The sequence below is a fragment of the Lygodium microphyllum genome, chromosome 4 (assembly GCF_053477565.2).
Source record: "Lygodium microphyllum isolate KBCC chromosome 4, Lygodium_microphyllum_v1.1.10, whole genome shotgun sequence".
Classification (NCBI taxonomy): Eukaryota; Viridiplantae; Streptophyta; class Polypodiopsida; order Schizaeales; family Lygodiaceae; genus Lygodium; species Lygodium microphyllum.
In genome coordinates, this window is record NC_141138.1 from 117,675,624 (window position 1) to 117,747,712 (window position 72,089).

At 40.0% G+C, this 72,089-nt stretch overlaps 1 pseudogene; it reads right to left on the minus strand.

Annotated features, from left to right (window-relative positions):
* Positions 1 to 7,865: 7,865 nt before the first annotated feature.
* On the minus strand, positions 7,866 to 48,366 carry LOC148037524 (uncharacterized; annotated as a pseudogene).
* Positions 48,367 to 72,089: the final 23,723 nt, after the last annotated feature.

Below are 72,089 nucleotides of genomic sequence, written 5' to 3' on the forward strand. Positions count from 1 at the left end.
TCTGATAGTCCATGGTCTGGGAGACTAAGGAGTAGCTCTACATCTTCAGGTGCATCTAGTAGCACTACAGGTAATGACAAAGGAAAGAATAAAGTGTCAGATGGCATTGATGCAGTTCTTGATGGAGACTCCAGTGGCTCAGAGAGCTTAGATAATGAGCTTAGTATTCCTTCTATCATGACACCAGGTGTATAGAGAGCTCATAATAATGTAAAGGCTCCATTGAGTGATCCGGTGATACGCAGATCTAGTAGGGTCAGATACTCTGTTAAAAGATTTGGTTTTGAAGGTTATGCAGCTCACCATTATGCTTATATGGTGAAAGTGATTGAGGATGTTGAGCCCACATGTTTTGAGGAGGCTGCTAGTCATGCTCATTGGAATGCAGCAATGGATGAGGAGATGGCTGCATTAGAGGCCAATAAGACTTGGGATCTAGTATCATTGCCAAAGGGCAAGAAAGCTATTAGATGTAAGTGGGTTTATAAGATTAAGCACAATGCAGATGGTTCTATTAGTAGGTACAAAGCTAGGCTGGTTGCAAAAGGCTATGCCCAAACATATGGCATAGATTATGAAGAAACCTTCAGTCTAGTTGCTAGGATGGCAACTGTCAGATGTGTGATTGCTTTGGCAGCAGCCAAAGGTTGGAGGTTGCAGCAAATGGATGTGAAGAATACCTTCTTGCATGGTGATTTGCAAGAAGAAGTGTATATGGATCAACCAATAGGTTATGAAGATTTAGAGCATTGCACATGTGTGCAGGTTGAAGAATGCACTCTATGGGCTCAAGCAAGCACCTAGAGCATGGTTTGACAATATCAGAGAGTATCTTGTCAATATTGGCTTTTATGTTTCTGATGCTGATCACTCACTTTATGTGAGAAAGGGAGATGCAGGTTTGGTCATCATAGTCATCTATGTGGATGACTTGATTATTACAGGTGATAGTGATAGTGGGATTGCTGAAGTTAAGGACTTTTTGAAAAAGAAGTTTGAGATGAAGGATTTAGGTGAGCTAAGGTACTTCCTTGGCATTGAGGTGATCAGATATAATGATGGTATATGGTTGTTCCAAAGATAGTATGGCTTGGATATGTTGTCCAAGTATAGTATGACAGCATGAAAACCACTTTCACTCCCGTTGGAGCAGAATGTAAAGTTGAGTGCTGATGTTGGGGATGAGATAGAAGACCCTACTATGTTCAGGAGGATAGTGGGGAGTTTGATCTACATGACCATTACAAGGCTAGACTTAAGCTACGATGTTGGTCTTGTGAGTCAGTTTATGCAAGTACCTAGAAAGCCACATTTGGATGTAGTCAGATGCATATTGAGATATGTGAAGTCCGCATTACATTATGGACTTTTCTATGAGGCAGGTATAGATATACAGGTGTTTGGATACACATATGCAAATTGGGCTGGTAGTATGTCTAATAGAGGATCTACTAGTAGATACATGTTCTCTCTTGGTAGTGCAGTAGTTACTTGGAGCAGCAAAAAGAAATCTACAGTTGCTTTGTCGAGTACAGAGGCTGAGTATAGAGGTGCTGCTATTGCAGCATGTGAGGTAGTATGGCTGCAAAAGTTATTGTCCGATTTAGATGTGCAAGTGGAAGGTCCAGTTGTCATTTATTGTGACAACATGAGCAGTATACAGTTGGCTAGGAACCCTGTGTTCCATGCCAGGAAAAAACATATTAAGGTACACTACCACTTTGTGAGAGAGAAGGTACTAGCAGGTGAGATTGACTTGGTGTATATCAACACACAGGATCAGATAGCTGACATCTTCATGAAGGCATTGGGTACAGAGAAGCTTCAAAAGTTTCAAAGCTTACTTGGGGTTGCAGAGATGCAGTTGAGCTTGAGGGGGAGTGTTGAGATGACAAGCTCAACACATGCGGACATGAATGATGGACAGCCTGGTTAGATGGGTCCACACATCTACACTTAACACGTCGGTGGTCATTATGGCTCTCACATGGCCACTGACTCATTACTTATTATATTCAAGTTGTTACACCTGTTTACAGCTGGCATAGTTATAACACCAGCAGTTGGCTAGTGTAGTCGGTTATGCATTGTTTGACTTAGTAGGCCACTTTCCTTTATGTTGTATCTTATCTATACTTTGTGTACATTGTAAAGTATGTGGAAGAAGAAGAAGAAACCAGCAAGAAAACGTTTTGGCCTCCATCTCTCTTCTTGTCTCTTGAATGAGCTTCTCCTTGTGCATTTTGTGTGTGCTCGGCACAGCATCTTGAGCAAGTCCCCCCACCACGCGATTCTTAACATTGAGCACCTCGGTTCTCTCCATAGCATCCTGGGAAGGGTTGGTGGTGGGCTCGGTCGTTGCTCCTCGTGTCTTAGGATGAGGCTGAAAGGTATCTACCACTACTACTGAGGAAAGCTAGTGGGCCAGGTCAACAAGGGCGGGTGGAGGAAAGACAAGGGTGAAGTGTTGGCAACACATCACCTTGATGGTTTTGACAATGGATTCCCTATGAGATAAGTGCTTCACCTCTATAAAGGGACAATCCAGAAGCACATGCACCCAATAAATAGAAGTATCAAGGGGGAAGAAGAAAAGAGTAACTACTTTTCTCAAGATGTTGAATGCCTTGGCATATGAGTTATGACCTCGAGCAAGAATCTAAGGGCTTCAAGCTTGCTCTTGTGGTTGTCGACCGCTTTAGAACATGGTACTTTTGGGAGTTGGTTTCTTTTCCTAAGCACAGGAAGGAGACGCCCGAGGCCCACATCTTCTAGGCCGACCTGCGGGGGCTGAAGAAAGAGGAGATGAAGGTGCAGGTGGAGGACGGGCGCGTGCTGTGCATCAGCGGCGAGCGCAGCAGGAAGGAGGAGAAGCAGGAGGGCGACAAGTGGCACCGCGTGGAGCGGGCACATGGCAGCTTCCTGAGGCGCTTCCGCCTGCCCGACAACGCCAAGCCCGAGGAGCTGAGCGCCCGCGTGGAGAATGGGGTGCTCACCATCACCGTGCCCAAGCACCAAACTCAGCAGCCCAACCAGCCCGCCATCACCGACGTGCCCATCTCCGGCTGAAGCCTATTCTCTACGACCCATCCCATACTGGTTGCAAATAAAACACCGTTTTCCATTCTATAACGCTAACAACACGTGCAATGCAGTCCGAAAACTTCTTTGTAGTCCCATCCCAACAAAGGGGACAACAGCCCCCAAATTTTGTATCGCTTTTCCACCTTAATAAACCAACACACATTTTCACACACTTCGTTTCCCCCTTCCTCTTTAATTTTGGGCTAGCGCCTTAGTGCTTCTTTCTTTCGGTAAAAGGGTTCCTACAATGCGCATTACAGGGTGAACAAGACTTGCGCAAGCAACATGAGTTGCACCAAGTAAGGCTCGAGAACCCCTCTTCGGACATCATATGCGAGTAGGTGGCAAGCTACACATTTGTGGTTGTCAATCGCCTATATCTCAACCTGTGTGCATGCCCCTCGAATTCAACCATGAATGTTCAGCTAGCTAGCATACACCTCTATTAGTCCAAACGCAATGCATTTTCATTTTCTAAATGTACGTCGCTAGCCCATGTGCTTTGTGCATAAGAGAGAAACAAAAATACAAAGTTGTAGTCTCCTTGTTGTGATTGTTCTCATGTATAATGTTGCCTATGTCTAATGCTCCTATGTAGAGTAAATGTGACAAGATTGGCCTTAATATCTATCCATTACATTTGTTTGAAATAATTGATGCTCATTCACTATAATGTACCTACCTTGATACCTTAGATATTATGTATTGTTTAGTGATAAAAGTAATCAAACATTGACACTAGATCTTGAGTGAAAAACACAAAGATTGAAATTTGGGTGGTTGTACTGTATGCTCAACGTTAGGACCATTGGATACATCCTTATTTGTTCAAGGATTTTGACCTATAGAGCACATGATTGTTTCTCACCTAGCCTACTCACATACTTGATGAATCAAAAAATCTAGATACAAATAGAATGTAAACTTACCAACACTCACCACATTGTAGTCGTTGCATCACCTAGCTTGCTCCACACGTGTACTCCTTTGCTCTCGACCTTGCTTCTATTATTTCCCACAAATGAGAGGAGCTACCAAATACGACCGGTAGGATTATGTGGCTTTCATTTTCACAAATTGAAAGGATTCAATATCTTAGATCATTAGGGCTGGTATGATCATGTGGATCAAGATTTGAATCAAGACCATGAGGATCGCCATGAAGATGACCAAGATTGTGAGGATCATCACAAATATTGTTGTGTTCTCAAGGATCACTGCCAAGACTAATGTGGTTCAAGGTAGAAATCATGATCGGACTGTCCCTCCTATTCACCATCTTTTTATATGTCCCCTTCTCCTCTCCTCTTCTAAGACATCTCATTCCTCATCTCCCTCTTCTTGCACCACAAGTGCAGGTACCTATCCTACCCAATCTCTTCCTTGACCAAGTTAGATGGGATGAATTATGCCATCATTTAGTTATGCAAGATGAAGGCTATCCTCAATACAGTTGACCTACAGGATTTCATTACACTCCCTTATCCCCAACCTACTTTATACGTTCCTATCTAGTACAACCCTATTAGTTTGGTAGCAGGCCAACTCTATAGGCTAGGGCAAGACGGCTTGTTATATAGGTGTGTGTGCGAGCATGAAATGCATGATATACTTACAGAAGCACATAATGGAATTGTTGGAGGACACTTTAGTGAAGACACGATAGCTCACAAGGTGTTGCAGTCTCAAATATGGTGGCATTTAAAAACCCCTTTTGTAAATATAATCTAATACCCTTTCTTTTGAACTCACGTAGTATCTTACATGTTCTATAAGGTGGACTCCCTAGGGGCCTGGCCAACAAAGTGGAAAGACGATCAAAAAGGGATTTATACAACGTGCTGGGAATGGACAAAGTTCTGGTCCAGACTAATGATGGCATTAGCTTAGCTGATATCCCTAACCCAGAAGTCCAACTATAGGCCAAGATGGTGCATGCCTTGTTTTCCAGCCAAAGGTACAACACACTAATGAGTAGGATCAACGTGCTGATGCTCGAAAGCATTACATCCAAATCTTTAGATGAAGTGAACTTGAACGGCTTTGTGCGGAAGACAATCGAGACCTCGCCAAAGGCACTGGCTATAGGTGGAAGACCCGCAGGTGGAGATTCCTAGGCCTCCAAGGCAAGAATGAAGTCATCATCTAAGGCCTCGACCATAGGATTTGGTGGGGTCTTGATTTCCATCATCAGGGAGGCATTGGGGGAAGCACAAGGTGAAGAAGAAGTTGGTGAGACACCAAACATGACACCCCCCCACCATGAGTAGGAACAGTCTAGTGAGAGAACTGTGAGTGATAAAGAAGAAGAGTAGGAAACACATCTAGCCATGGAGGGGCCAAAAAGTCCAAGAAGAGAACTCCCCAAGAGAAGGCAAAAGAAGAGAGAATGAGGAAAGAGAAAGTCGACCTGCAGAAGGCACAAAGAGAATCCAAGAAGGCAAAGGAAGAAAAGAAAAGAAAAGAAAAAGCTAAGTTAGAGAAGATAAAAGAGGAGTCCAAGAAATCCGAGGAGAGGAAGAGGAGAACAAAAAAGGAAACATAACAGCTAGGGAGGAACAAAGAAGAGGACATAGCTTGAGCCACACACATGTCAATAAAGCAAAAGTTCAGGTAGGTGGAACTGGTTGCTATGAACCCATACATAGAAGAAGGCCCATGAACAAGTGTCCAAGTGCCAAAAATCATGCCATCCCCAGTAACAGAAGGCGAGGGCACTTCAACCACAATAGATGCAAGCAATCTTATGGCCTCGGTGTAGTTTTTGGTCAATAAAGAGATTTCTCTCAGGATGCAAGTGGAGGAACCCCAATGAAGGGAACAAAGAGATTGGAAGCTACTGCGGATGCTGAGTCCTCAAGACAAGATCCCAAGAGACAGAGAATAGAAGCATCCACAACAACTTTCCCTACAGCACTGTCGTCATTATCTAATTATGATGATTACATCAAAGAACTCCTTCACAGCTAGAGAGAGCAAAGGAGGAAAATAAGATGGCCGTTGTGAAGTTAGAAGCTGAGAAAGAGACACTACCAGCCTTCTAGCTTGAGAGAACCCACCAAGTGGCCAGTTACCAAAAAGAAATAAGTGTGCGAAAGGCGGAGCTCATGGCTAAGGAGGAATAAGAGAATAGCTAGCAAAAAAGGCTTGAAGACGAGAATCAAGAGCTAGTGGGAATTCAAAGGGAGTATAAGGTCCTGATCTTGCAACAAGAAGAATTGCAAGGATAGATGGAAAAAGCCCAGAATGCCATGGAGGAGTTCATAGCAAGACAAAAAGAGAGGGCCCAAGGATATTAAAAAAACGTGGAAATTTTGGAGAAGAGGGTAGTCCTAGAACTAGAAGACCAGAAGAGGCTAGAAAGAGAAATCAAGGAACAAGAGTAGAGAATAAGAACCTTAGCTCAAAGGCAAAGTGAAATCTTGGAAGAGATGAAAAGGAGAGCAGTCAAATGGGTGGGCAGAAGTGAAGGAAGAGTAAACGAGCTAGCGAGCCGTCTAGCCCTTGCAAGAGGTGACAAGGTGCTAGCAGAAAGTAGGGCAGAGGCCGTGCAAACAAGCTTGGAAACCCAAGAACGTGCCTTCCTCAATACTATCTTGGATGTCACACAATCAAAGGAGGAGGAGGCCATTGAGTTACTAAAGAAAAATTTGGAGATCACCCACATGGCTCTAAAACATGGGCTACACATCCAACCACAAGCAACATGAGGCACCGTGAGCCTACATGACCAAAGAAGCTACTTACTAGAGTAGGCTTGACAATCCAAGAAGTGGAATCTCTAGGAGTCACACAAGGAGAGCCATAAGAACACAAGGGAGAGAAGGTGCAAATGCCAACCGAAGAAGCATGACCCAGTTTTGAAATGGGGCAGCAAGATGAGGAGCTAGTCCCCCATCCTCCCTCTCCATGGCCAGAAGTACAGTTGGAGGTAGATATCACAATTGAAAGAAAAGTGCAAATTAAAAAGAAGAGATTGAATATGTTGGACCAGGCATGGAGGAGACTGAGAGCTCAACCGGTAGTGGCCCCAGAAGTGCCCATCCCTCCAAGAGAAGATTGTTTTCCAGTAGATTGGAATGCAGAGCTCATATTATGGGAGCAGAAAGAGAATAGCTGTAAACCCTTCGACTTTAATTTCCAATTCTCCACCACATTGAGCAGAGTACTATCAACCAAGGTGGTGGAAGAGGTGATTAATGTAGGAAAAAGGCTGGGAGATAAGTGGGTTGCTAAAAGAGAGAAGAACCCTACCTTATGGGGAACATAGGCTCTTGACTACTAGGAGAACAAGGCCATGGAAGCACCCAAAATAATGAAAGGCTATGAGTGCCAGCCAAGGTGGAGAAGAAGAATCTGGGACAACAACGTGGACACGTGGATGCCATTTTGCAATATCCTACCCTTCGAAAGAGATAACCCCACTAACATGCCATATCCTAGAAGGGTAGGAGTGGACTTTAATCCAAACATCCACGATCGATAGGACTTTTCAAGAATCTATAATGTCAATGCCACTAAGCCCAAGGAAGCACTCACCTTTTCTGAGCACGACTTATATGCCTCGATTGACCATTTCCTTAATGAGTTCAGTTCTTGCCCAGACCCCACTTTTCTCACAACTTGTAATTACGTTAGGCTTCTTAGAGTATTATTAAGGCAAGATCCTACTCCACAATAATACCATCTCATGTTGTTATTTTTTTATCTCAATGTTGGCATAGATAGCTGTGCAATGGCTAGGATATGTTTCCCTCTTACCATCTTTTTGTGTAGCCCTCTTAGAGGACATAGGCGACAGCCGCTTCACTAGCTGCAACCACCCGTTTTTGTCCACAACTCCCCTCAACATTTGAATGAGCCTAAAATAATATAAGCAGGGGAAAATATTTCTTAGTAAGTCCCTCAAACCCCCCACTTCTCCCTCTCGTGACCATGATGACAAAGATTAGCTCCTTGTTATGATTTTTTTAAAAATGAAAAAAAGAAAAAAGGCCAAAAAGAAAGAGAAAATAGAAAAAGGAAAGAAAAGAACAAGAGAACAGAGAGGGAAATCACAAGAAAAAGCAAGAAACTCATGAGTGCCACAATCACTACACTTAGGGGCCATCAAGCTAGGTGCGTTCAATGGCTTCGGTTGTTCGGCTCCATCCCTAATCCCCTAGCCCATTTTGATTCTCCACTTCACACTTAGGACACATCAAGGGCAGAACATACCTAGGGAGGTCATCCTCGCCTATGGTTAGTGGTTAGACCTCTCTCCCTAAGCTGCACCAACTGCACCTCCCTTCTGCACAAACTGGGTCCTCAAGTGCGGGACAACACTAGGCTTACCCAGCTCCTAGTTCCACTAGCACGAGCACAATGCACCACACGATAAGGTAGTCACACCCCCTAGATAGTGCAATTTTATTCTCTTTATAGATAAATATGAATGCTACCAACCAGTGATATCGGAGGCCCCACTGCCATCCACTCAGCATACCCTCGACCTCCACGAGTGCATTCATTTGACAAGCTTCTCTCCCATGACCAATCCCCACAAGTCCCCATCATCAACTCACATGACCACCCTTCAAATCATTGATCCCTCATCCAACAAAGACCCATAAGTGCCATGGGACTGGCACTCGACTAGGAAGGGGGTAATGTTAACCGCCATGTAAGATGAGAAAAAAAAGAGTAAAAAATATGGAATAATATAGAAAAAGAAAGCTTAGCAAATGAATAAGAGAGAAAAGGCCAAAAATGACAAAAAGTCAAGTGGAAGGCAAAGTTGAAGGCAAAGGCACATCTTAAAATGCAAAGGCGCCACTAAAATTTTGTAAAAGAGTGCCAAGCTTCCTCCTATGCAAATTGTAAAATCTAGACGGGCATAGGTGAAGGGATAAGGCAACTAGAAGAGAATAGGAAAAGAGGACCTTGGCAAGATGCCCGGTCATGTAAAAAGGGGATGGATGCCCAAGGGATTCAGGGTTTGTATATACACTCAAAAAGTGAATGAGAAGCTCATTCTTTTGATGTGTGGCTAAATTGGCTTCTTCTTCTTCTCTTCTTCTCTCCTTCTTTCTTGTGTATGCTTGTGTTGAGAGAGGGAGTGTGAGAGTGTGAGGGAGTGATTGTGTGAGGGTGAGGAGCTGTGGTGGAGAAGCTCTCCATCTTCTCCTCTCTTCTCTTCTTCTCTTCTCTTCTCTCGCCTCACACATGTAGCTATGGTGGATGGAGCTTGACAGTAGAGGGTTGAGCTTCCTTGAGCTCGCATCCTGGATCATGGAACTACCAAAGTGCTTGAGGGAGGAGGCTACTCATTTGAGCATCAAGGTAAGCTTATTACACTCATAGGATCGGAGACGCATTGACTAGGTGAGAGATAGCCATTAGAGCTTGCTTGAAACACTTGAACAATAAGTGGTCTTTGGGTCTTGGTGGTTGAGCATGAGCTCCAACTACACTCACTAACAATCTCATTGAAGTTGTTAGGCATTTTGACAAAACAAACAACTTGCAAAAATTTGTAATCTGTAACCATGCTAATACTAGGTGCACGACTAAACACATAGCCTTTTTCACTTACTACACAATAATAATCGCAATTTGCAATCTGTATGTAAATGCATTTTGTGTCTCCAACCTAGCAAAATTAGCTAAAGTCTTATAGATTTGAGATCTATAACATGTGTACATGGAAACGGTCGAGAAAGCCAAAACTAGAGTATACCCAAAAATTGCTATCAAGACTGCTTGCAAGTCTAGAAACAGAGGCCAAAATAACCTAGAATGCCAAAAATCATAGTAGGTCTATCCTAAAGGGCTTATCTCTAGTATATAAAGTGTTATTTATGCTCAGTAAGTTTCACTGCAATCGGAGATTGAAGCCCTGCTAGTCTTAAGAACCTCCTACATCTATAATCCAAGGTAAAGTGAGCAAGGTGGAAGAGCTTCTTACACATTGCTTGCTTGCTTACTTTTGTGCTCCAACGTCTTCACCTCAGCATTTAATCAAGCTCCATGTAGCCATAGGAGGGCTTTGATACCATGAAAATAGACAACAAGAGAGAATGGTGAAAAACCCAAGAGCACACACAAAAACAATGGAGACTTGAGAACAAAGAGAGATAGGGTTGAAATCTTCTTCTTCTTCTCCCTTCTTATTCTGCACAAAAGAACTAAGTCTACAACATGATAAAATACTAATATGAAAGTACCACACATATATACATGTACCCACTCAGTATAAATCTACTAAGGAAAGAAGAGGTGGCACAATAAATGTGCTATAACCAAGGGTGGACTATGTGGGTATAGTCCAGCTATTGAATCAACATGTCAATCACCTAACATGCTAGTGAGTAATATCATGACACATCACTAAGGTGAGTAGTGGATGGAAACTCATGTAGAGCTCGACATCTCAACAAGAGTTGTATCCTCCTTGGATTGAAGGTAAGCCTACCATGAAATTTATACCAATTAATTTCCATTTCATCTTAGAAATATCAAGAGGTCAAAGTTTGCCAAGTCATTTTAACATGCTTTGCATTCACCCTTTGGCAACTAAGGCATTCAATGACATACTTAAGTACATATCTTTGAGCTTTTCCCAATGATAGCTTTTCCTTACTGCATTTGAGTGTCTTAGTGTAGCCAAGATGTCCAAAAATATATAATCATACACTTCCCAAAGTATCTTCTTTTTCAACTCATGACTAGAAGGAATGCATAATTTATTGAAGTGCACAAGCTCTTCCTCAATAGGGAAATATCAATGCTTAAGTTGTGACTTATGATCTTGATCTTGTAGTTGCACTTCCTTCCTTACCTACTGATGCTTAGGGTGCTTGAAACTTCTTTCTTTACCATTTGAATGATGGGGTTACTTACCATTGATACTATAACGACAAAGTTCTTCTATAATGAGAATATTAAGGAATGCCTTGTGGCTTAAAGCATTTGCAACTACCTTCTAGTTGCATGATTTGTATTTTATTTCAAAGTCATATTCTTGTAAATCTTCAATTCACCTTCATTGCCCCATGTTTAAATCTGGTTGGGTAAACATTCATTTGAGACTTTTGTGAACTATTACCAAGGTGAATTTCTTACCAATTAGCTAATGTCTCCACAACTTAAGAGTATGGATTACAATCAAATGACTCTAAGTCATGACTTGCGTAGCATAGTTTCTTTCAAGACTCTTCATCTTCCTTGAAGAATAGGTGATGGGATTCCCATCTTGCATTAGTGCATAGCCTAATATGATAGAACTTGCATTTGTCACAACTTCAACTATTGATCTAGATTTGGGAGCTTCAAAATAGAACCAATCACTAAGCTTTTCTTGAGTTGATCAAAGCTAAATTTCTCTATTAGAGTCCATACAATGTAAGTCTACTTCTTTCAAGGCATAGTCTTGGATAAAATGTTGTCAAAGAAGAAGATGTCCAAAAATTGTCCTACATTAATATGTTGAGGTTGTAGGAGTATTAATTAGTCCAAAAGACAATAATTATGAACTCATAGTGGTCATACCTTGTATTAAAGGCAGTTTGGGAATATCCTCCTTTTATCCTTATCTAATAGTATTCAAATCTCAAGTCAAATTTTGAAAAGTATTTTTCTCCTTGAATTTGATCGATTAGCGCATCAATCTTGAAGATTGGGTACTTTTTTAAAACCACTGTAACTTAATCTAGCCTGTGGTATTTGATGCAACGACAAAGAGTTATATCCTTCTTTTTCTCAAAAAGAATTGAGGCTCCCCATGGCAAATTGCTAGGTTGAATGTATCCTTAATCTAGTAATAGCTTGACTTATTCTTTCAACTCAATAGCTTTAAGGATGGGCATTCAAGATGGCCTTTTTGCAATTGGAGTAGCTCTTAGAACTAGGTTAACCTCATGGTCAACTTCCCTTGGAGGTGTAAGTTTAGTTAATTTTTCTAGAAGAACATCTACATACTCCTTCATCCATGAAGGTTTATCTTCCTCTGATTTATTGTTCTCATTTATTTTATTGAGTTTGATTGTGTATACAAGTAATCCCTTTCTTAAACCTTATGCTATTCATTGTGAGGCTTTAGTTAACTAGATTTTTGGCTTCCTAGCTTTTCCTTAAGTTGTTAATTGATTTCCTTCTAAGCTTTAGAATGTGATGTTTCCCTTTCCATAATGGATCTAAGCATCATTGGGAATAAGTTAATCCATTTCTAGCAAGTAATCATAAGCACCCAAGTCTATGACACGAAATCTTATGCTTGTGGGCTCATTGCCCAGATAAAACTCTACATTTCTAGTTTGTTGTGATGACACAACTTTCTTTCCATTAGCTAACTCTACCAAGAGTTTAGATGTTGATACAATCTCTACCAAGAGTCTAGTTTTATGTGATGACACAACTTTCGTTTCATTAGCTAATTAGCCTTTCACTGTTTAGATGTTGATGCAATCTCCATGTCTAATTTTTATCCACATTTTGGAGAAATAAAGGAATGAGTACTTCTGCATTCTATTAAAATCTGGAAGGGTCTATCTTGGTAGTTTACCATTTTCTAAATCAATGGGAACTGAAAATTTGGTCCCTTCTTATCAAGAGTGGTTTGAATCATCCCTTTTTCTGCTTCGTTCTTCATTGAGGGCTCTTTTTTTTCCTCTCTTATGATAGTTAATGTGGCAGCTCTTCCTCTTCCTCTTGTCCCTCTATGTTTTAGCCCTAGGAAATCATCATTGTCAAGGGGTTTGGTTTAGTTTGGGACACTATCTTTTGCAGTGGCTCATTTAGTTGCAATGGAAACACCCTTGAGCACCATTATTGATTTAGTAGAACGAAGGTGCTAGCTATATCAACTTTTGCCTTCTTCCTTGAATCAAAATGTTGTTGCCATTGCACTCTCTTTATAAAGGCACGAGATCCTTTGTTGGGAAACCCTCAATCCCAATATCTTGTGTTCCTTGATTGTGCTTGAAGACTAAGTGGTTTAGCTCTTATCAAAACATCTAGTAGATTTGTGGGCCGCATGGCTTCCAGTTGAGTATCCAAAGGATGATTGAGGCCTTAACAAAACTTGGCCACTTGTTGGGAAATATCTATATCTAGAGTGTACTTTTGAAGAGTTACAAATCGGAAGTAATATGCTTCCAAGCTCAACCCTAGCTAGTGAATCTTGAAGAGCTTGTTTATATTCAAGGCATGGTAGGAAGGTGGATTCCATGCACAACTTCTTTTATGAGTTTCCATGTAGCAGTAGTTTCCAAGACACATAGCACCACTACTTTCACTAGAGACACACTCCCTTGTTTGTTTTAGCTTGGTCAACATGGCATGATTAGGGGTGCTTGTTCTTACAACGCACAAATAGTCTTCCATAGACTCAGTGTAGACTTTAGCACATTTGTTTCCACATCATTACCCTTCCCATAGAATTTGCAAGGTTTGATCTACTTGAGAAGGCATTTCTTCTCTTGTAGTTTGATATGATTAATGATAGGTGGAATATCTTGGGATTATTAATACATAAGAACTAGTTTAATACATGTATATAAACCTTTCTCACATTTCAACTTAACATTTTCTTTTAAAATTATAATTTTTTCATAGGTTGAAGAGAAAGAAACATCCATTATTCAATTTATTTTTCAATAGCTAAAGGCATTACATCATGAATAGGGCTCTACTATAAGATTCACCAATGGAACTTAGATACATCAATAGTACTACAAGAAGATGGGAGTTCGATAAACACATCTAAGATTCTGCATTTGGAGAGAAGGTTGGGATAGCCCTATTTATAGTAATTATTGCAACAAGAGCGGCCTAAAATAGCAACTGTATTGAGATTACATTGGTTACTTTGTTGTAAATGTAACAATTTAGATGGACTTGCCGTCATCTTATAAAAAGAGTAAGAATAACCCTAGACTCTTCACAAATAAATATATTAATGACTTTCAAATTTTCCATCCATTGTAGCCTTTTAAGGTTAGTTCATATATATGAAAGACGATTGAATTCAACAATGGAGCAATATACTCCATTTTGCATCCATCATCTTTCATGATACAATGGGGAAGGATCATAAAGTTAGCCTAGAATGTGTAGGAACTTATCTCTCCATCCAAAGTCAGAGGAGTGTATAATTGGTATGAACATGGATTAAAACACAAGGAAAAGGTTCTAGGCTTTGTCATTTTAGCAAAATTTCATCAAACATTAGTGGTAGAATAACTCATAATAAATTTCTTAATTTTATTCTTATCTAACCTTAGTAATTTTCAAACAATACTTAATCTTTTCTCTAATACCAAGTGTCATGTGCGTACCTAATTGAATATCGATAGTATATATTAGTAGCCCATAAAGAAGTAATCAATATAGCTACCATTTGAAAATCCTTAGAATAATCAAACATATGTAATCTTCAACTACTTGAGTCTACCTCATAGGGGAAGCTTTGCCTTAACCCCGTAAGGATTGACCTGAAAATAGGAAACCTAATATAAAATAGGGGAATTTTTTTTGGCAAGCTTACTTGGGTGATATTCTTTGGAATATCTTTCATTTTTGGAGAGCTTTCACACCAATATTTACATCAAGGATAGCCTAGTTCATTATACATTGCCACATCATTACAACAAGTGGGCGTTCTAAAAGATGCTCGGGGGGGCCGCGGGGGGGGGGTCACCCATGAATATATGTATATATAACGTGAGTTCAAAATAAGGTGTTTTTAAAACACATTTTTTACATACAAAGGGGTGTCATATAAAGGGGTTACTTACAGATTGAATAGAAAAGGGTTGTGTTTTATTCAAGAAAAATTCACAAATTAGGATATTTATAAATAGGTCATGAACGCACATTATATAGAGAATATATATATATAGTGAGCCCCCCAAGAAAATATGTCAAGAAAAAACATAAGCATAAACAAATATGTGTCTTATACAAGAGTAGTAAATGAACTTTAAAGTGGAGTGCCACTATAAAATTCTATCATGAGTGTTGAGATATCGAGCTCCACTCGTGATACGCCGGGGTGACCGTTGTGTATTTATGTCACCGACTTGTCAGTTGCAGACGCGGTTGGTACACCGCCCATGAATAATAGCTACATGATAGCTATCCTTATCTACTCTAGTTCGTGGCTCAGTTAGTATGCCACCTTAATTAGTTGAGTTTGGTTTGAGACCCATATATAGGGTTCTTCTATTTCTTTGTACTTTAGTTCTTTTGGCTTACACAACTAAGAAGAGGAAAACTGTTTTCAGCCTCCACCCTTGTGTGCATTCCCCCATTGTGCAAGCAAGAAAGCTACAAGTGAGACTCCTTCCTTCTCTCCCATAATCTTGACATGGTATCAGAGCCTTGTTCATGGTAAGGAGCTCAAGAAAGCAAGCCAAGCTCGCGGTGTTCTGGTAAGAGGAGCAGTGTTGCTTTCATTTTCTGTTTTGGGAGCAGATCTCTGTAGGTAGCACAGCCGGAAAGTGCAGGAGTGCATTGTCTCAGGTTGAGACGCCCTTCGCGGTGAAGCAAGAGGGCAGTATATGCTGCGGGTAAGGGCTTTAGCCCTTGGCGACCTTGTTTTTTTTATTTGAGGCCATTTCGGGGCCTGTTTTGGAGGCGGAAGTTTTCTGCACGCACTCAGGAAAAGGCCCAGTTTTATGCTGTGCAGCCACTGTTCTACAGGTCGGTGAATAGTTACTGTAAAAATTACATTGTATGCTTGTGCGCAGAGACATTGGGAGTTACAGAATCATCCCTGTTGCCTGTTGATGCAAAATCGTCACTAGGAAGTGACTGTGTGATCAAATACCACTTTCACCAGTTTTGCAGATTTTCCCTTGTGAGGGTGAAGCTGTGTTTTTTGCAGTGACAGAATTTTTTGCAGTGTTCTGTAATGGCATCTGATTCTCTTTCACAGATTGTCACTGAAAAGCTTGACAAGAACAACTTCCAAGCATGGAAGTTTAGAATGACGAATTTCCTTATGAGAAAAGGATATTGGGAATTTGTTGCAGGAAATGAAGAAGAACCAGTTCTTCCTGATGTTCCCAATCAACAGCAAATGCAGGCATTTAAAACATGGCATGAGAGAGCCAGGAAAGTTATGTACTGGCTGTCTATCAGCATTTCAGACTCTATGATTGTGCATATTCAGGATGCAAGTACGCCAAAGGAGGCATGGGATACTTTGTCAAAAATGTATAGCACAAATACGCAAGCCAGGAAAATGCAGCTCAAGCAAGAGTTGCATAATGTGCAAAGAGAAAATATGAGCATCAATGACTACCACATGAAGGTGAAGAAGATTGCAGATGCACTTGCTTCCATCAGGTCGCCAGTGGAAGATGATGATTTAGTTTCTGTGACCTTGAATGGTCTAGGAAAGGATTATGCACAGTTTCGGACATCCATTTCAATTCGTGAAAGATTTCCTGATTTTGAGGAGCTGATTGCTCTTCTAATTTCTGAGGAGCAAAGAAATGGTGGTGCATCTTCTTCAGGAGGAACTTCAAAAGAAGCTGTCTTCTACTCAAATGCTGGAAGAGGTAGAGGCAGAGGTAGAGGAGGCCATGGTAGAAATCAGAATATGCAGCAAACTCAAGAAAACCAGTCCTATGGAGGAGGACGTGATAACTCTAGAGGCAGGGGGAGCCAAAGAGGTCGTGGTGGATGGCAAAGAGGTCAAAATGCAAATAGTAATGTTGAATGCTACTACTGTGGTAAAATGGGTCATATGGCTAAAGACTGCTATAAAAATCAGAATGACATCATGAATGGAAAACTGCAACAAGAGAATTATGCATCTTCTAGCAGACAGGGTGATGACAGAAATGAGCATTTGTTCATGGTGCAGCACATGAACAATTCTGTGACAAGTGCAGAAGAAAGCAATGATGTATGATATGTTGACTCAGGTGCATCAAACCACATGATAGGTCATGCAGAATGGATGGAGGATGCAAGGAAAATGGAAAAACCAGGATTTGTGGAGACTGGTGATGATACTACACATCCTATTGTGCAGATTGGAAAAATTCCCTTGTCTATGCAGGATGGGAAAAAGAAATACCTGTCCGATGTATTTCATGTCCCGAATATCACCAAGAATCTGGTTTCTGTCGGTCAAATGGTTGAGCAGGGCTTGCAGGTCAGATTTAATCCTCATGGATGCTTTGTTGAGGATACAAAAAATAAAGGTCGCTTGATAGAAAAAGGAAAGAAGAAGGGCAGAATGTTTACGTTGGATGCAGACATGTCTGAATTGAGTGCAGCAATGTTTGCACATGGGACCGGCGTAGTTGCAGATATTGATATCTGGCATAAACGCATTGGTCATGTTAATGTACAGCGACTTAAATCAATGCAGGCCCAAAATATTGTTGCAAGATTGCCAAAATTCAAGGTTGCAGAAATGCATAAGGTATGTGAAGCCTGTCAGTTTGGAAAACAGGCAAGGAAACCATTTCCTAGATATGTTCAAGAGAGTGAGAAGCCATTGGAATTAATCCACTCTGATGTGTGGACTACTAAAGCTGCATCTCTTGGAGGCTGTCATTATTTTGTCACTTTTATTGATGACTATAGCAGAAAAGTTTGGGTGTATTTTATGAAAAAGAAAAGTGAAGTTTTTGGGCATTTCAAAACCCTTAAAGCTATGGCTGAAAAAGAAACAGGTCTGCAAATAAAATGCCTAAGGTCAGATGGAGGGGGAGAGTACCTCTCAAATGAGTTTGCAAAGTTCTTGCAGGAGCATGGCATAAAGCAGCAATATTCATGCAGTTATACCCCACAACAAAATGGAATTGCATAAAGGAAAAACAGGCATATTGGAGAGGTATCTTGTGCCATGCTCAATGAAAAAGACTTGCCAGATTTTTATTGGGCTGAAGCAGTTGCTACAGCAGTCTATATAATGAACAGGACTCCCACTGCAGCAATACATGGGATGACTCCAGAGGAGAGGTATACTAGTAGGAAACCAGATATTTCTTATTTGAAAATTTTTTGTTGCATTGCCTATGTACATGTTCCAGATGAGTTGAGATCCAAGTTAGATCCAAAAGCTGAGAAGTGCATCTTTATTGGTTACTCTCTGTAGCAAAAAGGGTATAGATGCTATAACCCTTCTACTCGTAAGTTTACAGTGAGCAGAGATGTTGTTTTTTATGAGATGAGTAGCTGGTATAAACCAGTAAATGTGATTGATGATGTAGATGCACAAAATGGTAATGCTGCACAGAATTCACAGCAGCAGTCACAAAATATTAGTGGACCTGGAGCGTCCTCTAGCAGTGGTTCACATTCTTCGCCATGGACAGGAAGATTGAGATCAGGAGAATCTTCTCAAAGCAATGTAGATAGTGGTATGCAGGTATCACGAAAAGGAAAAGAGAAGGTTGATCAACCCATGTTTGATGTGAATGCAGGTCACTCTTATGTGGATGGTGAATCCAGTGGCTCAGAACAGAGCATTGATGATGAGTTGGGTATTCCTTCTATTGTTACACCTGGAGTAAGGAAGACTAGGGATGTTTTGAGAGCACCTGGGAGTGAACCTACTTTGCGTAGGTCTACGAGAGCTAGGTATCCTGTGGATAGGCTGAAATATGATGGATTTACAGCCATTCACTATGCATATATGGTCAAACTGATACAGGAACCAGAACCCACATCTTTTGAGCAAGCCATGGGAAAAGAAAAATGGGAGAAAGCCATGGATGAAGAAATGGATGCCTTGGAAGCAAATGCTACATGGGAGTTAGTACCTTTGCCTAAAGGTAAGAATGCAATTGGCTGTAAGTGGGTTTATAAGGTGAAGCACAATGCAGATGGTTCTGTGAACAGACACAAGGCAAGATTAGTAGTCAAGGGGTATGCACAAACATATGGCATTGAATATGAAGAAACATTCAGTCCAGTTGCAAGGATGGCAACGGTAAGAGCAGTCATTGCTATGGCTACATCAAAGGGATGGTCTTTACATCAGATGGATGTAAAGAATGCCTTCTTGCATGGTGATTTGCAAGAAGAGGTCTATATGGAGCAGCCACCAGGTTATGTGCATGTTGTTCATCCTGAGTTTGTTTGCAGGTTGAAGAAAGCCTTGTATGGCTTGAAGCAAGCACCTAGAGCATGGTCTCACAAGATAGGACAGTATCTAGTCACTATTGGCTTTCAGATTTCCAAGGCAGATTTCTCACTTTATGTGAGAAAAACAGAGAAAGGTATTATGCTACTTGTCATTTATGTTGATGATTTGATTATGACAGGTGACAGTGATGAAGATATCCTTCATGTGAAAATGCTATTGAAGCAGAAGTTTGAGATGAAGGATTTGGGAGAGCTGCGTTATTTCTTGGGTATTGAGGTGATTAGATCACCAAGTGGGATACAGCTCTTGCAGAGGCAATATGGATTGGACATGCTGTCCAAATATGGGATGACAGGCTGTAAGCCTATTTCAGTTCCTTTGGAGCAGAATGTGAAGCTGAGCACAGATGCAGATGAGCTTCTAGAAGACCCTACTATGTACAGACGCATAGTAGGAAGTTTGATTTATATGACTATTACCAGGCCAGATTTGAGCTATGGTGTTGGATTGGTAAGTCAGTTTATGCAGGCTCCAAGGAAACCACATTTGGATGCGGCTAGACGCATACTCAGGTATGTGAAGTCCACATTGCAGTATGGACTATTTTATGAGACTGGGGTTCAGATACAGTTGCATGGATACACTGATGCTGATTGGGCTGGTAGTATTTCTGATAGACGATCTACTAGTGGATATGTGTTCTCTTTTGGGAGTGTTGCAGTCACTTGGAGCAGCAAGAAACAGCCTACAGTTGCCTTGTCGAGCACAAAGGCTGAGTACAGGGGTGCAGCAATGGCTGCATGTGAGGTAGCTTCGTTGCATAAGCTACTTTATGATATGCATCAGTCTACAGATGGGCCAGTTGTCATTTATTGTGACAACATGAGTAGTATACACTTGGCAAATAACCCAGTCTATCATGCTAGAACAAAGCACATTGAGGTGCATTATCACTATGTGCGAGAGAGGGTTTTACTAGGTCTTATTGATCTAGTTTATGTCAGCACAGAGGATCAGGTAGCTGACATATTCACGAAGGCATTGGGCGCAGAGAAGCTGCGCAAGTTCAGAGACCTGCTTGGTGTGCAGGAATTGGGATTGAGCTCGAGGGGGAGTGTTGAGATATCGAGCTCCACTCGTGATACGCCAGGGTGACCGTTGTGTATTTATGTCACCGACTTGTCAGTTGCAGACGGGATGGTACACCGCCCATGAATAATAGCTACATGATAGTTATCCTTATCTACTCTAGTTCGTGGCTCAGTTAGTATGCCACCTTAGTTAGTTGAGTTTGGTTTGAGACCCATATATAGGGTTCTTCTATTTCTTTGTACTTTAGTTCTTTTTGGCTTACACAACTAAGAAGAGGAAAACTGTTTTCAGCCTCCACCCTTGTGTGTATTCCCCCATTGTGCAAGCAAGAAAGCTACAAGTGAGACTCCTTCCTTCTCTCCCACAATCTTGACAATGAGCATACAAAATTTTCATTGGGATATCATGACATTCCAATGTGGAAACTAGGTAAGTGGAAAAATAAGCATAGGCTAAGGAAAAGGGACTTGCAATGTAGGGATAGGATGGATGCAAACTAGGTCAACAAAGAATGGTTGATGTATCCCAATGGAAATCTTGGATTGGTACATGAGTGTGTATTATTTTCAATAAGGCCCAAAACTTTCATAAATACAAAGTAAAAATGTTGGTCAACAAAGAAAGTAAAAGGCATAGCCAACAGATAATGTCAAAATTTCTTTACCAGCAAACACCATGGCTAAACCTTCTCTCTTTGGCCTGGAATAGTTCATTTTGGTATCCCTGAGTTGTCTACTAGCGAAACTCACTGGATAGTCTAGACTGTGTTCACTAGGTTGGAACAACACTACTCCCACAATAAACTTTGAGGCGTTAATGTGGGCGTGGAAGGTTATGGTCCCATTTGGGGCTCATAATATTGGTGGGGCTGTCAGAGACTTTTTCAACTCTTCATATGCACGTTGGCATTCCTTAGTCCATTTGAATACTATCAGTAGTTTGTAGAGTGGTCTAGCAATTAATGCATAGTTTAACACAAATCACTGGTAGTATCATGTATGCCCTAGTAAGTACTGAACTTCCTTGTAATGGTTTGGTGGTGGAAGGTCAACAATAACCCTAACTTTCAAGAAGTTAGTGGCAATGCCATTCTTGGATACCACATGCCCTAGGATGCATCCATGCTTCACCCAAAAGTGGCATTTAAGGGGGTTCAATGAAAGACAATATAGTCTGCTATATTCAAAAACTGCACAGAGTTTGTCTAGCTGTTCTTTCTAGCTCGAGTGAACACATAGGTCATCAACAAACACTTCTAATCCCCTGCCAAAGTATGTCCTTGAAGATGACACATATGAGCCATTGAAATGTGGCTGGTACATTTGTTAGCCCAAAGGGCATGACTATGTAAGCAAAGATGCCCTACTCGGAAGTGAATGCAGTCTTATGCTTGTCATGAGGATGCACTTGCACCTGATTGTAACTTGAGAAGCCATCCAAGAAACTGTAGGCTTCTTTGCCAACTACTCTTTGGAGCACATGCTCAGTGTACGGTAGTGGATAGTTCTCTCTTTGTAGCAGTGTTGACTTTCTTATAATTGATGCACACTTTGATATTTCCATTCTTCTTCAATACAATCACGATGGGAAAAACCTAGTCTCTGTGTGCTATATTTCTTAAATGAATCTAGCTTTTAACACCTTATCGATTTCCTCATTGAAAACATGAGCATGGTTGGGATTCATAAGATATGGTCACTGCTTGACCGATGTTGCATCAGGTATCATGGGGATATAATGAATCACTACCCTCGGATCCACTCCTTTTAGCTCGATGAGTGACCAAGCAAAGATGCCTATGAACTCTCGTAGGAGAGTAATGAGACTTGCTTCTTCCTGCTTTCTCAAGTCATCGGCTATAAAGACATGTCGAGGTGTCTCCCCTTCCTCATCCAAATTAACCTCTTTCACTTTGGTAGGTCCTTCTATCGGCTCGCTCACTTTTCCTTGTCGTTTGGTTCCTAGCAAGATCACTACCCTATCACCTTTCTTAAACTTTGTGAATCGTTTTGGTAGGCCTTGCAATTTTGTATATTTCCTAGCTTCCAATTCCTTGGATTTCCTCTTCCTTTCCTCCTTCAACCATCGGGCCTTAGATGGATCAGTAGGTCTCCCTTGGTGCATTTTGTATTAGGAGGTAGAGGTATCTCATGGTTGCTATCTGAGCTTAATTTCAACTTAGAGTCGAACTCTCCATCTTCACTAGAAGAGGAAGTCTCTCTTGGTGGTTGTAGTGTTGATGGTGATTCTGTTCTTAATAGAGGCATGACACTTGGCTTAACTAACCATGTTTGCTCATAGTCTATCATCCCTAAATGGTCTAGCCAAGTGCAATCACATTTGGTTTTGAAAACTCATCTTTCAATTCTAAACATGTTGGCACTCTCCGTGGCTTTGAGTCTACTCTGATCTGCTCAATTTCCCAACCATCTCCATGTCATATTCTATTGTGTCGGTATCCTCTTCACTGTCTTCGTTCATGAGAGAGTAATTCTTGCACTCATCGTCTAAACTGTCCTCATCATCTCCTAGGTCTTGATACTCCATTTCTTTCTCTTCGGTGACTAAGGCCCAATTATACATCAAGTTCAAATCATGCACCTTGGTCCGCCTTTACTTGGGTTTGTCCAAGAGATCCTTGAGGGGTTTGAGATTAGTGGCTGGGTTGCCAGCTAGCTCGTTCATCAAGTGCTTTAAGATCTTGTGGAGCTCTAGCTTGTTGTTCTTCAGGTTATGGAATGTGATAAGGGTGGGCCGTCTACTAGGGATTTTGGCCATCATGCATAATGGCACTGAGGATTTGTCCTTGGGCTCACCAATTTTATTAGTAGCTTGCTCATATTCCTCATTGTCTAAGAATAGCATATCGATCATAGCTAGCACGTGCATCCAATCACACTCATCCTCAGGGAAAGGGATATACTTCATTGGTAGCCTGTAAGATTTTCTAACCTAAGTATCACCCTTGGTGTCTCCTAGTGCTAGGACTGGCAAGACCACATGCATCTATATGCCTTTCCAAAAAGCATTGACACATAAGGACTTGGGCACTGAGTGTAGCATCAAGCTCAGTATCTGCATCACTGTATCATGGTCATGCAAGTCAACTATTGAAGCGGTCCTTCCACCCACTGTTCCAACTCTTGCCACAACATTGGATGCTACCTAAGCAAGTCTCCTAAGCTCAAAGTCATTGGGGTGGATAGTTGTCAAGATTGTGGGAGAGAAGGAAGGAGTCTCACTTGTAGCTTTCTTGCTTGCACAATGGGGGAATACACACAAAAGGTGGAGGCTGAAAACTGTTTTCCTCTTCTTAGTTGTGTAAGCCAAAAAGAAGTCTAATACAAAGAAATAGAAGAACCCTATATATGGGTCTCAAACCAAACTCAACTAACTAAGGTGGCATACTAACTGAGCCACGAACTAGAGTAGATAAGGATAGCTCTCATGTAGCTATTATTCATGGGCGGTGTACCAACCGCGTCTGCAACTGACAAGTCGGTGACATAAATACACAACGGTCACCCTGGCATATCACGAGTGGAGCTCGATATCTCAACAATAGTAACATCATAAGAAGATCACCCATTGCTTTCTTATCTCCTAATTTTGCAATCCTTGGCCAATGGCCTTGGCTAGCTTGCTAGCCCATGGCATTCAAGCTCTCTATGTTCGACACTGGTTGAGGTGCAATGGCATCTCTCGACTTCGGTCGCATAGGTGAAACCAGTGTGCTCACACTAGAGAGATCATAGATTTCATCCTCCAAGATGGGCTCAACGTTCTCTTTATGGGCTTCTCTAACCCACTCCTTGACCTTATCTATGGTTTCAAGTTGGTGCTTCGAATTGGGGTACTCCCTGACCACCTTAACACTCCATTTTTCTGCAAATGTGCCCTGGGTGACTGCAAGTCCAACAAGCAATCGACTCTTGGGTTTGCCCTCCTAGGCCTATACCTCTGCCTAATGCCATCCTCAGCACTGTGGTCGATAGTTCATAAGGATCAGATTTCCCTCTTTGTCGTATGAGATGTAAGTGTTCACATATGCTTCTTCGTCATTTGGCTCCTCTACATAGTGGACTAGAGCATCGCTTGGCCGGTGGGTTACAAAAGGTTCAGGCGGCTGAGGCATGCCTACGGGATTAATTTCCATCCTAGGGATGGTTGGCTTTGTTTCATTAGGTACTGGAAGAGCCAATGAGTTCCTCTCCCAAAGAAATTCAATGGCCTATTCCCTAGCTATGGTTAGTTGTAAGGTTGCAAGTATGAAAGTCTCCTTCGTAGTCTACAATGCATGGCATCATGACTGAACCTATCACAATTGGCGCAAGGTAAAGATCGAGGGTGTTGACACTCTCCTAGAATGTGGTTTCTGTTGCAATGCACACATTAGACATGTGGATGCGTAGGTCTCCTTATGTTGAGGGTTGAGATTACTTGCTTTTTTGGCTGACTTTTGTTGTTTTTGTGGACTGAATGGTTTATTTTTTATGGATTTTATATGATTATTAGTTGTTTTGGAAGTTTTTGGGAGTGTTTTGGATTATATTGATTATGTTTTGGAAGCTCATGATGTTTTATAGTGGAAATACGATGCTATGACATGTTTTGTTAATGTCTTGTCAGTGTCTGATTGGTTCTGTTTGAGTCTGTTGAGCTTCTATTTTGCTCTATTTTCCTTCTGTATGAGGGATTGAAATAGTGATTGATGAAGTTTGAGAGTTTTTGGAAGCTTATTGATTGATTCTTCATGGTTTTTAATGAATTAAGTTGAGCTAAAGGCTTTATGATGTATTTATGTTAACCCTCTATTGACCATCTGTAGAGCCTCTATCTCTGTTCTGTTTTGTTTTGTATGCCTCTATAAGTGTGACGATGGATATATATGTAGCTTGGGAAAGTTTTCCAACCTTGGGAATAGATGAATATAAGTTCAAAATATCTTGAAGAAGTGGAAGAAGTAGCTGCTAAAGACTTGAAGTAAAGACTAAAGTGACAGTGATAGTAGTGAGCTCTCAAAGGACACTATAGTGGTCTTGGTGACCTTTCATACTAGACATACCTCCTTGGAGGGTTATCCATGATCTAAGAGGAGTTATCAATGATAATTTTTTATTATCTCATTGTATTATTGTAGAGCATTAGAGAAAGAGAGAGAGTGTGTATGTGTGTGAGTGAGTGAGTGAAAGATAGCCAAATCTATGCAAAACAATGTATCTATGAGTGAGAGATTGTGATGAGAGAAAGCTATAAACCTTTGAAGAAGAATACTATTGTTATGACTTCCATTCAAGGTAGTGTATTCTCTTGTGTCTTTGTGGTATCTTGATGAATTCTTTGAAGAATATGAAGAACATAATAAATGTTGTTCAAGTTAAAGCCGTGGGAGAATTGTTTCTATGAAGATGCGTGAAGATTTCTTATTCCTGGTAATCTTTTCCTTTTTGTGGTCACACCAAGTATGAAAAAGATATTTTTTGTTAATACAATATATATTTTCTTATAGTAGAATCCCTATTTTCTTGGTGTTCGTCTTGTGGCTCCATGTTTTGGTGTGCAGCCAAGGAAAACTACCATCAACAAGCATCAGAATAGGTTGGAAATGAAGGAAATGGTAGTACCAAGAGGAGAAGAATTCAATGGATTCTTGCAAGGTTCTTTCTACCATTGAAGAATTGGAGATTCTCATTTCCAAAGCCACTTTCTAAAAGAAGCTCATCCCACAATGGTGGAGACATATTACCATCATGATGTAGGCTCTATGTGGTGGACTATTTCCTCACACCTTGTTGAAGCAATAGAGATGTGCATCTTGGTAACAAACTATTTGGGAGCAAACTAAAGTGCAAAAATAGAGAGAATGATCATCCATAGGAGATTTAGCATTCATTGAGAAGTTTCCAGACATCATCAAGTGGAAGATTGTGAAGAACCTTCAGCAATTGTGGTAAGTGGAAGTTCACGGGAACAAGAAGGAAAAGGGTTGGAATCTGTTCTTGGATGCTCAATAGTAGGATATAGGGGATGCATGATGCACTGACAACCTTCTATTTGTCCAATCAGCAACCCATTGGAAGTTGGTGAACAGAGTGATCTTTACAACATACACTATGGAAACCATCCAAAGTTGGCATCAATATAATGATGGCACCACAACAATGCTCAAAAGAATGAGTTTTGATACCTTCATAACTAAATACCTTCCCCTTTATAGTGGATTGAAAGCTGAATTCAGAGATGTCAAAAAGATGGAATTAGAAGAAATGTTGGCAAGAGAGTCCTCTAGAGACTAAAGCCCTTCTGATTTTGTTGTGTGGAGTACATACCAATTGGGTGGAGCTAACTCCCTGATGAATGACACAATCAGAATGAGTCCAAAGGTATGTGAGACGAGAAAGGCAAAAATTAAATCCATGAACTAGATAATAGTAGAAGCCTCCTTTGATGCCTTAGCAACACTCTTTATAGAAGTCTCCATGGCGACTCAAGGTTCCCTTCCTAGTCAGATCCATCCTCGAAATATTGATTGATAGGCCAACAAATGTAGTCCCATTGTCCATCTTTAAAGGAGAGTACAATGAAGACCCTGATCTTCATGTAGTAGAGTTTATGGTAGCGTGTGTAGCTAGCAATGCCAGAACCCCTGAGCGTTGGTTGGAAATATTCCCCACCACTTTTAAAGGTGCGACATTTCAGTCGTATGAGAGACAAGCAGTAGGAACCTGAAGTTGGTTTTCCTCACTAAATTCAGGCATGAAGGTTTTGAAGAGCGGATGAGAGAGGCGTTCATGAACCTAAGCCAGACCTCTGGTAAACAGGTGGAAGGATATGTCTCTAGAATGGAATCCATATTGAAAAGATGGACCAACCATTACTTGGATGAAGGTATCCAAAAGGGAGTTTTCCTTAGAGGCCTACAACCAAAAGTTTGTAAGTTTGTCAAATTGCGAAGACCAGTTAATCTGCAAGTTGCGATGGAAGATGCAAGACTATATGATCAAGTTGAAGCAAGGCTATCAATGACCTCAGAAAGAGGTGTCCTACATCCTCCCATGCTAGGAATGGTACACCCACCAAATGCAATCCCAGAGACAGTTCCCTACCCCTATCAGGCCCCTACCCTCAAATGCAAACAATCTTGTAGTGTAGTGCATCGAATCCACAGTGGCTACAGATGACAGTCCCTCAAATGATGGTTCAACCACAACAATAATGGCCTCAAACGATTCCCCCAATGGAAACTCAACAACAACAATGGAACCCTAACAACCGGAATCAACAATCTCCAGTTGCACAATAAGAGCTTTGAATAAGAAATCAGAACTAAGGACCCTCTGGAGGATCAACCCAACCAATGTATGTAGTGATTACAAAAGCTTCCCAAAACCCTATTGCAAGTACTTCAAGAGGTGAAAATTTGAAGGACTACTTGTCCAATTCAGTCACAAGCATTAAGAAGGAGTTGATGATGTGATTACAGAATAGCTATATAGCTGAAGGAAAATACAGCCAATATATCTAGTCCAGCAGGAGGCAGAAGAGATGTGATGCAATCTAATACATGGTGTGGAAAGTTCCATCAAAAGTGGAACATTTAGCTATTGATGAATGTACTTGAAAACTAACCATTCATGGAGCCTTCTATTCATACTGATTGAGGAAGAGCCATACAGAAAATATCTACTCTCTGAAAGGAGATGCATAAAAGAAGAAAGAAAGATGAATAAGTGAGGTTCAACTTGTTGGAATCAAAGATGACTACACAAGATATTGGACCAAAGCCTAGGGAGTTTAGTCCTAATTTGGGCCTAAGGAGATTTTCCTCTCAAAGTTACAGAGAATGACAATCTGTTGGCAATGGCCAGAGATCAGAAGTGGAGTGTTTCACATGTGGAGAAAAGGGTCATATCTCACCAAATTGTCGAAACCCTAGAAGGTCCATGGACTAAAAACCCTTATGCATTCGATGCAAAGGAGAAGGCCACACTGCAAGAGATTGTCCAAGTCCAGCTCCTATAAAAGCTACCTTTAATACCCAATAGAAGATGCAAAAACCTACTTTTAATTTGGTGGAATTGGAGGTTTCTGCAATAATGAGTGCAAAGAACAGAGACCCTATAGTTCCAAAAGAGAATGTTCCCTCTGGCAAGATAGTGAAATTCAACCTTCCCAAGGAGAAACAAAATTATGCAAAGAAGAACAATGTAGTATAGAGCACTGTGGGGCCACAGAGAGCTACAAAGATAGTTGCAGATATAGGACCAGAGGTCCAGGATATAGAAGATACGGAAGTATGTCCATAAGTAGAAGAAGTGCATATGTTGCCATTCCTAGAAGAAAGAGGGAAGATAAAAGTGGGTGTTGCCCATTCCCTAGGCGATAGGAGAAGCTTGCACATTCTATCAAAGAATATGACTTGGTCAAAGACCTAGAAATCTTTAAACCAAATCTAACATTTCAAAAGTTGTTGATATTGTCTCCTAGCTATCAAAAGAAATTCAAAATCATACTAATGATAAGAAGAGGTCTAAGGATTTCTCCCTCCATAACAACCAAGTCCAACAAAGCCCCAAAGCTTGTGAAAGAAGTGGATGTGGCTAACGCCTTCTTGGATCCTCATACCCTAGAGATCGTGTGTGGATTGAAGGATGCTTTATTGCAAATGCATTGATTGATAAAGGTTCTTTAGTGAACATCATGAGACGGATGTGACAATGAAGGATCTAGGCTTGGAAGGGATGCATCCTATGCAGTGGCTTATCAGATTAGCAGACCAAAGAAGAATTAAGCCTTTGGGCATTCTCTGATATACGTAAAGACAACCCTCGTAAGAAGAGATTATTGGCTAACATATCTAGTGAATACCTCTTGCCTAAACCCAAATTGACTTCTAAAGTCACCTATGATAGCGAGATAGAAGCATGTATGTACGTGTTCTCCCTGTTACATGGTCGTAGCAGAGCCAGAGATAGATACAAAGGCAGAGACAGACGTAGAAGCAGAAGGAGAGGACATGATAGAGAGCTTGTTCTTCTCTTATAGAGCCCCCACAAAGGAAAAAATAGAGTCTGAAGAGGAGGAAGAAGGCAGTGAGGAAGAAGACTATGATAGTTGGTTGGAAGAATATATCCTACTAGCAGAAGAGGCACAAATGAGAAAGAAGCTCTAGAGACCACAGAAGTAAGAGACAACCCTCGCAAGAAGAGATTATTGGCTGACATATCTGGTGGTCAAAACCAAATTTCTATGGGACCTCATAACCTCTGCTTTGCTAGGAAGACCATGGCTTTTTGAAGCAAGGGCATATCTGGTGAATACTTCTTGCCTGAATCCAAATTGACTTCTGAAGTCACCTTTGATAGCAAGATAGAAGCATGGATGTACTGTTTTCCCTATTACATGGCCGTAGTAGAGCATATGCAAAGACAAACACAAACACAAAAGTAGAAGTAGAGGACATAATAGAGAGCCTGTTCTTCTCTTATAGAGCTCCCACAAAGGCAGAAATAGAGTCTAAAAAGGACAAAGTTGGTAGTGAGGAAGAAGACTATGATAGTCGGCTAAAAGAATCTATCCTACTAGCAAAAGGCACAAATGAGAAAGAAGTTCTAAAGGCCACAGAAGCAAGAGATCCCATGCGGTTAGACAGAATGACTTTGATACCTTTTGGATTGGCTAATGAGTCACATTATGTGCAAAATATCCATAAGAAATGGATTAAGAAGAATAAGCCTTCCTTCAATAGTGGCTCTTGTTGCCCTATCCATGCTTCTTAAGAGAAAATGATGACGATGCACCGTGCCAACAACCACTAGTTTGATAGCTCAAACAAAAGTCAGAAGGTTTCTGTCATGTGACATTCTTAGATGAATCCTTAGAAGATGAATCCTCGATTCAAGAGATAAATAACCCTCCTATAAGATCCGAAAGAGCTCTAATATCTTTCAACTTCCCAAGGAGCGAGCTAAGTCTCCATTGACAGAGGACATCGTTTTGAATGGAGTATCAGAAGAGAAGACCACTCCCTTGAGGGAGTTGGATCTCTACCTAGAAGTAGTCCATGGGACATTCATCTGTGAAGTGGACGGTGAGAAGCAATTGACATTCCTAGATGCAGATGGCACAAAACGTTACCTAAAGGTTGGTATCAGTCTTCCAGAAGAAGAACTGTCAATCTTGCATGACCTACTAAAAGAGAACTTGGACGTGTTTGCATGGTCATACAAATATTTGAAAGGGATTGATCCCATGGTATGTCAACATCACATTGACCTAGAGCCTGATGCCAAGCCTATAAAGTAAAGACAAAGGCACATGAACCCAATTTACTCTGCCTTGGTGAAGGCCGAACTACTGAAGCTCCTTGAAACTGAGTTCATCTATCTAGTGGCCATTAGTGAATGGGTTTCACCCATTGTGGTAGTACCCAAGAAGAATGGAAATCTATGAATATATGTGGAATTCCAAAATTTAAACTCCAAAACTAAGAAGGATCATTTCTCTATCCCTTTCACAGACCAATTGTTGGACACAATGGCAGGCCATGAGCTTTATTTAGTCCCTCTTGGATGGATTTAATGGATATAACCAAGTCCAGATTGTAGAAAAAGATCAACCCAAAACAACCTTCACAACCAAATGGGGAACCTATGCTTATAGAGTGACATCGTCTGGACTCTCTAATGCTCTTGTGACCTTCCAATGAGTGATGATGGCTGCATTCTAGAACCATCTGCATGATTTCATTGAGGTGCACCTAGATGACTTATGTATCTATAGTCTGATCCGTGAGCATTGGGGATACCTAGAGCAGTGCTTTGACAGATGTCGAGAGTATGGGATCTCTCTCAACCTCGAAAAATGTGTCTTTGGAGTCTTGTTAGGAGTTCTTTTGGGCCACATTGTCTCTCCACATGGTATAGCAATAGACCTTGCAAAGATTGAGAGGATTGCAACTTTAATAGTGCCAACTAACCTCAAACAGTTGAGGGGATTCCTTGGCCATGTGGGATACTACAAAAGATTCATTGCACACTTTGCAACAAAGGAAGCTCCCTTGCATAAGCTCCTCAGAAAAGATGTAGAGTTTACATGGACCATTGATTGTGATGAGGCATTCAACACCCTAAAGCAATGCCTTATTGAAGCACCCATCTTGCAACCTCATAATTGAACAAAGGAGTTCAATGTGCACACTGATGCATCTATTGAAGGCCTAGGTGCAGTCTTATGCCAAAAGGGCTCCTCAAAGTTAGATCAACCTATCTATTATGCAAGCCAAAAAGTAATCGACAAAGAAAGGAACTATACAATGATGGAGCTTGAGTGCCTAGTAATGGTGTTCGCCTTGGAGAAGTTTCGACACTACTTGCTATCGACACACTTCAAATTCTACGTGGATCATGAGGCCCTATCCTTCCTAATGAACAAGGTCTATGTGAAGGGAAGAATGATGAGATGACTCCTTTTGTTTCAGAAGTTCCAACTTTGAAGTGGTTACCGAACCTGGTCGTTCCCATATCCTAGATGATCATCTGTCACGAATCCCTCAGAGTGACGAAGAAGAGTAGGATGATCCAGACCTTTCTCATACTTCCCTTTTTCTAGTTGAAATTGTTACCGCATGGTATGCAAACATATCCAACCTCTTGGCAACCCAACAGTATCCCCCTAGTATCTCTAGCTGCTATGAGAAGAAGAAGCTTTTGCTAGAATTAACCCCCTATACCCTGTTAGGTGGCACTTTGTACAAGAAACGCAAGGATGAAGTGTTGCAGGAGATGAGATTGAAATAGTAATGAAAGCATGACGACACGACGAGTGTTGAAACGCATGGATCTGGAGTATGATTATGGCAGATGGAACACAAACATAGATTAGAGAGACCAATTGTTACTCAAGTGAATTAGGTTCCAAGATGGAAGCTTGGACTCATAAACACAATCTTGAGTATGACACTAACTATGACTGAAAGGACAAAGTATAATATTATTCCAACATTGAATGATAAGAAGGTACATCACTTTATAGGCTCATGATGGTTCCCTTTTTCTCCACTATGCTTATGGGATTCATGCATCCTATATTTTAGGCATCCTCTCTAGTAAACTGTTTGAGTCTTGCCCTATTGCTCCATACAAAGAGAATGTCACATGGGTGTGATTGCATAACTCTCAACACCCCTCCTCAATCACAACCGTAAAGAAAGCACTAAGTGTACAGAGGCCGTCATGAGTAGAACCTTGCTAAGTGTGGGTATGCCACAAACATGGTAATCATCCCCAAAGGTTATTGCAAAAAAGACTAAGTGTGGATACCAAAAACATGGCTAATATCCAAGGACTATTACAAGGCCACACTAAGTGTGTAGGGGCTGTTATGCATAGGTTACATGAGGAGTTTTATAAGGCGTACGACAGAAGCATTAATGGCAAGTACATATAAGAAAACATTATAGTGAAAAGTTGAGACAAGGACTACTGACAGGCCCTTGTGGTTTTCTTCATCAGATATGTCATGATAGGGATAGCAGATATTCTTTTCTTTACCTTCTTCTTTAATGTAGTCCGCTTTCCTTTCTTTGATGGTCTTTTTGTCTTTATGGTCTTCTTTTTCTTTGTAATCTTTTTTTTGGTCTTTTTAGTCTTCTTCTTCTTTATTGACTTTATCTTCTTCTTTATGGTGTTTCTGGTCTTCTTCATTGACTTTGCTTGCATTAATCTTCATGTAGATGTCCCCCTCAAGCAAAGGTATCATCATCTTTAAGGCAGCATAAATGTCTTCAGAGTCTTCAAATAAGATCATTGATTGCCCTTTAGTATGGACAGCTACATTTCTTCCTTTTTTTCCAATAATAAGACCAAACTGTCTGAGAGTGAGATGGTGAAATGGCTCCACACCAATAAAATGCAGGAGGAGTGAGACTGAGAGCTGGATGTTAGGAGCCGCTTCTGAGCCGTGCTTGAAGCATTTGAGGCCGTTTTTCGGAGCAAGAAGTGCCTGAGAAGCACCAAAGACCAAATTTTCATGAAAAATCAAATGGTGGTGGATGGCCAACAAGCTAGAGTTTTCCTAGATGCATTTTGATGCTAGGAATCCAACGCAAGTCTTGGTTCATCAATCAGATGTCATTTGACCCCCCATTTAATCCCCGTAAGATTTGGTGTTATAAAGCAACTATTGGATCTGGGAGCCAAAAAGTGTGCGACAAAGGCCAAGTTTATAGATTTCGATGTTGCGAAGCCATCTGTCCAAACGGATCTCGAATCAGAGTTCGGTTGCCCTACCAAAATATCCACTTGGTGATAGTGTGAACACAAAAAAACTAAACTAGTTATTTTGAGGTTTATAACCTTAGGCTTAATAAAAGCCTTGAAATCAACTAAAAATTTAATAAACAGGAAGGGGGGGAGGGGGTGCAAATTTTCCAAATCCCTCGATGCCTCTCCAATTCACATCATTCTAGAGAGGGGGAGAGAGAGATTCTTGATCAGAAGAGAGAAAGGAAGGAGATGTGTGTAAATTTTTTTATTTTCATGGAGCATTCAGAATTCTAAAAATTCAGTATTTCTCTCTCCTCTTAGCGGCTATTCATATGCATCAATTCAAGAGAGAAGGGGAAGGGTTGTGATGACGAATCCATAGCAAATGATGATGCTAGAGCGATGGAGGACATAGATCAGACTAAGAGAGTGCATCAGCAGCAAAGAAGAAGCATCAACGGCCTCCTGTCTATGAGATACGAGCCTCGAAATTGCGGTTTCTATGCGTAAGTGAGCAGTTCTTTTGTTTTACAGAAAATGGTTGAAAAAAGTGCTTGATTTTGTGTGTTTTTTATTTCCCATGTTGCGTGCTCGCTGAAATATGAAAGAAAAACCTGAAAAATATAATGGTATAATAATTTTCCACGAAACACGCAAAATCCAAAACTTACAAGTTTGATAAAAATAATGGAATTTGGGATTTTTGTTGAGTGTTTTGGGATCATATGGGATGAAAATGAATATGAAAATGGTGATGAGTGTCTTTGATTATTAAGAACTCATAATTCTGAAATATCACATTTTTATGAAGAAAGAAATGAAAAAAAATAAGTAAAACTAAGAAAAAATTAGTTTTCTCACCTAAAATTTTAGAAAAAAATACATTTTACATCTGTGAGCATATAACAAGGTTGGATCATGAGGATCAAGCCTCGGTCAAGCCTTGTTTCCATGTTATAGTGTATTTTCATCGATTTTTACATGAAAAACTACATAAAAATGAACCCTACACCTACCCAAGGAATGTAAAACCTAATTGGTAGGAGGGAAGAGAGATTATGAAAGTGAGAGATTACTGAAAATATTTTAAATTTTTATTTATTTGATTATGCATAGCATATAGGCCGATCACTATTTAAATTTAAGAGAGACTAGTAGAACGAAGAAACTCAGTGCTAGTCTCTAGCAATGTCGCAATTATGAGTAGCTTAGAAATCATTAAAGGATTAGTTTTGCACATCATGTGGCTGGTTTTTTAATCATAAATTGCTTGAGCATGAGGTGTGTCGTCCACAATTGCATTATGCCTATCACATGGTAACTCCTGGATGCATAGCAATTGATTGCCAATTACATGATCTACATTGAGTTGTGAGAAAACCTAAGCTATAGGATAGATAAACGGTCTCTGGGGGGCAAGCTTGGTAAGGAAAGATCAAATCTCCTGGATCATTCGAAATATATAGGAGTGGAGACTACTTATATGTGCTTTATGTTAGAGCAGTGTATTGAGGGGCCAATCCTCTTGGTGTAGAACTAGTGTAGAAGAGCTGCAGTGGGGCCACGACATTTAGCCAGAGGGGTATCTCCTTTATGTTTGTGTTACATGGTATATTATACCAAGATGTATGAGATCTCCCTCTGAGGAGTAAGAAAGGGCAATCATTGGACTACATTCTACTACAAATGCATTATCTACAATAACGAGATTAGGGCAGTATAGCCCTTAGATGCTTATGGCCGCTCGTGAGACTGTGTGGGGTTATCTTGTGAGTGTTATAGAGGCTCGGCTAGTATCTATAGCTAGTGTCGAGCCTATTTTATGTCCCGAGAGGTGGTGCATTTGTCAGGAGCTGCCTACAAGTGGGCGGTTTCTATGCCTTGGTTTATTGGGACCTATTTTCTAGTGTATGCTAGAAATTAGTGAGCTAGACTCACAAGACCATCAAGTGAAGCTCCAAAAGCAAGAAATGGCTGAACGAGCTAGATGATGGGCTAAGATAAATAGAAGATACTCTTTGTAAAGGAGTGGCCCGATATCTTTGGAAGGGCGGGATTTTAATAACCCTAGCTCAGCACACAATCCATTAGGGGGAGGAAGCTCTAGTTCTTTCCCCCCTCAAATCAATCCCTCCACTTCGAGTGGAGCTATAGTCCTAGTTGTTCGAACCCCTATAGAAAATTTAATTGCTACCATGGCATGAAAACCTATTGCTATACCTACTGGAATGGAAAAATTTTTAGCTTTAGGTTTCCCCTTGGCCATCTTTAATGGGTTAGTGGAGGAGGATACAGAACTGCACATTAACGAATTCCAAAAGTTGATGTTCAACTATCGTAACTGGGATGAAGGAAATTTAATGATGTTATTTAACATGACTCTCAAAGGAAGAGCTGCTATATGGTATCATGATGACCTAGAGGCCGGAACCATAACCACTATTGATTTATTTTTTGAAGCCTTTTGAAGGGAGTTTGCCCCTGAAAGGGGTGGTCAATATTGGCTACGTGTACTAAATGTGGCACGTCAAGAGCCACATAAGGATATCCGAGCATATGCCAAGAAGTTAAAAGAGGTCTTTCACAAATTGCAAGCCTCTATCTCTATCCCAATAGCTACACAACTATAATATTTTTTGCATGGTCTGGATTTCAACATTCAGGTGTAGTTGAGTAGTGTCACTTTGTCGAATGTAGACACTGCTATTAGATGAGCACAAGATGTAGAATCCCAACTATAAGTGGACTATGCCTCTCGAACCAATCTTAATATGGGTCTAGTTTCAGGAAATAATTTGGCATTGACCAATGGCAATGGAAGTCAAGGGATAGCTATGACTAACTCAAATGTGAGAGGAATCATGGTCCAAAATATACCTTTATTGCCAGCTCCTCCTAGTGTGACTATGTCTATGGCTAGTCAGATGGCTCCACCAAATGTTGGAGGCCAAGCATCAAAGTCTAATGTTGTTCTTGTGAGTCAACAACCAATGCCCCATAAAATTGTTAGGCCAATGGAATGACCAATGGATGATCATGGCTATGAGTCAAGTGCATCGAATGTCCTTGCGAAGTTAAGGATATGATGAAGCACTACACTAACAAAAATTTCTGAACAATATCGACAAATAGTTGTTGATGTTAATTTTCTTAAAAAACAACATAATTTGATAGAAAGTAGATACCCTGAAGAGGGTGCACCCTCAAGATTTAGTTGTACATGGTGTGGCGGTCTCATATTTCTACCGAGAATCATCATGAGTTTCCAAAACATAATCAATATCATCCAAAACACTCTCAAACACTCCCATTAACAACCATACATCACTCTAAATCCATAAAAAATCAACCATTCAAACCTCAAAAATTCAGCCTTTTTTTACTCTCAACAGATCCCCGCACTTAGAAAGGAAGCGTCCTCGCGACCTAAGGAAAAGAAGAATGTAAGTTCAGTAAAGAGTTCAATTTGATCTTCTGTAGTATCTTCAACAATCACTCCACCATGACCCCAACTTATCACCTGTATCTAGAAAAGAATAATACTAAAGAAAAACTTCGTTATTCATTAACACATCTGATAAACAATAGAAAGTCATAAAAATTTTGTAAAGGATATCAGAGGTTCTTTAGCTTTGCATCGTAGGCTTGCCATCCACCATCACCATCAATAGTTGAAAAGAGAGCTCTCGAACAAATAATTCAACCAGCACGAACTCATCACATACAAATTATTATAGCACAAACACAAACACAACCATCTGAATGGCACCTTCCAAAAAATATCTCATTAAGAAGCATAGAAGATACATTCAAGGGTATCAGTGAAAATGATCCCTCTTAAAAGCTTGGCAGACATGAACCTGTCTTGGAAAGATTGGCAGACTAGCTTCTAGAGAGGATCAAAGTAATCATTGAGAAAGACACTCATGAAGTGTTAATCACCTTCTTGACATCAAGGACCTCTTTAGTCTGCTTCTGTAACAGCTTGAGAATCTCGTCATTTGAGAATAACTATTTGGCTGTAACAAAGGGTTCTCCTTTGTAAGGAAGAGACAAAGCCTTCCCTAACCCTCTAGGTATCATGACCATGGAAATACCATGCACGAAGCCCGATTTCTTACTGTATGATGCAAGAAACTCATCACAAAGGGTTGGATAATCTGGAATCGGAGGGAGTAAAGCAGCTACAAAAGATGCAAGGCCAGCTTTCGTAATAGGCTCAAAAGTCAGTAGGGAAGAATAATCCCTTATCAATGGGACATACTGAACATGAGAAGGAGCTTGAGGCACCATTCAGATGGAATATACACACACACCACAAACATAGACAATCACAGTGAATGCCTGCAAAATAACAAAATAGTCATTAAAAAAAATCGATTAAAATAAACACACACATGCATAGCTAACCAACTGACCACCCCAAACATCCCACATCCTAGAAAAAATTCGACATGATCCCTACACATATGTGACCGAAAGCTTCATGCTATGTAATAAGCAGGCACCCAAGACCCCGTATCGGGCAAAAAAGAAAACTACAGGCACTCGTAATCATATCACACAATCAAACCATAATACCTCAATAGCCTAATCAAGACATAACCAAAACTTTGATAAACAATGTCAGCTTAAAGGACTATACGTGCCCATCCCATGAAACATATTTAAATAAGAAAACGACGGTTCATTTTTAAATTGTTAGTTACAATTTATTAATACGAAGCCCGGACTTCAATACCTAGACTCAGGTCTCTAAATGCATATTCATTGATTAAAAATTTAATGTGTCTTAAGCACTCTTCTTTTTCAGTGCGTGCATTTTTATGACGGTTGGTTCATTGTTATTTAAAATTAAAGTGCCTCTGAAGCGCATGTACCGCATGCAAAGTGAACGGCGGGTTGATTTTAATTTATTAGAAAAATATGTGTTAAGTGTGAGCGCGCGTGGAAAAGTGGGTGAATAAATTTCATTTTAACAATTAACCGTAGTTAAGGGATGTCAAAAACTAAATAAAGCACGAAAAATAGATACATGGTAGGGGTGTGTATGCAAGAGATTGAGGCCGCACAGAGTAGTCCCAAATGCAAGGAATCCAACAAAAAAGTAAAAAACCACTGATTGAAAAAAATAAAACACCTTATTATTTTTAAAAATAAAACAAATATTAAGACGATATTAGTGGGATCACATTTGATTTAGGTAAAATTTTGATTAGTATTTGGGTGATATTATTATTGGTTTTTTAATTGTAATTTAAGAGTGTTTTTTTTATATTTTTGTTTATATTTTTTAATGTTTTATTTATTAGGATATCAATCAAACCTAAGTGAAAATGAAACCATCGGGCTTCAACAATGGATTTGTAATTTTTTTGTAATTTTGCAACCCATTTTTGGAATTTAAAATATTTTTTTATGAATTTAGATTAAAAGCTTATCATTTTGATCTGAAAATAATAGAGTGATCATGTGTCAAGGCTTTTTCAACTTATAAAATATTCTAAAAGTAGTCAAATGCATTTATGGAATTTTTGTGGTTTTTGAAATTTAATTTTGATTTTCAGGGATTTTTAATGATTTTTTCTCAATTTTTAGTGAATTTTAAAAAGCATTTTAAATATTGTTAATTTTTTGTAATTAATTTTCTATATTATAATCAGTGAGATAAATTTAAAAATTACCCAATTTAGTAAGGATTTTTAAGCTTTTTTGAATTTGAAATTTTATGAATGTTTACATGTATTTAAGTGTTTTTAGGAAATTTTAGGTATTTTTTGCGGGTTTGTGAAAAATGAAAGGAGATACCCGGGCTACGTGTGAAAAGCTGCGTGTGCTCGGGGACGGCACGCACAACCACACAGATAGGACTAAATGCATGTCCTCGCGCGTGAACACCCGCTGGCAGCTCACGTACCCACATGCACACCTTGAGGCCTGCGTGAACATATGCACACAAGGGACCACCGGGTAGCAAGGGGGCCTGCATGTGGGGGCTGGGTGTAGATTTTTGTTTTCATAAGAAACGGGGGTGGCTGCGTGTTTACTGCGGGTGGGGGTGGTGGGAAAGGGGGCTAGGATAGGGGTAACTAGGTTAGGGGGGGTAGGTTTGGTTGGGGGAACTAGGGTTGGGGGGGTTAGGTTTGGTTGGGGGAATTGAGGTTAGGGGGGGTTAGGTTTGGGGGGGGGGGGGGGGGGGGGGGGGTTTGGAGGCAGGGTTGGGGGTAGGTTTGGGGGGGTGGGAGGAACAGGAGGAGGAGGAATGGGAGGAGGAGGAGTGGAAGGAGGTGTGGAAGGAGGAGGAGTGGAAGGCGCTACAGGGAGAGGGAGGAGGTGAGAAGGGAGGGAGGCGCGCGGGAGGGAGGAGCGCTACGGGAAGAGGGAGGAGGCGAGAAGGGAGGCGCGGAGGAGGGAGGAAGGAGCGCTGCGGGAAGAGGTGGAGAGGGAGATGGCACGCATGAGGAGACAACAACGCAAAGGAAGGAGAGGGGGACCGCGTAGTGCGACAGGTAGAAATGCAGTTTTTGTTTTTGTTTTTCTTTTTTTGGGTTTCCTTTTATGTTTGGGTTTTATTGGTTCTTTTTTTTTCTTTGTGGTTGTTTTTTTTTCGTGTTTTTGTTTTTGTTTTCCTTGTTTTGTGGTTTTTTCGTTTTTGGTTGTTTTTTTTTGTTGGGTTTTCCCTCTCTCTCTCTCTCTCTCTCTCTCTCTTTTGTGTTTGTTCGTTGTGTTGTTTTTCTTCTTTGTTTTCTCTTTCTTTTTTTTCTTTGTTTTTTCTTTTGTTGTTTTTTTTCTGCTTTTGTTTTTGTTTTTTTCGTGTGTGGTTCTGTTCTTTTTTGTTTTTTTTGTCATTTGGGTTTTTTTTTGTCTATTTGGTTGTTTTTTGTTGTTTTTATTGTGGTTTTTTTTGTTTTTTAAATTATGATTATTGTGTTTTTGTATGTGTGTGTGTGTGTGTTTTGTTTTTTGTTTTTGTTTTTGTTTTTTTAATTGTTTTAGGGGTGTTGTTGTGGGATTGTTTTTTTGTTGTTTTTGTTTTTTGGTTGGTTTTTTTTTTTGGAAAATACATTAAATGATGAATGCACCTCCGTCCCACGCGCATGTGAGGGGCGGGAGAAATTTTTTTTTTGCATTGGTGGGATCAGACGGGGCGGGGATGGCGACACGCGAGGCATAGAGGCCACGAGGTGTCCCGAGGCGCTTAAAACCAAAAACATACGTGTTCACGCGCGACACGAAAGATGCGGCCACATGTGAAGAGAAAGAAAAATTAATAAAACCCAAACCATACACCGGATCGAAAGACCATAAAAAGGAAAAATGTGCCAAGAGATGAGGAGAAGATGACAGAAAACTACAACACGGGTGCCGGGTCAAAATCAGGGTGTTCACATACGAAAAACACGAAAAATGGCTCCAAAAATACATACGAGGATTAATATGGAAAAATCCGCTCGATAGAATGCAGGGAAAAAAGAAGGAAAAATATGCCAAATAACGTGCCTGAGAAATCTATCACATCAACACATGGTTTCGACTGAGAGAGGACGCATTCACATGGAAAAAACCCAAAAAAACGGACCCGAAAATAGGCTCAAAGATGAATACAAAAAGAATCGAGCAGTGAAATGAAGGGTAGTAAAAAGGGAAAATGTTCGTGGGAAGGGGATGCACAAGGCTGTCATGGCAAAACTCACTTCGGGTGGAGGTAGAAGGGGTTCACATGCGAAAAACACAAAAAACATAATTAAAAATATATTGAAAAATTAATAACGAAAAATACAGTGGTCGAAATAGGGTGGAGAAAAAAGGAAAAATGTGAGAAAAGGCTAGCAAGACACAGCAATCAAATGGAACTAGAATTCCGGTGAAAATAGGGGATATTCACATGGAAAAATGTTAAAAATATGCACGAAAATGACCCAAAAATGCACAAAAATTAATATTGGATTAACTGTGCATCGAAAGGACAGGGAGCAAAAAGGAAAAATGTCAAGGGGAGGATGGAGGACAAGGCTTTCATGCCAGATTGTTGTTCAGAAGCAATAAAGGTGAGTTCACATGGAAAACTGCCCAATTTACAAAAAATGCTTCAAAAATTAATAGCTCAAGAACTGTCAGCAAGAATAGGGGTTGGTAAAAAGAAAAATGGTCAGGTCAAAGGGACGAATAGGGCTGTAAGGGGGATGTGGGTTTTGGTGAATGTAGGATGCGTTCTCATGGAAAATCGTCACAATAAGGGATAAAGGGAAAAAGAGAAGGAACGGCCCCAAGGGTGGGTTGAACATGGACGAGTGGGTGGGGAAGGAACCTCATCAAGGTAAAATCAAATCATGGCATACATGCATGATTAAATTGAGGCATATGTAGGGGGTATATATCATAAACGCGCAGGGACGCGTCCCCACACTGAAAACCTTAACGAACAGGGTTAGATGCAGCAACACAACCTAGGACTCGTCAACCAATTGGACTCTGGTGTCCCCACACTTAAAACATATCGTACACTTACAATCATTAGGATAAGGTTAGAAAGACTTGGCCTACTTTGCATATGGTCGAAGGAACCATCACTACTAAACAGAAGGGTTGGAGTCGGCTGCAGGAGGTACCACGACTTGCTCCAACATTCAGCTAGCATGGCAGGGACCATGTAGCAGCACCCAGGGAGGTAGTTGGTTGATAAAGCCTGTCGGGGTAGGTATCGTTGACAAAGGATAGTCACTCAACTCATGGGCACTCAAGAGGATGATAAAATAGTCACTCACCCCATGATGCACATTACTCAATGAATAAGCATGAAATCCCATAACTCAAGACTGGTGTAGAATTGAATAAGGGAAAACTGATTTGGAGGGAGTATTCCAGTGTGCGCAATTGATGGTGCATTCATGCGTTCCACCTATCTGGCATAGGTGCAAGGAGGAAGGCTAGGGAGCCATGTAGTGCAGTGCAGAGAACAGAGTGGCGTGTCCTGTGACGATGGCAAAGACCCATCCCATGGGTGCATAGGGAAACAAAAATGTACTTAACGCCAATGGTCGTAACGTCCCTCAATCCTCACCTCTCAATAATTGATTGAAGAAACACCAATCACACTCAACCCACCCTCTGTCTCACTCTCTATTGAAAGATCTAGGAGGGCAACCCATCCCTGAAACCCATTGATGTAATCCTCACTGTCACTTGTACAGAGGTTGTATGTCTTATGCACATTTGATGGTGCAATTGTGCATCCCGCCATGCGTCGACATACAATGCAAGAAGGAAGGTCAGGGAGCCGTACGGTCCAGTGCATAGGAACAGATCGTGCATTGTGCATTGAGAGGCCCATCCCGTATATGCAATACTCAAGTCACACATCTCACCTCTCTCTTGATTTGAAGGAAAAGACTAGTCACTCAACCCACCCTCTATCTCACACTCACTGATAGATACAAAGGGCAGCCCATACTCATGTCCCCATCCTGTTAGGATGAAAGCTTGCATCACTCAGGGGGTTGGTGATGAAGATCATGTCCGCTCTTATTATCATCAGGATATTGAAGATGACGTGGTACCCAGGGAGGCATCCAACAAGTCTGGTACTTCAATAATTTGTAAGAAAGGTCGTTTGTTAAGAAGGGCAGACAGATTGAGATTGCAGAGACAGCGCACCAAGGGAGGTGGCTTCAAATTACTTGTTGGAAAGGTTCTACTGGTGAGGCAGTCATCCTGAACTGTGGGGTATTACCACATTTTCCACAGTCAACTTCCTGCCCAAGGGTGTTTCCACCTTTTCTTGGAATGAGGCCTGTTATGACAGGGAATTTCTTCCTTTTCTCCCATAACAGTTTTGTTTGTTTTGTTTTTCTTTTCTTTTCTTCTCTTTTTTCTTTCTTTTTTTCGTTAATAAAAAGAATGGTAGAAATACCATGTGTTAGGACCAACCTCGCCACCGTTATTGGATCAGACGAGAAGAGAACAAGGTAGGGTTGAGAGGTATCTATGAGGGGCTAGCAGAACGAGACCGCCTCATAAGGAAGATCATAAGGGCTATCAGAAGCACGAAGAGAATGATAGTGCGACACCCAAAAGGGAAAGGGTGGGTAGACTGTGATTGTCAAGATCCCCAAGGAGGGAAGTACTTCTTCAGACGATAGCCATTGATCAGAAAAGGATCATAAGAGGTATCAACGATCTGCACCTGAATAGAGCCATTAGGATTGACAGCAAGTACCTTGTACGAGCCCATCCACTATTGTTGAAGCTTGCCAAATCTCGAATCATAGGCCAGGACAAGATCACCTTCTTTGAACTCCTTGTGCTTGATGAAATTGTCATGATAGGCCTTGCCTTGCGCTTGAGTGGTTTCCATACATTGTAGGGCCATCCGTCGAATCCCATCCAAACATTCCAAGTGTAGGAGGTGGTGTTGTAGTGACTCATCATGTCCTGTAGCTACCTTATGGGAGGTTCTGTATGCCCATAGGGCCTTTGTAAGTCAATCGTCCCAATTGCGACGATGTGCGGCAATCGTTCTTGTCAGGATCAAACAGAGGATGAGATTGTGGACTTCAACTTAGCCATTGGCTTTGGGGTAGTAAGGAGTGGACTTACCATGGCGGATCTTATACAGCTCTGTCAGCTCCTCCATGATTTTGTTAAGGAAATGAGTATCTCTGTCACTTACCAGCTTGAGGGGACTACCAAAACGGGTGATAATATTCTCGTACATGAACAGAGCTACGTTGTTACCATCATCCCGCTTCAGAGCTTTAACTTCACACCACTTTGTGACATAATTCGTACATACTAAGATGTATTTGTTTTGCTTCCGTCTAGTAGGTGGATCAATGGGACCCACAAAATCAATCCCCCACTTCTTGAACGGCTTTAGGGAAAGAATAGGTTGCAGTGGCATGGCACTTGTTTTGGTGGGTTTCCCCATTCGCTGACAAGCTTCATATCTCTTGCAGTAGTCATATGCATCCTTGTGGAGGGTAGGCCACCAGTATCTTGCTAATAGAGCCTTTCTGGCACAATTTGATGCATTTATTTTAGGGCTGGTAGGACCCTATTTCCTCCTTGGAATGGAGCATTTTGTTGAAATTCCGAAGGGGGGATATATACAAGTTGTTTTGTTTTATTCCATTAGGCCAAGAGGGCCGGTTTTTTTCAAGGTTTTAATACTTTATTTCCTTAGGCCAAGAGGGCCATATGTTTGTTTGGTGCAAGTACGTTTAATGGTTTTTTGTTTAGGTAGTTGCATTACACAAATTGGATGACATGCTTGGCGGGAGCCTTTGCTGCGGAGGAGCTTCTTGTGTCCATTCCAAGTGGTTTTGTTCCCTTTTCGAGTCTTTTTGCCTTAAGCAAATAATAATATTATTTTTTTGTTTGTTGGGGATCGGCAATCAAGGCATGAAGTCCCAGGGTTTGGTTAGGTATATCTGGGGGAGATTTGAGCAGTTGTCTACCTCTTGTTTGGACATTGTTAGGTGTTCATGACCTGTGATAGAGGGTAGTCCTTGTAACCCTGTCCTACCTACTTGCTAGGTGGTTGTTCTAGGAGTCCTTGCTAGTGTGAGGCAGTTAGAGAAGCATGCCTAAATATCGAAGAAGAGCAAGTTTTGAATCTATCTAAAAATAAAAATTAGAGAGGTGTGTAAAAAGGGATTCTAACCCCTGAATAAGAACAAAAAGGAAAAAAGGAAGAAATTTTCTAAAAGCAATTAATTATTGCCTTGCGAAGGCATGGTAGGTTCTTGGGGATGAGTTAGTAGACCCGAGGCCAATGCCCTGTCTTCCTAGGGGCAGCAGCTAGTCGAAAAGAAAAGAAAGAAAGGTTGGAGCAAAAATAAAAGTAAGTGCTAATAACAGATTACATGTTACCTCGTAAGAGCTTGGTAGGTGCTTGGGTACGGAGTCATGACTTGAGGCCGATCCCCTGTTCTCCTTGGGTCACTCTATGCTCAAGTCCCTCCTTTTTACACGCGCGAGTATGGAAACCCTGAACAGAAAATGTGTTATAAAAAGAAAATATGATGACCAGGCTATAGGAGTCCTCACCTAGTAGGAGGTGCTAGTCCAGTTTTCCTAAGTTAGATAGGTAGTTCAGACGACCACTAGGATGACCCCTTTGATAGGCTTTTTAGCCAGTCCATGTTTGAGGAGTTGGTTAGAGACTTGTTATGGATTTCTGCCAAATTATGTTGGGCCTCTCCCTTGTGGATTTTCATGTCTTGATTTTGTCAAGGGGTAGGGTGAGAGCTGTGATGTGTTTTGTTGTGTATTTTTTATATCAACTTGATGCTCTTTATGATTATGCTTTGAGACCTTTTTTGGAGCAAGAAGTGCCAAAGACCAAATTTTTATAAAAAATCAAATGGTGACTAATGGCCGAGTTGGAGATTTTCTAGATGCATTTCGATGTCAAGAATCCAATGCAAGTCTTCGTTCCTCGATCAGAGGTCGTTTGATCCCCCATTTAATCCCCACAAGGTTTGGCATTATAAAGTAGCTACTGGATCCAAGAGCCAAAAAGTATGCGATGAAGGCCAAGTTTATAGATTTCGATGCTGTGAAGCCACCTGTCCAGATGGATCTCGAATCTGAGTCCGGTTGCTCACTCAAAACCAAAATATCCACTTGGTAATAGTGTGAACACAAAAAAACTAAACTAGTTATTTTGAAGGTTATAACCTTAGGCTTCATAAAAGCCTTGAAATCAACTAAAATGACGAACAGAAGGGGGAGGGGGCACATTTTTTTTTGTGCCCCTTCACCTGATGCCTCTCCGATTCACATCATTCTAGAGAGGGAGAGAGAGATTCTTGATAGAAAGAGAGAGAAGAAGGAGATGTGTATAATTTTTTAAATTTTCATGGAGTATTCAAAATTTTGAAAATTTAGGCTTTCTCTCTCCTCTCTCCTCTGAGTGGTTGTTCGTATGCATCAATTCAAGAGAGAAGGGGAAGGGTTGTGATGACGAATCCAGAGTAAATGATGATGTTGAAGTGATGGAGGACGTAGATTGGGTTGAGAGTGCGTCAACGGCAAAGAAAAAGCATTAGTGGCCTAGCGTCTACGAGATACAAGCCTCGGAGTCGCAGTTTTTATACATAAGTGAGTGGTTCTTTTGTTTTATGAAAAATGGTTGAAGAAAGTGCTTGATTTTGTCTGTTTTTTATTTCCCATGTTGCATGCTTGCTAAAATATGAAAGAAAAACCAAAAAATATAATGGTATAATAATTTCCCTCGAAACACGCAAAACTCGCAACTTGCAATTTTGATAAAAATAATGGAATTTGGGATTTTTATTGAGTGTTTTGGGGTCATATGGGATAAAAATGAATATAAAAATGATGTTGAGTGTTCTTGATCGGTAAGAACTCATAATTCTGAAATATCACATTTTTATGAAGAAATAAATGAGAAAAAATTAGATTTCTAATCTAAAAAATTAGAAAAAAATACATTTTACGTCTATAAGCGTATAACAAGGATGGAAAATAAGGATCAAGCCTTAGTGAAGCCTTGTTTCCATGTTATAGTGTGTTTTCATCAAATTTTACATGAAAAACTACAAAAAATGAACCCTACACCTACCCAACGAATGCAAAACCTAACCGGTAGGAGGGAAGAGGAATTACGAAAGTGAGCAGTTGTCGTTGAAAATGTTTTAAATTTTGATTTTTTTGATTATGCATAGCATGCAAGCTGGTCACTATTTAAATTTAAGAGAGACTAGTAGCACAAGGAAACTTGGTGCTAGTCTCTAGCAGTGCCACAATTACGAGTAGCTTGGAAATCATTAAAGGATTGGTTTTGCACCTCACGTGGTTGGTTTCTTTATCATCAAATGCTTGAGCATGAGGTGTGTCGTCCACAATTGCATTATGCATTTTACATGGTAACTCTTGGATGCATTGCAATTGATTGCCAATTACATGAGCTACATCGAGTTGTGAGGAAACCTAAGCTATAGGGTAGATGAATGGTTTCTTGGGGGCAAGCTTGGTAAGAAAAGATCAAATCTCTTGGATCATTCAAAATATATAGGAGTGGAGACTATTTATATGTGCTTTATATTAGAGCAATGCATTGAGGGGCCAATCCTCTCAGTGTAAGAGAGATGCAGTGGGGCCACGACATTCAGCTAGAGGGGTGCCTCCTTTATGTTTGGGTTACGTGGTATATTATATCAAGATGTATGGGATCTCCCTCTAAGGAGTAAGAAAGGGCAATCATTGGACTACGTTCTCTTACAAACCCAATATGTACATTAGCGAGGGCAGTGTGGCCCTTAGACACTCCTGGCCGCGAGACCATGTGGGTTTGTCTTGTGAGTGTTATAGAGGCCCAACTAGTGCCTATAGCTAGTGCCGGGCCTGTTTTAGGTTTTGACAGTGACTTGGAATAAAACAAGTCCATTGAACAATTCAAGGAAATAAAAAAATAACATTGTACTTGCTTTCTATTCTCCACTTGTTTTGTCTAGAAGTTTCTTATCGATCAGTGTTGTGTACATTGTATAGAAAACAGCTGATACAAGGCAGAGTAAGTCGCCCCACGCTAGATTAGTAGCTATGCTTCTACCTGCCTCTAAATCTAATAGGCTCACAACTATTGTCCCTACCATACAAAGAAGCACACTCCATAGCTTTACCCATGTGAACTTCACTTGCATAAATTTCAGGGATATGAGGAATGTGAACAAACTGGAAGTTGAACCTAAGATTGTATTGGAGGTTACTGTTGTGTACTTGAGAGATAAAATTGAATGTGAACTGTGCAAGGAACCAAAAGGGGCATATAAACAAGCTAGCATAGGCGATTTCTTTCCTTGTCCACATTCGCGGGAATGCATAAGGCTATGAGGCCTCTTCTGTGACAGTCAATTTTTCGTAACCAACATCAACATGTTCAGCCATGCTAACCATATTATCAACTGAATTAGATTTCTCAACATCCCCATCTTTTTCCCTTGTTTAAACACCTTGCTCTTTTTCAATCCCATCCTCTAGAAGGTTTCGGTTTTTGATCCCACACCTTCCGGTGTATAGACTGGCATGCTGAGATCTGTGTAATGGTGTTGCCATAGCCGAGCAAATAGCAGCTACAAGATTTGGCTCGCTTCAACAATAGGTAAGTATACAAGAAAGAGCATGTTACAGATGTACGTGACTAGAAACTGAGAGACTTTGCTATCGATGACCAATTAGAAAATGAAGCTAGCCACAATCTAGATGACATGGATCTAGAAGCTCCAACTAAGGTATGTCCTTTTGCCTATGGATCTAGAAGCTCCAACTAAGGTATGTCTTGATGGCTATGGCTGCCATGGAAGCTAGCCACAATCTAGATGACATAGATTTAGAAGCTCCAACTGAGATATGTCCTACTGGCTATGGCTGCTATGGAAGCTAGCCACAATCTAGATGACATAGATCTAGAAGCTCCAACTAAGGAATACCCTGCTAGCTATGGCTGCCATGGAAGGTCAAGTGGGAATAGAGGTGGAAACTAAGGTCATGAGCTAACAATGAGCTGACCAAAAGTAAAGAGGAGCTAAGAGAGTAGAGAAGGGAGGTAAGCCATGCCTAGCATGGCTCTGATACCATGTTGAAATGCATGGATCTAGAGTATAACTATGGTGGATGGAACACAAAGACAATGTTCATAATGACATAGATTAGAGAGACCAACTGTTACTCAAGTGAATTAGGTTACAAGATGGAAGCTTGGACTCCCTTCCCTCATTCTTGTCTTGTACCAATATTTTTGCTACACAAAGGAAAGGACAACTGGATCCACAGATTCCTTCTTCCTTGCAAATAGTACTTTTTGGATCTATGCTTCCACATCTAGTTTCTATTGTTTATAATGCTTTGGAGACTTCCATGGCTTCATGTCTTCAAACCATTTATACGGGAGTGTATACTCCATTGCAAGACAAGGTGGATTATTTGACTAGTCAACTTAGCCAAGCTCTTGTAGATTAAGCTTCTGAAAAGATTGCTTTGAGTGATATCCATACACAAATGACTGTAGCTATAGTTTTTATGGATTCATAGCAGGCCATGATTAAAGAGTTAGAAGCTAAGGTTGCCACTTTAGAGGAAGCAAATGTGTCATTAACCAAAGAGAAGAATGCCACCCTTGAGGAAATGATTGAATCAACTCACAAGCTTGGTATTCTCAAGAGACTGTAGAGTCGCAAAAGAATTTTATTGATGAAATTAATTAGAAAATTGCCTCTCTTTTTGTTCCTCCTCCAGCCACACCATGATGTCTTCTTTGTTGTCTAAGGAAGAATTAGATCATTTGCAACAAAACGCTAAACTATGTGATCGATTTTTTGCCAAAGTCGAGTGCCTTCAGCAGTGTATGAATTGTGTCCAACAAGATTTTGTCCATTATGCTAAATTGGTATCACCCCCATCATCCTTTTGGATTCAATATCAATAGCATCACTTTGCTTTGTATATCTCCTTAAGTAATGTGTATTTAGAACCTCTAGAGGATGGGTGGCATAATATGTGGTCATTAGATTTACTCAAAGCAATATTTGACAGCTTTGTTGATGACTTGATCTTTCATGAAGCTCAACTATTCTCTTTTATGTATCTCCAAGAAGATCTACATATCCGTGAATGAGGAGGATATAAAATTTATGTACGAGATGTGATTTTGCAAGTATTCATGTATGTCCATTCAGCTAAAATGATTTTGTTTGATGACCTAAAGGCTTATCATCAACATACATTATGGTGTAAAGGCTATACTTAGCATCCACCTTTGAAGGATGATGTTTTGGAACCTTGCTGTCGACATAGTGTATTTCACAAGTCAGATATTCATCCATTGAGATCCCAAATGTTGAACCATATTGCTAACAATCCTTTTTTCACTAAGGATTTCTTCTCAGCTTTTGATTTTCATTGTTCCATTTATCCTTATGATCCTCATGATATCCTATCGTATTCTTTAATCTCCTATCGATTTCCATTGTATATTGCCATTCTCCAATCTAATCTAGATACTATTCCTCTTTTATCTTTTACTCTTGCAGTTTCCCCTCACATTCCAATTTTTACTACATGCCCCTTTATTGTTGATCTTATATCCTTGCCTACTCCTATTGAATCTACTTTTGTTGTTCAACCTATTCCTTCTATTTTTCCAATAGAATCCCTTCAAAAATTTCTACTTTCTTTCCCTTCTTTCCCACCCTCATTATCCCTTCAAATATCTTTGTTCTATGATTTATCTTACCCCATCTTCACTGTTCTCCTATTATCCCTTTACCCTCTCCATCTGATTATATTAATCTTCCTCCCCAATCAATTATGGATACTCCTGGATATAATAGTGATATCCTCCATTGACTACAATGGACATTGAACAATTCTTTGATAGGACCAATGTTTAATTGGCCTATCATTCATGGTTCCTGAGCCCGGGGGGTCCACTAATGTTTACCGTATGGTACCACGTGAGTGTAAGGGAGGGGGTTATTTAAGGGAAGAAGGGTACATTTTACAAGGTAAGGTCCCATAAATAGGGGGTAGATAAGGGGTATTTTCATATATTTATTGCACGTAGGTGACATCTCCTTACTATCACTAGTGAATCCCCCGTGTTCCTAGGACACTATAGTGCAATGTTCTTCTTCTTATCTTCAATTTGCTAGAACACATGCTTCTTCTGAGGATACTTCAGTATGCTTAGCATCTCATTTTTGTTGATATCTTGCTTTTATGCATCAGTAGTCTCACATGAATACTAGGAAGAGTATTCTGAACTTGATGATTAATCTAAATGAGGATGTGGCTGTTGCTCAGATGGATATTCTGTATTATTTTGCACAAGCTTTTCCTGCTAGATTTATTGTCCTATTAGGAAGGATGAGTTTCTTACAATTTCTTCAGAATGTGCCTCTACATTTTGTGGATTAGAATAAGAGTCTGGAACGTCTCAAGTTGAGTATGAAGTTCAATAAAAAAAATCTTCATCCTACATAGTCTGTGGACACTCTCTTGGATGTTTTGATCCTTTTTAATGAAAATATTCTCCTTTCTCTTCAGTTTTTGGGAGCATGTGCCATTTAGACTACATTGTCTTGTATCCGTGAGTTGTGTATATGTTCTATGGTGTATATATGGTATTTTATCACTCTTGCATGGAGTTAAAGATGAAGATGATGCTGATTGAGAAGATGAGTAATGGTGGTTTGAGATTTTATCCATGCAATGGATGCTTATGGAGAAAGAAAACAAACCTCTTATATTCTTTAAAAGTTTGTCATGATTTTCTGTTTCAAAGCTATGATAATGGATAAATGTGTTTTCCTTTTGTTGCAATTCTTTATTAGAAATAGGTTATGAGTTGCGGTCATGTTTGGATGGTGTTTCTTGAAGAAGCTAAAGAAGATCGAGCTAAGCTAGATCTTGAACTTATATTCTCTCATTCCTAGGTCACGAGGACATTCCCTGATTAAGTATGGGGATATATTGAGGGTTGAGATGACTTGATTTTTTTGCTAACTTTTGTTGTTTTTAAAGACTTGATGGTTGATTTTTTATGGATTTTATATGATGATTAGTTGTTTTGGAAGTGTTTGGGAGTGTTTTGGATTATGTTGATTATGTTTTGGAATCTCATGATGTTTTATAGTGGAGATATGATGTTATGGCATGTTCTGTTAATGCCCTGTTAGTGTCTGATTGGTTCTATTTAAGTCTATTGAGCTTCTATTTTGCTCTATTTTCCTTCTGTATAAGGGATTGGAATAGTGATTGATGAAGTTTGAGAGTGTTTGGAAGCTTATTGATTGATTCTTCATGGTTTTTAATGAATTAAGTTGAGCTAAAGGCTTTCTGATGTATTTTTGTTAACCCTCTATTGACCATCTGTAGAGCCTCTGTCTCTATTCTGTTCTATTCTGTATGCCTCTATAAGTGTGACGATGGATGAATGTGTATATTGTGGAAGTTTTCCAACCTTGGAAAGAGATGAATATAAGTTCAAAATAGCTTGAAGAAGTAAAAGAAGTAGTTGCTGAAGAGTTGAAGTAAAGATTGAAGTGATAGTGATAGTAGTGAGCTCTCAAGGGGCACTATAGTGGTCATGGTGACCTTTGAGAGAGAGTGTGTGTGTGTGAATGAGTGAAAGATAGCCAAATCTATGCAAAATAATGTATCTATGAGTGAGAAATTGTGAGAGAAAGCTATGGAACCTTTGAAGAAGAATACTATGCGATGATTTCCATTCAAAGTGGTGTATTATTTTGTATTTTTGTGGTATCTTGATGAATTCTTTGAAAAATATTTGAAGAACATAATCAATGTTGTTCAAGTTAAAGCCATGGGAGAATTGTTTCTATGAAGATGTGTGAAGACTTCTCGTTCCCAGTGTTCTTTTCCTTGTAGTGGTCAAACTAAGTATGAAAAAGATGTTTCTTGATGATACAAGATAGATCTTCTCAGAGTATAATCCCTATTTCCTTGGTGTTCCTCTTGGGACTCCACCTTACCATTTCTTACAGTCTAGCTAGCTCCATCTTCATTTTTGCTAGCTCTCTTGACTCTGGTCAACGTTTTCCCCTTTATCTTGGGTGCTTGGGATTGACCGTTCGCTAGATGTTTGGGCCCTTTTTGAGGATCTATAATGAGCTTCATCCCAATTAGAGCTCCTAGAGCTTCTCTCCTTGAGCTGATTGTCCACTTGTATGGCCTCTTCAAAGACCCTAGGTAGTGCATCTCTTTGAAAGCTCGAGTTTCCTACCAAGGCCTTGTAGAGTTCCTCACTACGTATTCCGTTGATAAAGACTATGGAGACTTCTCTCTCGGTGGGTCATTTTTTAGTTGGAATTCTCTTATAGAGACTTCGTATGTGGGTAACATAGTCCCTAATGTCCTCTTTGTCCTTCTACTTGACATCTATCAGTTGAACTATGAGATTGTTAGAGTACCCAACCTTAGAGAATCTCTTAATGAAGAGAGTCTTAAGGTTGTTAAAGTTATTGGATTCCAACATGTCTAAACTCGTGTACCATGTCCTATCCTTATCGCCTAGGCATAGTCCAAAATCTTGTGAGCGATGGTGCTGATCAAGATCTGTGAGGCCATTAGCCTCACAAAACTACTTGAATTGTTCTATGAAACTATATGGGTCGTTGCCCAGCTGGTATTTGTCTAGCTGGTTTGCGACTGCACAGATCTTTGATTGGCTTTTGGAGCCCTGGGTGACTCCTAATCCTACAAGCAATGAGGTTGCTAAGGCTGCTGCGCTCTACTCCATTGACATATTGTCAATGAGCCACTTTGTGAGAAGCTCACTCAACATTAAGTTTGCCTCTAGTGCTGTGTGTGTGTGTGTGTGTGTGTGTGGTCTTGTTCGATTCCTATTCGCTAGAGCTAACACCCGCTCAGACTTCTCACATCTCTATGTCCTGCCGCAATTTCCTAGTGTGCTACTCTTGGTTGTAGGCTGCGATCTGCAATGCCTTATGTGCTAATTTCCTCTCTTCCTCGAGATATGCGATGATGTCCTCTGATGGCCTACCATGGTGGTCCATTTGGGTTCATAGATCGTATTTGCTCACCATTTGTTAGATTTTGACTTGGAAATCTCCCAAGTTGAGCTTGTCACTTCCATGGTTCGCACTGCCATGTCTATGGTCTCTTGCTCCACCAAGTTATTGATGAGGTTGATCTAATCTCGGGAAGTGTTGTGTCTCCAATGGTGTCAATCCTTCTACGCGTCTGGTTTTCCATGTCGGGTCTCTCTTCTGGTCCTATAGATTGGGATTCTTAATAGCCCGTCTAAGTTTAAGAGTCGTCTCCTATTGGTGGGTTCGTTTTGCTTATTATTTTTGAATGTGTTCTCAACTTATGTACACTCCAAGTGTGTGTGGTATTCTTTTCGTGCATTGTGCAAAATCAGGCTTTCAGTTTTCACGAGCCATCCAATGCATCTAGAGGGCTATCTGAAGTTTTCCATGTTACGGAAAGTGCTCTTTTTCGCTGACCGGCATGTGTTGGATCTATCTATTTTCACTTCGAAATTTTGGCTCAATTATTTGACAAGGTCTGAAATCTCAGTATCCGATTCTCATAATTGGACGTTTGGTCCAATTTTCAATTTTGTCTGAGTTTGATGTGTCCAATTTCCAAGCGGTCCAATTTTGGAAGGTCCGAGTGTTCAATGGCTGATAGTATGAATCAGTATTTTTGGACATCAATACCATGAAGAAAGTCATAGCAGTTATAGTCCATGGAGTGGCAGGTTGAGGAGTGCACTAAAGAGAGTAGAAATTACACAAGGGAAGAAGCCTATGGGTGAAAGTTTTGAGGATGAGTCTATGGATGATGAGTTTGGCATACCACATGTAAGAACTCCAGGGAAAAAGAGTGCAGGAAAGTATGTTCCACCACATGCAAGAAGGGTTGAGACATCATCTAGTATATTGCAGTTGAGGAGTTCAAATAAACTAAGGCATTTGGTGGATAGATTGACAAAGATTGGAAGAATGTTATGGATGAAGAGATGGATGCACTAACAAAGAACAAGACAGCTGCCATCCAATATCGGATGGTTCAGAAGGGGTCCAAATCCAATTCTCATTCTTGTGTCTGATCAAACGGTTTGAAGAGTGTCTCGGTGTTCAATTGTCTAGAATCGGACAGGTTTGATTATTTAGAATCAGATGTCCAAGTTCGATTCCTAGAATGGGACACTGCAACATAGTTTGATTCCCATGCCGCAACAACAATGAAGGCAAAAATCTAATTCATGGTGACGATTTATGGCATGTTAGGTCACATACACTTTCAAAATGCAAGCATGGACAAGGGACAAGGTTTGTATATACTTGGAATGGTTGAAAAAGTCATGGACAAGCCAATCAATCCGCTACAAGCTCTAGGTATCTCTCTTCTATATATATATATATATATATATATATATGCTGAAGCTAAAAATGAGCCTTCAGCCTCCCTTTCTTGGGTCTTAAACCTTCCTTCCAATACCCGAGTGTTGCCCTGTTAGTGCTCATGCCTTGTTAATGGATTTCAACCCCGTTTTTCCCTTGTTTTTTCCCTGTTTTGGGCCAGTTTATAGCAACAACCCTAAGGTGATTCACTTTGATCTCTTGATCCTATCCTACTCTAAATGCAACAAAAATTAAAACTCAAGTACTAAAATGATTTATCCTACTTGCCAAATCATCAAAACCCAAAATACTTACTTGCATTGAAGATTAAACTCCAAAATCTCCTACTTATATCAAGCACCCATTCCGGGATGAAACCCTACTTCGACACTCGATTTGAAGCATGCAAGTGCTCAAGCTTGAGTCCATCAGTCCCGGCCAACCGAACCAAAATGTAGTGGAAGCTCACGTGCTCGACCGCCAAGATCCATGAATTGCTTATTGTTCAAGCATTTCAAGTGAGCTCTAATGGCTATCTCTCAATTAGCCAACACGCTTGCGATCCTACGGGTGTAGTGAGCTTACCTTGATGCCCGAATGAGTAGCCTCCTCCCTCAAGCACTTTGATAGCCCCACGATCCTAGATGCAAGCTCAAGCCTCCTCCCTCAAGCTCCATCCTCCATAGTCGTGCGTGAGACAAGAGAAGGGAAGAGAAGAGAGGAAGATAAGAAGAGAGGAGAAGATGGAGAGCTTATCCTCCCCGATCCCTCACCCTCAGACACTCACTCTCTTACACTCTCACACTCCCTCTCTCAACACAAGCACGTGCAAGCAAGAAGGAGAGAAGAAGAGAAGAAGAAGAAGCCACTTTAGCCACACACCAAAGAATACATATAACATTTGTTCATCTTTAGAGGTGCTTGGTTCTTCTTTGGATTTTACCTTCTTTTCTTCTTCTAGCAAGGAGGCCATAATATCAACCAGTTTAGGACTAGGCATGTTGATCAATGTAGTTGACACGTTATTATAGTCAGGAGGAGGCATGCTTTTTAACAACACGCCCATACAAATATTTTCATCCATCTTAAGATCAATTCCTACAAGCTGAGTTAAGAGACTTTCCATGTAGTTTAAGTGAGTTGTAAGAGATGTGTTTGATTTCATATCTAGCTTGAAAAATTCAATCAGTAATCAATACTTAGATGAATTTGATTGTGCACCAAACAAAGTATCTAATCTCTTCCATGTATCATTAGAGGTTTCACAGGTATCCACATGGTGGATGTACCTGTCATCCAATTCTATCTTAATGGTGGCATGTGCTTTGTCATCATTCTTTTGCCAAGTAACTACAAGGTCTGCATCCCGAGGATTCTTCTCCTTGCCATTGGTAATGGCCCAAAGACCCTTCTTTATCAAAATGAGCTTGATGCAGGTTTGCCATGTGTGAAACCCAACCCCTTTGAACTAAATAGTTGGAGAGTCTTTGACCATGTGCTGGAGTAGCAAATTAGCACCAAAAGACTTAGATTTGAGTAGCATAAGATTTAATTATGTCAAAAGACACAAGGAATGTAGTGTCAAATAACACTTGATAAGTATCAATAGATACTTTTAAGCACTTGAGTTTGATGCTTTGATGCTTGGATTTCTCCCCTCCTTCCTGATTTGATGGGAAATGCTTGATAGAAATAGCTTCAAAATGGCTTCACTTGATTGAGGTTGATCAGTAAACGAAGTTGACTTGTAGTGTGTTGAAAAACACAAGCAATGGTAGCATAAAATTTCACTATGCTTAATGATTGTACTTCAATGAAAGCTTCAAATCTTCAAAATATTTCCAAGGCTTGCTTGTTGGATACTGAAATATTGCTGGAAACTTTAATTCTCAGTGGATTAGAGTGGCAGAGGTTTGGTTTAAGTGGCAAGAGAGAGAAAATGAAGGAAAAAATGAGCTTGAAGGTAAGTGGCTATGGCTACCAGTTATGGTTTCAGAACAACAGTCTGATATTTTCACTATAGCAGCTCATCCACTAGACCATTTGAGTTGAGATTTTGTCAAGAGGTAACTTGTATGATAAACTTCAAAATCCTTATGGTAGCCCTTGAAATTGTGAGGTGTAATGATGGCACCATCAATTGAACAACAATAGGCTTTCTATGGCTTCTTGCAGTACCACCTTTGAGTAATCTTCTAATATCTCTCTGCTAGAGTGGAATTTTCTCAAGCCCTCTTAGGTGAAGTAAGTCACCTATATGACCAGAAAATGCCCTATGATAACTCATGAAATAATGCTCACAGTAGGGTGAGAGAATTGATAGACAAAATTTGTGCCAGATCTATGTATTTTCAACAATGTTGGACCATATGTTGTACAATATCAGACAATTTTGGTTTGGAAAGATGTGTCTTAACCTGAGGAACAACTCTTGAGAAGAAAGCTCGAAGAGATATGGATGCTCCAACAGATGTAGATATGTGTTATCTATAGCAACCAAGAGAGATAGAGTGAAGATGGAGGTGGAAGATAAAGGGTTTATGTCAAGCTGAGCTAACCAAAGGTTGAGAGGAGCCTTGTTAGAGAGAACTAATCTTGCTCCAACAAGTACTAGCTAAATGACCAGACTTCTGACATATGTTGCATTTAACATTTGGATAATTCCTAGGGAAATGTTGGCCACCACACCACTTACAACTAAATCTTGGGGGGGGCGCCCTCTTCAAGGCATCGACTCCCTATAAAATTCTATTGCTTCTTAAGAAAATTGACATCAATGGATATTTGCCTATATTATTCACTAATCATGTGAGTATAGTGCTTCATCATATCCTTGATTTCGCCAAGGACATTCAAGGCACTTGACTCATAACCGTGATCATCTACCTGTCACTCCATTGGCCTAACCACTTGATTAGGAATAGGATGTTGATTTCCTAGAACAACAGTAGGATTTGTCATTTGGCTTCCAGCATTTGGTGGAGCCATCTGACTAGCCATAAGCATGGCCACACTGGGAGGAGTTGGCAACATAGGCACATTTTGAATCATACTTCCTCTCCCATTAGGAGGACTCATGGGCATCCCTTGATTGCCATTCGTCAATGCTAAAGTATTTCCAATGCCTAGACTTTGATTCTAGTTTTCCCTAGAGGTATAAACCGCTTCTAATTGTGATTCTACCTCCTCTACTCTCGTAATAGTCGTATCAATGTCGACAAGAGCAACACTACTCAACTGCACTTGAATATTAAAGTCTAACCCATTCAAAAAGTATTGCAATTGAGCAGTAGCTGGAATAGGAATATAAGTTTATAACTTACGAAATATTTATAGGTTTATAACTTATAGGTTTATTAAAATAGCCATAACCTTTTATCCAAAACACAAATTTCAAATTTGTTCAAATCATTGTAATCTTGGCAAAGAGCTCTACATTACAATTTTCTTACTTCACCTTAACTTTTGAGAAATTATTTAAAAACTCAAAATTTAATTTTGTGTTTTTCCATCAAGATTTCCTACCAGTATCTCAAAAAAGTCAATAAAACTAATGTCTTCAACACTCCCAAAAATTGTTACTCTTTAAGGTTACTACTGTGCAATAAAATATGCAACATCCTCGATTACTTCTATCACTAAATATTATATAAAATATGCAACATCCTCAATTACTTCTATCACTAAATAGTCTATAAAATATAAGATACTAAGTGGATACATTCAGTGATGAACACATACCAAAATTGTTTCAGCCAAATCCAACTGGTAGATATCAAAGTTAATGTTGTCATGTTTACTCTAGATAGGAACATTAGAAATAGGCAATGTTATATATATAAACAATCACAACAAGGGGACTAGAGCTTTACATTTTTCTCTCTCGCTATAAACTCATGTAAAATTATTAAGAAAACCATTTCAAGAGAATGCCCATCCACTAAACTAACCTTTCTATTGCTACATTTTTTATCTAGTGGTCACCTTCGAGCTCTCGCCAAGTTACTATAATCTTTTTAACCTCAAGATTTAGTAGGCTTTTCACTTTGTCTAGGTATTGTCTTTGCTTTTATAGCCATTGTTTACTCTACAACTTGTCATCCACATATTTTTACAGCTAGTCATGATCCACCACTAACTAAGATCCGTGTTTTTATTGTTTCCCATCCTACTCATTTTCATTCAATGTCAGAATTTACTACTAGCTCTCTTTAAGGTACTTCACATTTTCATTTTTTATATTCCATCACTAGAGGCATATTCATCATCACCATTCACTTATGGACAAATGGTTTTTTTATCCTTTCATTACTATCCACCTTCATTTGGTGTCTTCTTTAATATCCCCTTGTTGCAGAAAAGACTGTATTTTGCTCCCATGACATAGACACTCCTTCTTCAAGAGTTGCCACCTTGATTAGTCAAACCATACATTTATCTCAAATTACACCTATAAACTCTAGATTCTGTTGGCCCACCTTTAGCCCTAGTCTTAAAGACACGGAGACTTGAGGCCGATTGTATCATTATACATCATTCATGATTTCATTCATTTTGTAATCTTTTGAGTTCGTAAATTTTTAGTGTTTTTTGTACACCATGTTTTCTCCACTTCAAGTCCTATTGCTTCTTCACAAGCCTCTCTTAGAGGGCTACTAATTTTGCAAAGGCACATGAATAGAAACTCATAAGTAGGTTGGAGACAAGGGAGTGCAACAAAATGCCATAGGTCAACTGTATTCAGGACAGCCTTGATCTTCCATGACTAAATGATGACATAATTAAGCCCATCTAACTTGGTCAAGGAGGAGATTGGGTAGGACAGTTGGGCACTTATACATGTGGTGTAAGTAGAGGGGGGTGAGGATGAGACACATTAAAAGAGGATAGGGGAAGGGAATACACAAAAAGATGGTAGATAGGAGGGATAGTGTGATCATTGAACCACATTAGGATTGAGTTAGCCTTGGTGTTGGTCCTCCTAAACATGATAATATTTGTGATGGTCCTCACAGTCCTGGTGGTCTTCATGGTGGCGATCCTCATGGTCTTGATTCAACTCTTGATCATACCCTAGTGGTCCTTTTATAACCATAACACGCTTTGGAAATAGCAAAGGAGTGTGCACATGGATCGAGGATGTGGCTTATTGATGCAATGACTATACCATGGTGAGTGTTGGTAAGTGTGTTTTCTATTCGTATCAAGTAGTTTGATTCATCAAGCATGTGAGTAGACTAAGCAAGAGAGAACCGTGTGCTTTGTAGGTCAAAATCCTTGAAGGGATAAGAATGCATCCAAAAGTCTCAATTTTGATTTTGATGCACAATAAAACAAATAATACCCTTGATTACTTCTATCACTAAATAGTACATAACATCTAAGATACCAAGGTGGATACACTATAGTGAACAAGTGTCAAAAGTGCTTCAATCAAATGCAATTGATAGATATCAAAGCTAATCTTGTTTAGTCTACATAGGAGCATTAGAAATAGGCAACATTAATAATGTTTACATTCAAAATAGGGTGACTATAGCTTTATATTTTTGTCTCTCCCATATAAACTCATGCAAATTTATTAAAAAATCCCTATTAAGAGGAAGTCCATCGATTAAACCCATGGAGTTCACTCTTTGTAAAGGAGACAATTATCACTATGCAAAAAATCATCGAAAATCCTATCTATGACTCGTGCAAGAGTCATATGACCCCCCTTTTTACACTTATATGATGTATCAAAAAATTTTATTGCGTACCTCCTTTCTTGGATATAAGATTTTATATTCTATATATTTTCTCATATTGATTAAGCTTAAAGACTAGAACATTTCTAACTTAATAATTACACCTTGCACTTTAACGGTGATACATTGTCACATCACTCCAAAATTATATTTCATGACAGTGCATTATTTTGAACACCAAAAAGGTAGTATTTCAAAAATGTAGCGGGTAACTTATATTTCCCTTGCCTCCCTCTTTCCCCCCACCCCCTTCCTTTTATGATTGGAGGGGGAAACTAATGGGGGTATACATATGCTTATGTACTTTTTGAAAAAAAAAACTCTCCCTTGCACGTATGTGATTCCATAAGTTACCCATGGGAAACTCCCCATGCCATTAAATATAGTAGTTTTCAACCTCTCTACTACTATATTTTTAATATGTTGGTCACCTTCAAGATATAACTAGGTCGCTACAATCCTTTTACCTAAAGATTTAGAAGGATTTAAACTTTAGCTAAGTGTTTTCTTTACTTTTATAGTTGTTGTTCACTCTACAACTTGTGCCCCACATATTTTTACAATTTCCCATGCTTGAAGAGATTTCCAACACTAGTAGCAAATGTAACGTACCCGCCTTTGATTACATGACGAGTAATGTTTTAGTAGTCCCCCAAAGTTTACCTTCCAGCCGTCTCCACCCGTACTCTAAACAGAATGATCAGATCCGGCTGGTTAACCCTGCAAGGGAAGCGTCCTGTTGTTACCCACGGAGGACTGACCTGAAGGTTCCTAATTGATCTTACAGTCACCTATCAACAACTAACTCACAGCCAGAGGTGTCCTTCGAGAGGCTTCTTGTCCGAAAGGAGAAACTACCATTACCCTTGGTTCATGGATTACAACGCTTTTTTCTAGTAGCGGACTAAGGATTTATGAAATCCCTCGCAATGCTCTGGCACAGCCGTCGTACCTTTCCACTAAGATAATTTACAGTTCAGGTTTTGAAACCAAACCCTAGGTAAGTCAGTGAATCGGCCCTTCCTAGGGTTTCTTCCTAGTGTTTGTTTTTGGGGAAACCTCTCCGCTAACCAAGACTACCCGGCCATAGGACTAGATTCGTCGGGAATCCATCCACCCGCTTCCCTCTATGGAAGTTCTTAGTTATCTAATTACCTACCACATTACGTGAAACATATAAAAATAGCTTTATTAATTAATATCCTTTTATGCATAGTTGTTCGTTTACGTAATTTACTCATGGACGTACAATCAAAATAAAAAAAATTCATTGATTATGTTTCATAATGTGTGTTCTCATCCCCATACAGGAGAAAATTTACAATTTCACGTGCTGCCATCCAACGCATCTACACGTCACGTGATGCCTCATCCAGTGCATCTACACGTCACCAAGATCAAATCCACCTATAGCTAGCGTTTATAGGTGTCCCAAGTAAAACTCAGGCCATACAGGGGACCAAGTAGTTCCTAGGTGCAAAAAAGGATTTACTAGCCAGAGCCCCCTTGGCACCTTTCCACCCCCTACTTAATACGATCCTTGATGGGAGACCTCTCGCCATCGAAGCCGCTCCATGCTTCTGCGACTGTAAAAACATTCCCTCTTGGTATGGGGATTCAGCACCTATCCTTGGGGGAGGTATAGGGCTCCTCAATTCTTCTCTCTTCCAATTCTTAATTTAATCAGAATCTAATCTAGAAGATCACAAACAAGATTGATGTCTACAAGCAGTTATGACTTCAATCAATCATGCAACTTTCAAGTGCTGCTTAATTCTAGTAGCAATCAACCTCGGGGGGGGGGGGGGGGGGGGTCACTTATGAAAGTTCAAAATAAGGGGTTTTTAAAACACCATTTTTATACTTTTTTTACATACAGAAGGGTGTCATATAAAGAGGTTACTTACAAATTGAATAGAAAAGGGTTGTGTTTTATTCAAGAAAAATTCACAAATTAGGATATTTATAAATAGGCCATGAATGCACATTATATAGAGAATATGTATATAGTGAACCCCCCAAGCAATCGACACTTGAGTTTCACATAATGAAATCTTCCCCTTGGAATTTAACTAAGGGCATCTAGATTTTGGGATCTCTAACTTCCAAGTTCTTGTAACCAATTCTCTTGGCCTTAAGTCAGTATTTCTCGAGAGACTTATCTTATTTGGATAGAACTTTTTTAGAAAAACCTGTGGTATCGCAGTTGGTAAAGGGTTGTCATCCTCGCATGTGACTCCGTTAGTGACTCTCGTGCTCGCAACTCCCACTGTTGCTTCCACATTAGTAGGGTTATTTGCGATTTCTGCTTCTCAACTCTTTTTCTTCGAGGCCATGATAGAGTAGAGATGAGAGTAGAGGTATGATAGAATAGGATAGAGTTCTTCAGTGTCTTCCCTTCTCAGATCAGAGTAGAAGAGGATGAGAGACCTTCAGCGTATCCCTTTCCTTGGGTTTAATGGGATGATGTCTCTTCATCTTGTGGAATAGAGTCTCCTCCTTCTCAATTAGTGTCTCATCCTCGTCAAGATTTCTCGTTGTCGCTCCTCCTTCTCGATTAGCATCTCGTCCCATAAGGATTGCTCTTGTTGCTCCTCATATCGTAGGAGCTATGGAAGAAGCCTAACGAGTTTGGGCAGCGCTTCCGCGTAGGGTTGGAGAGAGAGAGAGAGAGAGAGAGAGAGAGAGAGAGAGAGAGAGAGAGAGAGAGAGAGAGAGAGAGAGAGAGAGAGAGAGAGAGAGAGAGAGAGAGAGAGAGAGAGAGAGAGAGAGAGAGAGAGGCTGATTACAGTAGAGCTTCATCACATCAATAGCAGCAGAGAGACTTCTGCATGGGTTGTTGTGTGTCTCTTACGTGATGCTCTACCCCTGTTTATATAGTAGTGAGAGAGGGGGGGGGGGGGGAGGGTTAAAGAGAGAGCGCCTGCTTTTTAATGGCATCATTGTTGACAAGATTTCTTCTTTTTTTTTCCATGCAACTTGTTTTGATCATAACTTCGTCATATGAACTCCAAATATAGATGTTTGGGTACTTAAAACGATTAGAACATATTTGATCGACAAGCTATTGTGAGAAGAATTGCAAAAATCCATTAAAAAATGCAAGAATAAGGATTTTTGTAAATCACATTATTTTTATCCATCTTTTATCTTGGACGACTTATTCCCTTCAAAATAAGTCACTGTATATATTTGGATCCATCTAAGGTGGGAATTAAGTTATCTAAACATGATATTAGAGATTTCAAACTATTCTAGTAAACCAGTTCGGCTTCCTGTAAATCCTGTAGAGATTCTGTAGTTTTTTCTTTTCCATGTGTGGACGTGAAACATAAATCAATTTTCTTTGGAATGTATATGCACATTGTTTATTAAAATAAACTAAGTAATGGGGGCATTACATTCTTCCCTTCTTAAAGAAATCGAGATGTCCTCATCTCGAGAGAAATTGGGGGTATTCTTTCATAAGGGTTACCTCATCAATCCAAGTGGCATCCTCTTGAGGATAATCCTTCCACTGGATGAGATATTCTCTAAGGGTTCTATTCCTAAGGATTCTTTCTTTTACATCCAAGATTCTATCAAGTTGAAGTTCAAGTAAACCTTGGCTTGGCATTACAACTTGCTGATCATCAAGAATATGATCAAGATTAGGTACATAGGGCTTCAAGAGACTGACATGGAATACATTATGAGCTTTTAGGGTTTCAGGGAGTTGCAGCTTATAAGCATTTGGTCCAAGAGCCTTTATGACTTTGTAAGGTCCACAATATCTTGGGCTTAGCTTCTTGAATTTTCACAAGGATAAGGAACTCCTCTTTGGGCGTACACGGATAAAAACCTTGTCCCCTTCTTGAAAGATTCACTCTTTTCTCCCTAGGTCAGCATAGGCTTTCTACCGATCCTTGGTAGCTTGTATGTCTTGCTTGATGGTTTTGACTTGTTCCTCCATTTCTGCAAGCATCTTTTTAGAAGCTTCAACTTTCAAGGTAGGGTCAGAGAAGTTTAGCGGGGTTAGGCATTCTTGCCCATATAGAGCTTGAAATGGGGTCATTTGGATGCTCTGATGATAGGACGCATTGTAAGAAAATTCCACCAAAGGTAGATATTGTATCCACTGTCTAGGTTCTTTGCAACAATATGCCCTAAGTATGTCTTCAATGACCTGATTTACACGCTCTATCTGTCCATCAGTTTGAGGGTGATAAGCTATACTAAAACAAAGCTATGTACCGAGAGCTTCAAATAATCCCTTCCAAAAATGTAAAGTGAATAGAGAATCACAATTGCTGATAATTCTCTTTGGTAGTCCATGAAGTCTAAAGATTTCTTTGACAAATAACCTGGCAATATCTGAGGCTTTATAGAGCTGGTTTTGACTAGAATAAGGTGGGTAACCTTAGTCAGCATGTCCACAATTACCATGATCGAGTTGTATCCACCTTGAACTAAGGGTAATCCAACTACAAAATGCATACTAATGAATTCCCATTTCATCTTAGGAATATCAAGTGGTTGTAGCTTTCCTGGCAGCTTAACTCGTTCAGCTTTTATTCGTTGGCAACTCAAGCATTCGATTACATATTTAAGTACGCCACTTTTGAGCTTTTCCCAATGATAGCTTTTCCTAACTGCATTGAGAGTTTTGGCATAGCCAGGATGTCCTAAAAATGGGGAATCATGAGCTTCCCATAAATCTTGTTCTGAAATAGGCAAGCCCTTTGTCAATGGAGAAGTTAAGATACTGTCTTAATCTTAGAGTCTTGTTCTTTATTCTGTATTTACTTCACCATTTGTTGATATTTGGGATCATTATTCACCTTCTCCTTGGCTAGCTCGATGATAGGATTGCTAGGCATTGATATCATTGTAGTTAGTGTTTGAGCTCTAAGAGGTTCTTCTAAGATAAGTGCATTGAGAAACGATTTGTGGCTTAAAGCATTTGCAATTACATTCTCTTTGCACGGTCTATACTTGATCTCAAAATCATACTCTTGCAAGACTTCAATCCACCGATGTTGCCTCATATTTAGATCTGGTTGAGTGAAGATCCATTTAAGACCTTTATGGTTAGTTACCAGTGAGAATTTCTCCTGAGTAGATAATGTCTCCATAACTTAAGAGCGTGGATAATTGCAAGTAATTACAAGTCATGAGTAGCATAATTTCTCTGGCGAGTCTTCAATTTTTTGGAGGAATATGCTACTGGATGTCCTTCCTACATGAGTACACATCCCAAGGCAAGAGAGCTTGCATCGGTCACCACTTTGAATTCTTTGCTAAGGTTGGGTAGTTTGAGGATCTGAGTTGTGACTAAACTTAACTTGAGCCTATCAAAGCTAGACTATTCAACTTGGGTCCATTTAATGGCAATCTACTTCTTGAGTAGGTTGGTGAGGGGTGCAACAATCAAGGCATAATTCTTGATAAAAACCATATGCCATCCTATTAAACCCAAAAAGCTACGAACTTTGCTTACAGTGGTTGGAGGTGGCCAATCTTGTACATCCTTGACCTTGGCCGGGATCTACTGAAATTCCCTCTGCTGAAACTATAAACTCTAAATACTCGATTTCCTTCTTGAAGAACGCACACTTGTTCTTCTTAGCATAAAACTTGTGAGTCGCCATTGTCTCAAGAACTGCGCGTAGTTATGACTCGTGACTTCCTTCATCCTTGGAATATGTTAAGATATCATCAAAGAATACAAGGACGAAATCATCAAGATAAGGTTTGAATATATCTTGCATTAATCTGTTGAAGGTAGCGGGGGTGCCGGTTAATCCAAACAACATTACAATAAACTTGTAATGACCGTACCTTGTGCTAAAAGCAATTTCTGGGATATCTTCTTGCTTGATTTTGATTTGGTAATACCCCAATCTGAGATCAATCTTGGAGAAAATCTTCGCTCCTTATAGTCGATCAAGTAGTTCATCGATCCTTGGAATCAGATACTTATTTTTTATTATTACTTGATTTAGCCCTCGATAATCAATGCAGAGATGGAGAGTCCCATCCTTCTTTTTCTGAAATAACACCGGAGCTCCCCAGGGTGAGTTACTGGGTCTAATGTATCCCTGATCTAAGAGATGTTTGAGTTGTTCCTTTAGTTCTATGGCTTCTAGAATGGACATTCGATATGGTCATTTTGCAAATGGTGCAACTCCTGGTACTAGCTTGATTTCGCGGTCGACTTCTCTTTGTGGTGAAAGTTCAATTAATTCTTCAAGGAATATGTCAACATATTCCTTAAGCCACGACGGTTCATCTTCAACTTCTTTATCTTGTCCAGTTTTATTTAATTTGATTAGGTATACAGGTGAGCCTTTTCTTAAACCTTTAGGAATTCGAGAAGCTTTCGCTAATTGAATCTTCGGTTTTCTTGCTTCTCCTTGTGTGGTCGCTTGTTTTCCTATAAGATTCAAGAATGTGACTTGGCCCTTTTCACAATGAATATGAGCGTCATTGGGAATTAACCAGTCCATTCCTAACAGGCACTCATAGGTTTCTAGGTTCATCACTCTGAATTTCATGTTGGTATGATTGCCACCCAGATTCAACTCCACCTTACTTGTTTTTTTATATTGAGGAAACTTCTTTTCCATTAGCTAACTCAACTATCAGCCCAGGTGCACGCATTGTGTCTATGCCTAGTTTTCTAGGACACCTTAGTGATATGAATGAATGTGTGCTTCCACAATTGATCAAAATTTTAAAGGGTTTACTGTTATAGGTTGATGGTGTTTGAATCACTAAGAATTGTCGATTTGATCCCTTCTTGTTGAGAGAGGTGTGAATTCTTGCTCTCTCCATGTCGATTTCCAAGGTGGGACCTTTGTGGTCTTCTATTTCCTTGAGGTTTATGCCAGAAAATCTTCCTCTAGCTGTGGTTGTCCATCGCTGGTTGTTACAGAAATTGCTTTGGCGTTCATTTTGTCCGAGTTTTGGGCATCATCTTTGGATGTGGCCAGATTCGTTACAATAATAGCACATGAAAGTGTATTTATTACCACTAGTAAAGTTCTCCACCACTGACATCTTAGACTTTTTGCTATTAGCAGATTGGAATTGACCTTGGGCTCTTTTTGCATAGCCCCTAGTTATATTTCTGTTTTGAAACTTAATATTCCAAGGCTTATCATTTCTTGGTTTAGACTGGAGTTCCTGTATAATCAATCTTGCTCTTATCAATGCATCTTGGAGGTCAAATGGATGCATTGATTCAAGCCATGTGTTCAAGGGATCATCTAATCCATGGCAAAACTTGGATACTAGCTGCGCAATGTCCATAGATGGTGCATACTTGAGAAGTGTTACAAACTTTGAGTAATAGGCTTCTAGTGTCATTCCAAGTTGCTTTAGACCAAAGAATTCATTCATCTTTTGTGTGCGGTATGTTGGTGGAAGATACCCGCCTCGCACTGCATTTTTTAATACGTCCCAATTAACAAATGCTTTGGAGATTCCTTGATTTTTACACCATTGTTTCCACCAAATTCGGGCTTCTTCTCTTAGCTTTGACTTACCGATCATTGCTTGATTAGCTGGGGTAATTCTAGCAGCAATGAAATAATCTTCCATGGGCTCAACCCATATTTTTGCTTCAATCTCGATATTTTTGCCTTGGCCAGGAAAATTACTCATATCTCAGGCCACAATACCAAGTTTCTGATTTCTTTTCGCTCTAATACCACTTGTAACATACCCCCCGCCTTTGATTATGTGACGAGTAACATTTTAGTAGTCCCCCACAGTTTACCTTCCAGTCCGTCGCTACCTGTACTCTAACCAGAATGATCAGATTTTGTTCGGCTGGTTAACCCTAGGTCTACCCCACAAGGGAAGCATCCTGCTGTTACCCACCGAGGACCGACTTGAAGGTTCCTAATTGATCTAATAGTCACCTATCAACAACTAACTCACATCCGGAGGTGTCCTTCGAGAGGCTTCTTGTCCGGAAGAAGCAAGTGCCATTACCCTTGGTTCATTTGGTTCATGGAGTACAATGCTTTTTTCTAGTAGCGGACTACGGATTTATGAAATCCCTCACAATGCTCTGGCACAGCCGTCGTACCTTTCCCCTAAGACAATTTACAGTTCATGTTCTGAGACTAAACCCTAGGTAAGTCAGCGAATCGGCCCTTCCTAGTGTTTGTTTTTGGGGAAACCTCTCGGCTAACCGAGACCACCCTGCCATAGGACTGGACTTGTCACAAATCCATCCACCCGCTTTGCTCTCTGGAAGTTCTTAGTTATCTAATTACCTACCACATTACATGAAACATAAAACAACTTTATTAATTAATATCCTTTTATGCACAGTTGTCCGTTTACATAATTTACTCACGGACATACAATCAGAATAAAACAAGTTCATTGATTATATTTCATAATGTGTGTTCTCCTGCCCATACAGGAGAAAGATTACAATTTCATGTGCTGCCTCATCCGGTGCATCTGCACGTCATATGCTACCTCATCCGGCACATCTGCACGTCATCAAGATCAAATCCACCTATAGCTAGAGTTTATAGGTATCCCAAGTAAAACTCGGGCCATACAGGGGACCCAGTAGTTCCTAGGTGTGAAAAATAATTTACTATCCAGAGCCCCCCTGGCACCTTTCCACCTCCTACTTAATACGATCCCTGCTAGGAGACCTCTCGCCATCGGAGCCGGTCCATGCTTCCGTGACGGTAAAAACAACCCCTCTTGGTATGGGGATTCAGCACCTGTCCTTAGGGGAGGTATAGGGCTATCTAATCTAGAATATCACAAACAAGATTGATGTCTACAAGTAGCAAAAGTGAGGATTTTCGTAAATCGCGTTATTTTTAACCATCTTTTGTCTAGGACGATTTATTCCCTTCAAAATAAGTCATAGTATATATTTGGATTCATCTAAGGTGGGAATTAAGTTATCTAAACATGATATTAGAGCTTTCAAACTATTCTAGTAAACCAGTCCGGCTTCCTGTAAATCATGTAGACATTCTACAGTTTTTTCTTTTTCGTGTGTGGACATGAAACATAAATCAATTTTCTTTGGAATGTATACGCACATTGTTTATTAAAATAAACTAAGTAATGGGGGGCATTACAACAAAGATCTGTGTTTTTTTTTCTCTCACAACATGTTCATTTTTCTTCAATATCAAAAGTTACTGCTAGCTCTTTTAGAGGTGCTTTACATTCACATTTATTATCTTCTATCATTGGAGCTATCTTCACCATCACCATTCTGTTATACAAAGGACTATCTTTTGCTCCCTTCACTATTCTCTATCTTCATTTGGTGCCTTCTTTTATATTCCATTATGAAGAGGATTGTATTTTACTCCCATGACATAACACACTCCTTCTACAAGTGCTTCCACCTTCATAAGTTAGGATCATGCATTTATCTTGAATCATTTTATCAAATTTAGAATCTATTGGTTCACCCCTTAGCACTAGTCTTTTAGACATGGACACTTCGGGCCTATTGTATTAGTATATACATAATTCATTATTTCATTCATTTTGTAAGCTTTTAAGTCAATTAAATTTTAGGGTTTTTTATACACTTTGTTTTCTCCATTGCAAAGATTATTGCTTCTTTGCAAGCCTCTCCTAAAGGGTTGTTGATTTTGCAAAGGCAGCTGGATAGGAACTCATGAGCAGTTGGGGATAAGGGAGTGTAATGAAATCTTGTAGGTCAAACGTATTGAGCAAGTAAGGAATAAGGGAGTGTAATGAAATCCTGTAAGTCAAATGTATTGAGATAGAATTCATCTTGTATGACTAAATGATGACATAATTCATCCCATTTAATTTGTTCAATGAAGAGATTGGGTAGGATAGGGGCACCTACCCTTGCGATGCAAGAAGAGGGAGATGAGGATGAGATCTCTTAGAAGAGAGGGGAAGGGAACATGCAAAAAGATGGTAAATAGGAGGGATAGTCTAATTATGGTTTACATCTTGAACCACATAAATCTTGGCATTAGCACTCCTGAACATGACAATATTTGTGATTATCCTCACAATCTTGGTAATCTTCATGGCACTCCTCATGATCTTGATTCAGTTCTTGATCCACAACACGATCCTACCAGCCCTAATGGTCGAATGTATTGAATCCCTTGAAATTGTGAAAATGAAAGCCACAGAATCCTACTAGTCATAATGGTCTAGCATATTGAATCTTTTGATGATAAATTGCTATGAAAGGTCCATCATTTGAATCCTTGACAAAGCTTCCACATGACCAATTAAACATAAGATGAGAAGAGGACTGAATGGAGAGAAAACTTGGCATGTTTCAGAGATGGCAGTATGTTGGAGCATTTCTATACCACAGCGCACTTTGCAAAATATACTATGTGAGTGTGCAATATGCAAGCAATGAAGGGAAAATAGAGAGAAGAAATAGTATATGTTGAAGAAAATCAAACTCAAATATAATTGAGATGACTAGGAGAAATGTTGATACAATAACCATGCATGTGCACTTGGCATGTCAAGGCATTAGACTTCAAAAGGCAAGAAACACAAAAAACACACAAAAGAGAGAGGAGAGAAAATGATGGTTGGAATTGCGAGAATAGTAGGAAGAGGCTGGATGTATGCCATGCAGAGGACAAGTAATGATTGCCACATAAGTAGAAAAAAGAAATATATTTGCTAAAAATATTTTGAAATAGGATTATTGAAAAGGTGCCAAGTGTTGCAAATAGAATGCCATGTGGATCAAAAAGTGGCAATCTACTGCCGATATACATGGCTTGGAAACTACTAGTAGTGGAAAATGCTACTAGTAGTGGAAAATGCTACCATTTGACTGCTCTCCTTTTCATCTCTTCCAAGATTTCACTTTGCCTTTGAGCTAAGGTTCTTATTCTCTGCTCTT